Raw genomic sequence first — 72,089 nt, forward strand, 5'->3', positions numbered from 1 at the left:
TTTCTGCTATCGTTGAAGTAAGGACGGATATAATGCAGGTAGGAAAGTCTCACTCGGTCACCTGTCGAAGTCATTGACTTGCAGCCACATCTCTGCAGAACAGCGCGCAATAATATAAAGACGGTTCTTCTACTGCACGAGCTTTGTTCGCACACGCTTAGTTATCGCAAATGTGGGGACAGAGACACCTGTCAAGCAAATTCCTTTAGTCTGTGTCTCCTCTTGAAGCTTCAAGAAAAATTTCAATTTCTAAGTAAGGACGCGCATGAAGTGCCGACTTCCTCCAATTGTATATTGCCACGTTGCAGCAAAGGTAAAGAAAGACATGGTGTCCAAACTGACATACGAGCTTACCACATTATTGGGCTATCCTGTGCCCCGCAAAAGCGATAACGCCCAGCACACTGTAAGCGGCGAGCACCACTCATCGATCGTCGAAAATCTCATTTGCAGATCACACGCGTCCGCTATTTGTACATGGCTCATCAACCCTTCCTGAGAAATCGCTGATGCTCGCGTCAGTTCTAGAATGTACCCCGCTATTCGTGTTGTGCACGCAATGTGTGTGATCATGCAACGCTCGGCTAAACGCGTACATAACCGAGAGAACCCACGATAACATTCGGGGAACTTCCGATACAGAAAAGCCTATTTTGCACTGCGTGATAAGTTGCAGCATTTATTAGCTGGTGAAGTGCGGTCACTGCAAAAAGACAAACAAGTACGCGTGTCAATATTAAAAATATGAAAAATTTAATAGGCTACGGTGCTTTCTGAATGCCTTTGACTGGCTCGGTTTTCTTGAAGACAAACATTATTTAGAGTGTTTATTTTTCTTATTCATCATTTTGATGTGTTCTGGTCCCATCCACGGTTTCCTAATGCTTTTCTTTCGTTTGAAACATTTATATAGAAATGAAGCGTCGTAAGGTTCTGAAATTATGGACAAAAATTCAGCGTAGGCATCAGTATTATTGATCTTATAGTATACACCGCAGACCAATCGGCTTTGGTACTTCAGACCCGAAAGGAGTCCTTATTTTGCTTCGACAAGCACCTGTATCTTACAAAAGTTTCGGGAACATCATCTTGTGGCTTAGGACTTGAATACGTGATTACAATATACAATGGTCGCTTATATCTCAGCATATCGTACTAATACTGTGGACAGAAACATCTAAATTCAGTCCGGATTGCCTATGTTCTGTTATGCGTGTAGGTGCGGTAACGACGCACTGAAAACCGCTCATATTCTATTAATCAGCTGAGCAGAGTGCACATTCTCGCCAAGGAAGTTTACGTTCAAGTCACCTCTAAGAAGCATGCTTGGCTGAGCGTATCGTATTCTAATACTTCGTCTAAACAAATCTAAGAAATCTTTCCTGTGGGGGGACGGTATAGCACGTTAAAAATTTCAGTTTGATTTTTTAAGCAGAGCACTTCAAAGTCGCCTGTGACACGTGTAGTTCATATGACTTATTTCGCGCGATATGCATAGCCACTCCTCCGCCGCCCATGCATCTACGGTTTATGTGATACTGGTTGTAGCCAACAAGCAAGAACTTATCGCTGTCAGTAGCGTACCATGTTTCGGAGAACATGGTCACGTCAAACTGAATGCAAAATTGACCAAGGAGGATAATAACTTGATTCTGTTTGATTCATGGAGAGTGAACCCCAAACCTACTGGTTGTCTTCATGGAGAGAACTTCTCAAACCACGATCAAATAAGTGAAGGCACACGGCAGTTGAACTACTGCAGTGTTCAAGACGACCACCGTGGGAGCGTAGTCTTAACGGCGACAGCATTCGGATATCCATTTCTTTTTAACAGCATGTTATTGCACGGTTGAACGCCAAACAGATTGTAGGTATCCGTGTGACGAAAAATGTGCGCCGATCGCAGAAGCAGTGCAGTCTCACATAGAACATAGTCTCATAGTGCTAGCTGTCGCGAAATAATGCAAGAAACTGGCCATGACGCACGCGCCAGATGTTTCAAGCAACAACTTTGACAGGAGAGAAGCTTGCGTGCGAGCCTTGCCTAATGGTCAGAGCGTTGCGTTGCACTACCGGACGACAGGGGTTCGAACCTGCCGCCGTTGGTGCTGGTGGTGATGTTGGTGAAAACAGGTGGCTTTAGCCCCGTAGTTAAGGCACGTAGTTGCTCCACCTGTAGCGCTTCTTTAAGGGTTCATAATTTGTCACCACACGTCTTACAGACTACTATTCCAAAAGAACCACTGGAAGCACATTTTTTCGTAGCATTACATAGGTCGACTTAACCGACTCTGGAGGAACCTAAGAAAACTCCAGGTGTGCTGAGCGTACAGTAGGAAGGAAATAGCAAAAGCGATACAAGGTTTAGACACGTCAGTTTGTTCTTTGAAAGTGTGCAAGACCGCTGTGTGCAAGGATTGAGTCGAGATGTCGCAATCTAAGTAAGCTACGCATATACATGCAACTTATATATGCTAAGCATATATATATATATATATATATATATATATATATATATATATATACATACCTTACAGGCCCCTCCGGACATATTGTAAGGGAGGAGAGTACAATCAATTATTATAACATATAGACTAATTAAAGTACACATGTGAATATTTGTACAAAAAGTAGAGGGTACAAAATGTGCTACTTTACAGTAACGTAGTATTACAATGAATAAAAAGAACAAACTGAACGCTGTTGAATGCGACAGCTCATTCAACAATCAAATTTCACACAGCGCAATATAATCAGTAGAATTATAGAGCGAGCAGGAAATAATTAGTTCATACAGAAACAGTATTTAACCAGTAGTTGCATCTTAATAGCCGGAAACGCAATTAGAAAAATAATGTGTTAGGTAATGGAAAGATTTTTGAAAAATTTGTTGGTAAAGGAAGCCACAAATTTTCTAGGTCACCCACATAAACTATAGTGTTAGAGAGGTCGTTCCAAGGGCGAATGCATCTTGGAAGAGAGTAGTAGTTAAATAAACGAGTCTTTGCGTAGATGCACATGAAGTTGAGCCATTTGTACAACCATCGCGACCTGTAATGAGGAGCTTCAAGAGGCAGAACTGGCGGCATAGTGTTGTAGGCGAAATTATGAAATAACTAAAATTTTAATGTCATTACAAAAGTTGTATATGTACATATATACATTTTTTATATGTATGTATACAAGGACACCATTTCGTGTATGTACACGTACAAACATCATTCACTTCTCCTTCCATATATGCCTGTTCGAACTGCACTGTTTCATTACTATGGTTTATAAACACACACAGCACACCATTAAGAACACAGCACTTAACGACTTCAGCTCAATTCGGGAAATGTTCGGCTGCTGCCAAGAGAATCGAGGCGTTTTTTTTTTTTTTTTTGAATGAATGAATGCATGTTTATTTCATCTTGAGTACAATTTCAAGGAAGGTGCAGGGGCAAAAGGCGCACAGCGCCTGACAGGGGCCCCTGTACCCGCAATATACGCATGTAATACACATTATTTAGTGGTAGTTCATTGGCAGTGAGCGGACACACATAACGTTACATATTTTAACACATTGAACGCGAGTTTACACAAACTGAGAACAGAATTGACAAAATTATTGCGCTACAGTTTGTTTACTAATATAGACGGTGAAATAATAAAATGTTCCCCTTTTCCCCTCTCTTCCCCTTTCCTCTCCCGGTCCACAAGCAATAAAGTACAGGTTGTACATGTAAATTACGATAATACACTAAAGTGCAGCATATAACCACGAACATGTATGTATCCACGTCAAACACAAAAAAGGAAAAAAAGCGGGTTATAATATATTTATGTTGCAACAATCACTCTCTGAAACACTGTGTTAGAAACGATTCCTTCGCATGGTTTTTGAAGGCGTTTCTAGTCATACTGAAATCAATGTTATCTTCTAGCTTATTTAGGATTGTTCATAGTTGGTACCTGGTTGTTTGTTTACCATAATTGGTCCTTGTGTTTAGGGTCTGTTTTCTTTTTAGTCTCATATCGTAAGGCACTTCATTAATGTTTTCGTGTATATATAGTGAATTTTATATATATAGTGTAGTAGTTTAAAGTCGTAAACGCCGTTAGCTTTAATCATTCGGTATTTAAAAAATAATGGACATGTGCTTAGTTCATGACATGGTCCATGATAATTTTCATAAATGCGCAATATTTTCTTTTGTAGAATAATGAGCCTGTTGTAGTTAGTTTTTGTTGTGGCACCCCATACCAATATGCCGTACGACAATCTGGAGTAGAACAGTAAAGTATATAAGTTTTGTTTCAGCCAAATAGGTATTAAGTGCGCAATTTTATACAAGCATCCAAAAGATCGGGAGAGTTCAGTAGCTAAATTATTAATGTGTACATCCCACGAAAGGTGCTCTTGGAACCAAACAACAAGAAACGTTTGCTCCTTAACCCTGGTTATCTGTTGCCCTTTAAAAGTTAAACGATTTCCCTACTTAGTGGTTTTTTAAGTGCACGAAATATTATTTACTTTGTTTTCGCTGTGTTAAGCTGCAGCCTATTTTCTCGGAGCCAGGCCGCGAGGGACGCAAGGTAGGTGTTGGCCCTTCTTTCTAAATCTGTTAGATCTGTGGGCGTAAAAAAGATATTAGTACCATCGGCATACATAATAAGTTCAGGAGAGTAGGGTATAGTTACAATGTCATTAATGTAAACAAGAAATAAAAACGGTCCTAATATTGAGCCCTGTGGAACTCCTAGTGTTAACTTTAGCTGTGATGATGTAGTGTCGTTTATTAGCACGATTTGAAAGTGGTCGCTCAAGTAGTTTTTAAGGAGCTCTAGTACGACTCCCCGCACACCATATCTAAACAGTTTGTGCAGTAGGATATGGTATATTATTGAGTCAAATGGTTTCTTTAGGTCGAAAAATAAACCAAGTGTTAACCTTTTACTATCAATGTTTTTAGGTATGCTATCTTTAATACAGCACAACCCTTCTTCAGTTGATCTATTTTCTTGAAATCCATATTGGCTACTAGACAAGATTTCGCGTTTGTCAAAGAAAGGAATCAGCCTTTGGTTAATCACACTTTCAAATATTTTTGACAAAATGGGGAGCACCGATATTGGTCGGTAATTTGATAAATTATTTCTGTCACCTCCTTTAAATATAGCTCTTACTCGTGCTATCTTAAGTTTATGTGGGAAAACACCGGTTGTTAGCATGAGATTAACAATGTGAGCAATTGTCCCCGAAACAAGGTGAAATGTTTGTTTTAATTTTTAGACCCAAGTTCGTCAATTCCAGGGGCGACGTTACTTTTCAGCAGCCTTATGGACGCTTCCACTTCGGTAGGAGATGTTGGTTGCATGAATATTGTTTGTACTAACATGGGTATAGCTGTAATATTAGTCTCACAATCAGTGGCATTAGGCTCTTCATAACATCCTCCATTTATGAAATTGACATTCATTGAGTTAGCCAGATCCTCACCACAAGTAGTTGTACCGTTTGTAGTTATTTCATTTATATCACTAAACTGCATTTACCAATTCCCACACCTTCTTAGGGTTGTCATATATGTTCTCAAATTTTGCTGTGTAGTAATTATTTTTAGCTTTTCTTAAATCATTGTTCAGAGACGAGGAGGAGGAATAAACTTTATTAGTAGAAATGAACCGACGGTAAAATCGTCCGAGGTGGGCGGCGTCCCTAGTCCAGGATGCCGTGGGCCTGAGCCGATAGCTTGGCCCTGCTCACCAGGCGATGCTGGTCTTCAGGACTCGAGCTTATCAGCTGGGCCTCCCACTGATCGACGGTTGCCGCGGTGATGGGCGGTGTCGATGGGTTTTGTTGACATTCCCATACCATGTGGTAGAAGGTATTGGGCGTAGAGCAGAAGGCACATTTGTGAGTATAGCTCGTAGGATACATGGCGTGTAGCAGGGTGCCGTGCGGGAATGTGCCGGTCTGTAGTTTTCGGAAGATCACCGCCTCTTCTCTTGTCAGCTTGGGATGCGGGGGTGGATAGATCGTCCTACCCAGTCTGTAGTGGCTCAGGATATCGGCGTATCTTTTCGGGACGCTATCTTGTTGGTCTACCGGTGCTCGTGAAGCCGGTTGGATAGCCCGGAGAATGTGATATCGGGCGGCGGCATTAGCCGCTACATTACCCGCCAGGGACTCGTGTCCCGGGGCCCAGACAATGTACAGTTCTGGAAAATTGTCTCATTTTTTCGAGGATGCTCAGGGCTTGTTTGGAAATGCGGCCGTTTTGGTGATTTCTACGTCCTCTTTGTGAGTCGGTGATGATTGTGATTTGATCTTCCTCTCGCTGGCCCGTAGTGGCCGCCAGGGCTATCGCCATTTCTTCCGCGCAGTCGATGTCTGGAGTGCTTACCGAGGCCGCTGCTACCTCTTATCATTGGCCGTTGATCACGCTGATAGCATGGGCCGCTCTGTTCTTGTACTTTGCCACGTCGGTGTATCAGACTTCTCCTTGTTTTGGTCCTTCGTAGGCCTTACGTAGAGCTTTCACTCTCGCTCGCCTCCTTTCTCTGTGGTATTCAGGGTGCATGTTTCTCGGGATGCTGGCCACCGTGATCTTCTCCCTCAGGGGTACAGGAACCCGCTGTTTTGTGGACTGAGTAGAGCAGTCTTATTAGCGTGTCCCTACCCATGCTGGTGAGCTTGAGTCGCTCTATCTGGCTCGTCTTGTGGGCCTGTACTAGTTCCTCCCAAGTATTGTGGATGCCCAGGCTGAGTAGCTCTCCGTCGACGTCGTCGGTGGAAACCCCAGTGCCAGCTTGTAGGTCTTTCGTATTAGGGTGTTCAATTTGTCTCTCTCGCTGTTCTTGAGACCCAGGTACGGGGTGCCGTAAGTGACTCTCCTGATTAGCAGGGCTTGTATTAATCTGATTCTGTCCTGCTCTTTCAGGCCGTGCTTTTTGTTTGTCACTCTTCGCACCAAGTGCGCGACTTGGGTAACCGTCACTTGCAGTTTTTTAATGGCGGCGAGACCGGCACCATCCTTCTGGAAAGTGAAGCCCAGAATACAGAGTGTGTCCACCTTGGGTATGCTGACTCCATGTAGTGTAAACGTTGGGTCAAGTGTCTCCTGCGGAGGCCGCCCTCTTGTCCTCTTTTTCAGGATCAGGAGCTCCAATTTTTCCGGCGCGCATGAAAGACCGCAGCGGTGTAGATAATGCTCAGTCCTGTCGATGGCTTCCTCTCAGGACGTCTTGTTGTTCGCCCACCGATCCCGTGCACGTCCACATGGTCAGGTCGTCTGCATGCATTGCGTGACGGATACCCCTGATGTTCTTCAAGAGGTTCGGCAATCCCCTCACCGCTATATTGAACAGCAACGGGGAGATCACCGACCCCTGGGGGGTTACTTTCTGCAGTATTTGGAACTTCTCGGTCCTGAGGTTCCTCAGGCCTATGGTCGCCGTTCTACCCGTCAGGAAGTCCCGGACGGAGTTTTATGTCCGCCATCCGCAGTTGGTATGTTGTAGGCTGTTTAGCACTGCTTCGTGTGAGACGTTGTCGAAGGCTCCCTTCACGTCGAGCGCCAGGATGGCACTCTTGTGGCATGTGCTGAGGCCATCGATGACTTCTTCTTTAAGCTGAAGTAGAATGTCCTGGGTGGAGAGGTTAGGCCGGAAACCGAACATAGTGTTCGGCAGGTGCCCACCTTCTTCCAGGTAGGGCGAGAGACGATTGTGGACCATGTGCTCGAAGAGTTTTCCCGAGCATGACGTGAGAGAGATCGGACGCAGGTTCTGTAAGTTGATGGGCTTGCCGGGTTTCGGGATCATCGTTACGTCCGCGTGCTTCCAGGAAGCCGGTATACTGCCGGTCTCCCAGCTTTCATTGATATACTTTAGTAAAGTCTCCCTCGCCCCGTCGTCCAAGTTATGGAGGGTCTTGTTAATTTTATCCCTGCCGGGCATCGTGTTTTTTGTGAGATTTCTTAAGGCTGCCATGATCTCCGACTTGGTGAAAGGTTGGTCTAAATCCGGATTGGGTTCCCCCTCGAACTAAGTTAACGAATACCTTGCGTGAGCTATCATTTATGTTTCGTAGAAATGATACCTGCTCCTCAGCCTTATTTTCATATCGAGTAGTTAGTCGAAAGAGTGGCAGATGGTCGCTCATATCGGGAGAAAAAACGCCAGGTTTTATATAATCTGCGCTGAAGTTTGTTATACAGACATCCAACAACTTATCACTGTGTGTTGTGATTCTAGTGGGTATACGTATACATTTGCACACGTGTATGTTGACAACAGGGTCGTAAATTCTCTAGAGTACGGGTCTGAGGATTTCAGGTCGATATTTATGTCGCCAATATTGAGAAATGTGCCCCTATTGAAAGCATTGTCAAATAACAGCGTCTCAAAGAAATCAAGAAAATTTTCTTTTTTTCCTAGGGGTGGCCTATAGACAACTGTTGTTAGTATCTTGCCAACGCGTAAGGCTAAACATTCCACATTGTCAGTCATGACGGATAGGTGAGGCAGCTTCTCACGTGTAAGTGTGTCCTTAAAATATATAGCAAGGCCCCCTCCCTTCCTTACGCTACGGCACAAATGCTCACTATGGTACCCAGCTAGACACGGTACTTCATTTCCGTGAATCCAAGTCTCTGAGAACATTATCACGTCAAATGATACAGTACAAGAGCCTAGAAAGTGGGTAATGTCATCTACTTTATTGCTGATGCTACTGCTATCGATATGCAGAAAGCAAAAATTATTTTATGAGAGAGAGAATGTAGAATTAAAAGCATCAATCATGTAATAATTTATCTCATCTTCTAGCACGGCCATGACAAAATGAGGGCCAAAAAGGTTCAGAAGACGCTACGCTCGAAAGTAAGCCACTATGAATGCGCAGTCGTATTAGCACATATCTTACTCAGATCTGCTTGTGTGGCGACACGGATTACAGGCGAGCCTTCATGTTTTCTTACCAAAATTTTCCCGCCGTTTGTCCAGACAAATTTCCAGTTTGCAGCTTTCTTTTTTTGGATTGCGGTTGAAAGCAGCGCCAAAGTGGAGTGCCTCTCGTCGTCACTAAGACGAATTGAAAAAGAAGTCGGTGTCGCTGTTCAGCTGGCCTTTAAGCATACATCTGTAGCTTTCACTCGTGTGTAAAAACTTCCTTTGCTCACAATATCTGAATTTTCTTAATTTCTTGCTCTGCTTTGCTAAAGGCCTAATTACTATTACTTCTTGTTGTGCTCTTTGTTTCTGTTTCCATGTACATAAATATAGCATATAAACAGATATAATATAGGCGTAAACATATATTATTGTTTCAGCTACCTGACCTTGAGCGCCCATTCATTAAGAGGTGGCTCCTTTTGAGTCCAACACGAAAACATCCCGTTTACCAGTGATGCGATTGTGTTCGCTGTTTTCAATGAATGAAATCATGCAAATTAAGTGATTTTAAATGTTAGAGTGCCAAAACATGGGACGTGACTGAGCTAAAGCAAAGCAGCAATTATTTCATCAGGCGAATTTGCTTTATGCGGTAAAAGCAGTATTGTTGGCACTAGTGGACAGCACTTATGTGCGCATTCAAAGTGCGGTTATGCCCAAGCGCCTTCCGAAAGCGAGTGGCGGTAAGCGCGCGGAAGTCGGTGGATATATAAAAGAAATATATAATGACCTTGTATCCAGGAATTTTGCCACCGACGCACCTTAGCAGTGTTCATCGACTGTGCTTGCACTGGCTTCAAATTGAATGTACGTAGCTTCGAATTAAGCTGTGGACGCCTTAGTGCCCTGCCGGGAGGTTGGGAATCCTAGTAAAAAAAACGTTTCACTTGTTTCATTTGTGCCGTCCTCTTCCGCAACACTGACAGCGTCACAGTCTAAGCCATATTCAGGGGCCTCGACTATGGGCAGATGGCAGAGGATGGCACTTATTTCCTTGCACCATCTCCACTTTGATGGTGCCGCGCCGCTCAACATCGGTAGCTCTCTTTCCTAGCGAGAAAAAATTTTTTACCGCACAGCTTTTAGGCACCCGTTCCTGCAGCGAGCGTCGGCATCGTCCCTCGGCGTCCTCGTAACCGAACGAACGATAACAGCGAAGGATAAAATAGCAAATCAGGAGCGCGGATGAAAGACAGCGCCACAGTGTTTGTTTTCTTTATTGTTCATTTAACATTTATTGTTTCCTATGACCATTCGGCCAACTGGGAGTCCCATTTAAAACTCCTATGATGGTACGTATCGTGCATTGATACAAGGACCGGTCCACCACATTACCAGTTTCGATTACCGTTTCCAGAAATATCCCTATTATGATTGAACTATTATATTATCTCTGGAATGTTCCCAGTTTGCAGTTACTCTACTATCCGGGATCGGCCAGGTTTATTCGGCAAAGAAATCAGATGGACAGCCAGGAAACCAGGGAAGGGCGAGCAAAGGAAGCATCGCCATAAAAAACTAACGCGATAACGTTAGCGCATTAGTCGGGAGGTAAGCCCGTCTCTTTTTGTATAAGTGGTTCGAGCCCTACGACAAAACTTATTTGCTGGTACAGTGGCCCTTTGGTTGTTTCAAACTAAACAACCTCATCAAAAGCTGTAAAAGCACCTTCGGTGGCTATCGATCTAAAGACTTCTAGAGAGCAAGAAATCGCTAATAAGGGCTTTATACGCACAATTTTTGCCTAAAGGGGACAAGCTCCCCTCCTCAGACAACATGCAGGACGCGGCTTGGAAAAGTAGGTCGGTAAAGTGATTACTTTCTCATTTAATAGTTTTTTGTGCCGTTTCAAAGAAGCCTAGTAAACCTCGTACATGGCATTCGGAAATGTTGTTGTTATTGCGGTTGGCGGTCAAGTGTGTGGTTCCTACCCACGATGGAGAATTGGCCAACAAGTGAGTGGATTATTCCAAATTAAAATGTAGCATAAATTTCCGAATATCTATGGAATTGGCATTGAATAGCGTTAAACTATAGTAAAATCAGGAAAATCTCTATCAGGACCTCTATGGTTAAGATATTCATTATAGGCCCGTGGTGCCATTTAATTACCTTGCCACAGTATAAAATGCCTTTCGGCAAAGCATCATGGCCCACAGGAATTGGGTCAGCCCGGAAATCACTAGTCTATGTCCACCTGATTACTTCTCCTTTCGCAGCTCACACTCGGTTGCACAATACTAGGTAGGATTTTCTATTCACAAGAATGCACATAACTGCAGAAGACTGGGAAGTAAAATACCTTCAATTGATCAGACGCCGTGTATGGCTCGCACACAAGGCACATGAACACATTAGCGTTTTTTTTTTTCATGCTTTATTTAACAATCATAATCACGTCCTTTTCTCATCTCACGAACAATCTCCATCAGCGCCTGGTAAAAAAAATGGGGCCTGGTACAATCGCCTCCTGGGACTTAGCCGACGTTCCTGTAAAGAGAGTCTGCGTGAGTGTTTAGCAAGCAGGGTATGGAGGAGAAGAGATTGAGCCAGAACAAGCCGTAAAATTCCTGAAAAAGAAGCATTCCACGTAGAGGTTCGTTAAACGAGTGCAAACATTCAGCATCTGCCGAATTCTATCAGAAAGCGGCACAGCGAGAACACTTCAGGCGCTCCTCCCGAACCCCTGATGCTGTTCTTGCATATACACATTTTTGCCCGAAGTTGCATTACATACGCAAGGATGCTAAATTTGCATTAGAACTACCGATACTACCAGAACGAACATAATACTGTTCATGGGCACTGATATGAATAGTTAAAACAGCCTGTACGCTTACCTACTACCGTTGGTAGGTCAAACACTGTCAGGAGAGAAAAAAAGGCGCCGTAAGTAACTACTGAAATTCCTTCCATTCACATGCTTTCCTAGACTCGGTAAAACATCACCACCCTGATTGTCATACGAGGCAAATTTACTAAGGTGTCACGAGAGATCGCCAATCCCCACAAGTACCGCGGAATAAAATATGGCATGCCAATGGCCACGGCGGGCATTATTAGAACACTACAATCTCTGTAAGCGGTTATTTTGCAGTTTTACTGTGCGTATATTATGTGACAACACGTTTTCCTACAACTCGTATTCACAAAATTTACACATCACAGATTCGTTTTTCGTCAAGCTCGTTAGAAAGCTTTTCGCGCTTTGCTTCTAAACTCTTTGATTTATATACAGCGGGGGGTGGGGTCGCTGGTCATGCACTCAGTTGTATCTGAAACATAAGATCAAAGAAGGATAAAAGTCAGGCCAGTCTTCGCCGGCCCCGCTGTAGGTTCCGCGATGACTCCTGTGTTGAGAGCGCATGTCATCGAGTAAATCGAGGCGCCACCCGAGCACTCCACATATGGGCAAAGAGCGCCAAGGCCATGCGAGAACCGTGTGGCTCCATATGGCCTGAATATATTCGTTCCATAGTGTTCATATGTGTTTATTAAAGGTATGACCATGCAAGCGTTAAGATGTTGTGATTACAAAACATTCCGCATACATTCTAAAGGCAAAGCCTCCTTTCTCGTTTTTTTTCTTTTTTTTTTTTAGTGTGACTGCTGTCGCTGTTCAATGTATCTACCCGTTCAGCCCTTATTAGGTACTTGTTCTTTCAAGAAAAACAACACACGCAGCTCTTTCGAAGCGATAGCTGACGCGTGTACGCCTGGATACTGCGTGATATAACGTGGGTTCGAAGTGCGGGATCTAGACATTCCCGAAACTTCGCAGTGGGTTACGAGGGACGCCGTAAGGGTGAAGGGCTCCGCATGACTTTTGACCACTTAGCGATCGCACACCCAGAGCACGGCACACGGGGCTCCTTGCATTCAATGTGGCCGCCGCAGCTGCGAGCATAAAGTGCGGCATGGCGCTCAGGAGCGCAACGCTATAAATTCTAAGCCACCGGGATGGGTGCTTCGTCAGAGCTGGCTGCCGGAACGCGTGCAGGTTGTGTTGTGCGAAGCAAACATTGCGGCACTCCGAACCCAGACAGATGGTTTGGTGAGCCGGAATTCGCGTGTGTGGAAGGCCAGACGGTTTGCTAGAGCGGTTTCGTCACCTCAAGGCCGGGAAACTAATTTTCCACCGTTCGAACTGCCATTGAATTAGGGAAACGTAGTGACAGCATTAAGACAACATTAGCCTATTAACATTAAAGAACAACTGCAAACAACGCAGTATGCCTGCTGCTTTTATTTTTCATTTCTTACAAAGCTTTTTTTTTAATCGCGTGCGACACTTAGCACCGTTTCACCATTACAGACAGATTTCTGTAAAGTGAGGAAGTAAATTGCATGAAAAAACGCAGTACAGAGATAAATAAACCGTGTCTCTAACTACCCTCCTGAGCGTTCGCTTTAGCCTACACATTGCCAAGGAAAATGTGAGCCGAGCATACATTAAAGTCATATGTGGAGAGGAGAAATAACGCCAGCACAACTTAAAAACCCACATCCCCAGATTCGCTCAAGAGAGCATTGACCCGACAGGTAAGATAATGTGTAAATACCGTAGGAAGGCTTTTGGAAGTTCAGCTACCTCGAATTTTGTGAATACAACATGCGTCTTAAAGCCAAAGCCATTGAACATTCATTATTGAACGAAATAAACATTTAAAAAAAATTATTGAATATTGCAATTTTCTGCCTGCACGTTGCGATGTTTAGTGCGAGTAGTCTGCCCCTCTTCGGGTATTCACGTGAACAGGCCAAACTGCGCGATATGGTTGGGGATATTTAAAAAGATGTGCGCGTGTTCGGAATAAACCAAAGCACACAGAATATACCCATGTACGTGTGCAGTCACTTATTTCTTTTACGCACTACGCACCCCCCCCCCCCCTATAATACCCTCTAAGGCCTTTAGGGTACCTCAAATAAATAAAGAAATAAAAGTGCCTATTTTCTTTCCAAGTGACCATGAAAATCGTAATCTTTCCGATTTCATTTTCTTATGAAGCGCTTAAAAACGTGTATGCCACAGTGTAGGGCTGTGGCATTTGGACCAACGGTTTTATTGCGTGCAATGTGAAGGCCACAGCCACTGAAAATAAATCACCACTCAGGCAATAGATCCACTCTAGAAGTAAGAGAGATATGACGCACTCTATTCCGCAGCTAAGCTTACTGCCGTTCCAGATTGCAGGATGGCGAAGCACCAAGCAAAAGACCAACTTTAGAAGGAACTTGCTCTACGAAAACTTCAGCGTCAAGGCGCGATACCACGTTCCACAGAAGACAGGAAGACGAGGCACTCACTGTCATCTGAGAGCAGCGTAAAGAGGACGGCGAAAAGTGTGCAACTGATGAGCAGGAGCAAGGTGCTCATCACCAGCACCACGAAGCGTTCCCGGCTGTTGGTGACCGAGCTGCGTAACAAAGGAAATCGCCACTCAGGGAGTTGCACGCCGTAGACGTAATGGCAATTCATTTTTCAGCAGGGCATCTATTGCGAAACTCTTGTAGGATCGCTCAACGGGTTTTCTTTATACTGAAGCAGGGTACGTCTGGCGCACGAACGAAAATAAGAGTCCCTTGGTGGGACTCTTATCCAGGTCCAAAAGCGTATCATCATGCTTTCACCATAAAAACACGAATGCATGCATACGGGAAGTAAGAACATCACCAGAACTTTGATAGCGCAAGATATCGCCATGAGCAGCTCTGCGCGTCTGTCGTGTCGTACACCAACCATATGGTGAGCCAGCTAGCTGGGCTCCGTCTTCCACTGTGGCAGCCAGAACTTCCAAGACTCCATGCGACATTGCAGTCGTCAGTAATTCCGGCCAACTATAGCGACAAACGGGGACAAGTTTCAGGCACAAAACAATCGTTCATAACTAAAGAACAACCACACAAAACAGCCCAAAACAAACAGTGCAGGGACGTTGAGACCACTTACAGCTGTATGCACTATATGTATACACGCCCTATACTTTAAAGTCCTGGCCGTTCGAAAATCGTCCTGGATTACGTGTTCCTGTCTCGAGCGACCACCGTGGCACAAGACGGATCGGGCCGTCAGGTCGCTGTCCTTGCTCAAAACGGGGTCTTTCACCGGAGACTTAAGCGGATACAACAAGTGGCGATGCAGCTAACGAGGAAGAGTATACGGCGTCGTTGCCACTTTTCGAACTAGAGGGTAGTGGGACCTAGCAGTTGTGTTTTGGAAGTATAATTATTCTATTTGACGGCGCGTCAACGTAGGAACCAGAAGTAAACAAATAGGGATAATGATTTGTAATCGCGCAGCCACCGTAGTAAATAATTCTGACTTCGCCACATAATAAACATGAGAAACAACCCAGCACTCTGGCTGTTTACATACGTCTGCACTACGCGTCACGTATCGAAATTCCTCTGCCTCGCTAGGTGGTTTCTTCCCTAACCCTTGCAACATAAAGTGCGAAAGGAAGCTTTTGCACTGTAACAAGTACATGCCCAAACACATATTGATCAAGTGTAATTGTATTGACAAATTCACAGCACTTACCGTATAATACAAATATTATGCCACTGACAATGTAAAAGTGACCACAGTCGTACACAAACACAGCAATCGGAAACTTAAAACGAGCTAAAAAGGCTTCAAAGACAATCACAGACCCCTATTAGCAGGAAGTTATATTAATGCGCTGGGGTAAACTATAACCGAGTAAAAAAATTCCTGCAAGATTTCAGAGAACACGTGAAAGGTTTATCTAGCGCAAAGGCCTCTGATAGATTTTCAGTAGGCTTTGTCGGTATTAGCATATAATAGCCAGCAACCCGTCATCACTCGCAAACACACAGGTCATCTACCAACAGATATGTCAAAAATAAATAACGCCATTACACGAAGGAAGGCATATTCAAGAATACATAACTAGAAGAAAGTAATTGCAGGCTACAAAAAAGACTCCTCACTTGTAATAAAAGTTATCTCTGCAAAGAGCACTAACAATATATAATTTGCAATACATGGCTTCAAGTGACTACAACCTGAAAGTACTTCCCAAATTTTTTTAGCTGATTTCATGACGTTACGAATTACGAAAATTAGACCTTTTCGTTTTATTCTTCTAGAAGTATATTATTTCTAGTTGCATCTGGTTCCTTTCAAATGGAAAACATTAAGCATACAATTGTATTTAGAGTGAATTTCTGATCGCCTCATATAACAACTAGCAACAACACAATTAATTGCACGTATGCGTGCAGGTTATTAAATAAGATTCACAGCAATATAGACAGTTGCACAGCATATAACAGAGACCTACAGTCATAGTGACTCGAAGACAAATGTCGTGGTAAGCTACAGAATGAAACACTGCGCCAGTAACGCTAATCTTCCAGCCACTACAGTCACTGTAGCACAGCTGTAAAATATGGTCAAGTGCATTATGACTGAAAGCCGGGCGAGTTGGTACGAATTCATGTTGTTACTGCTCGAAGAGAAAACGGCTACAACGAAGGATCGAAGTACACAGCACATGCGCAGACTCGCAACTACTTCATCCTGGAAGGTTCTACAACTAAATTAGTGACGGAACTGCACGTGTCATTTAATTATATGAGGCGGAACGAGCGGGCAAAAAAATTATTTTAGCCTGCCCGCTATTACAGCAAGCGGGGGCGGTTTGGGCGGGTTGCCGGATTTGCCGGGGCGTAAACGTGGGCGGCCGTAGTGTTCCTGTATATGCTCCCGCAGAGAGCAGAGTTGCGAGTAACTTTCCCGGCGCCGCTCGCACCGCCTTCCGCGGAGAGCTATCACGTGGCGCAAGATGACGTCAAATGTCCAACTGCGCCGCTGCGTAGCCAACATCACGGGCGCGATGCCGACTCGGCGTTTCCGTCAGCTCCATCGTCATTGCAATCAGCGGACCGTTGAGCGTGCGTTGCAACCATCGGCTACGGGCTGTGGGCAGGTTATTCGACGATATTAAGTCAAGGCCCTTGGTGAAGTGATACGAAACACATCCTATTGACACTTGCATTCCTGTATGACGGAGTGCAGCGCACCAAACTGCACACACCGCACGCGCGGTGCTGCTCGGACGCGCAGACGTGCGCCGGCGACTGCCGGCGACCGGACGGCTGCGAAATAAAACACGATATGCGAGATGCGTTCGCCTTGTTTGCAGAGGTGCATTTTGCCTTCTTTACAATAAAGCAATATTTAGTAACACCCGTCTTAACGCTGAGATGCGTGCGGGTGGCTTGAGAGATTGCTCACTTGTTCGATTTTTGGCGTTCATGTGAAGCGCGACGCAAACTCGGGACAAAAAATGAACGACACGTCTGCATAACGCTGCACATATACGCCAAGAATGTTAACTTACCAACTAGCCTAATTGGCTGCCTTGCCTCTACGATTGTTCTGACTGTGCGGGTCTCGAACAATGTGTCCAAAACAAAGTAAGTAGTAGCAGATACAATTTACCCGCTTCACCCTTGTTTCTCCCTCCTGTCTTTTTTTTTTTTTGTAGGCGTTCTAATTTTTCATGTAACGTTGATTGACGCGCTAGTGCTCATTGTTTTCTAGTAAGCGAAAACCTAGCGCGCTCCGGCTTACGAGACAACTGCGATAGCTTCAGCATTTACCGCCCGCAATATCTTCCTTCTTCGATGGGCGTTTGTAGAAATGACGAATGTGAAAATATGCCTGTATGTTTAATAAGCGCTGTGCATTAGCAAATACAGAAAATGTAGTTGCCGACACCATTTGTATCTGGAAATAAGTGTTAACCGAGGCTGTCTTCGACGTTTGTAATGCTGGTATATGGTGGTTAAATAAAACAGCACATGAACGAGCGAAATGCTCATAAGAAATCATGCAGGAGGAACAGTTTTCATGCGCTAATAGAAAGATAATGATGCAAGGTCAATGCAATTACTCAGGAACAGAAGCATGGTTAAATAGATTGTCATGTATATGCATGATTGTTTACATCAAAGGGAAGCACCGTTCTTCTTTAACGACTAAAAGCCACAATTAATGTAAAGTCCCACCGCAGTCAGGGCGCAGGTAGTGCACGAAGCTAGGTAGGCTCATCGGACCCATGTAGAGCAGCCCGCACTTAATGGCGCCAACACACCGACTGCAGTTGGCTTGAAGAAAGGGTCGCTAAACACACGAATAAGGACGAATGTCAGATACCGAGTATGTTGCATATGTACTTGTCTGTGGTTATGATGTCCGTAGATTTGATAATTACATCACGCCATCACGTCAGCAGGCGGCCATCAGCCTTGCACTCCTGGAAGACGGTAAAAGCTTGGTGTATTGCGACTCCAAGAGGGTAATTCTGTCCTTCGGAACAGAATACTTGGTACTCAACAGCTCACATCACACTACATCAATTGGTTCCCGGCCCAGATGGAACCATTTGAGGGGCCGCTCCCTGGTCTGAACGAGGCGGCAAACGAGGCCGCACGAGACCTAACTCGCCGTGCGAGCCCGGACTCCATCTCGGCAGGATGGGAGAGCGAGCGCGACCAACAATCTCACCAAGCACTATAAAAGAGATGCATGCTGCTACCGCACAAAGCACTCAATAAAGCACATGAAGTCACGTACAGGGGGCTTCAGATGGGCACCAACCCATGCCGGGGCTTCCTGCACAAAATATTAATGGACGCGCACCGTCACAATGCGTGTCGCTTTTGTAAAGATATTGCTAGCCTTGCTCACATGCTTTGGGGTTGACCCCTGGTGCCGGGGGCCAGGACCACCAAGGAAGAGTGGGACCGAGCTCTACGCAGCTCGGACCTGACAGCACCCTGAGCTGTCCATCGGGCCCGCGACGCGGCGGAGGGGCATGGCCTCTCTGTCCCGACGGGGGGCGGCCCGTTGCGCGCTAATCGTGAGCACCGAGGGATCTCAATGAAGTTATTCATTCATCCATCCATCTTCTTCTCTTGCGGAAAAGAGCGGCGTGGATTAAAGAGCAAACGGGCAGGCGATATGATCGTTGCGTTTACGAGAAAAAGTAGGGCTGGAGAGGCCACGTACTACTACAGTACACATCCGGTGTAGTGCTAGAGTCAGAGAATGACTCGTAATAGAAGCGAAGCGAAGGACATCAGAGCTGTGGGTAGGACAATGCAATTATTATATTTGCAGGCGGAAGCTGGAATTATCTTCCACAACATAGCGGTAATTAGAGATCGCAAGGGATATTCGACGTGCAGTGAACGGTCGCCTTTGGCACACGGGTGGTAGTCCGTGGTTCGGCAGTGAATAGTACTTAGAAGATGAGCGCGGACATAAATTGGCGAGATTGAATCTTCCACCCGCGATCAGTAGTAAACTCTTCGAACAGCCGAAGCGCCAGTTGCTCTCCCAACGTGCGGCCTGCGTAGGGAAGCTTAGGGCACCTATCCTGGAGTGTGCACACCCACAACACTGCCACCCCTAATGTACCGTATGTCTGTACTAAATTAGGATACGCAGGGCAACTCACTAAGCTCCCGAGCAACATACTTCGAGGAGTTGGTGTGACGCATGTACACGAGAGGCCCATTGTCCGTGAGAACTATCAAACAACTAACCTTTAAAGAGGTATCGCTGGTGATGTATATGTTTAGAAGCTCGCGGATTAAACCTTTGAGTAGTTTCTCAACAGAATGAAGGTTTCAAGAAAGAAAGTCAAGACTGCACATCTCGATGTCACTGAATTGACGAAGAACCGTGTCGATGGCTATGCTAGAAGAATCCACCATGATTCGAGTAAGAACATCACATCTGGGATGACTAAGAAACACCGCATCTGCATCACGATTTCGACCTCACGATTACATGCCGCCCGTTTACGTCACCGCGTCTGCGTAACGTCGTTACCGTCATCATGACCGTCGACAGTGATGTATTTAACATTGAATCTACATAGCGACAGAAACAATTCCGGCGTTCAAGCCGGGTTATGCATCAGACGTGTAGGGCAGCAGCATTCCTCTTGCACCCTTCCCTAAGAACACATGGCGCCAGCTATCGCCGCCGCCGCGAAGCCTCCGCGTGGCCTCCGAAATGCAAGGTTGCGCGGGTGAGTGCGAACGGAGTGAAACGCGTCATGCGCGCACCGCACTCCCAACTCCCGCATCTATTCATACGCACTGCGCCATCTGGTGGCGCTGTAATGAATTTCAAGCGTGGCCTCGATCCGAGAAGAGAAGCGTGGGTTGCCGGTGGCTGTGAACGCAATTGGTTCCCTCAATTGTCACTCATCGTGTACAATTGAGGGAACTGTACACTGAGGGAATTGTACACGATGAGTGGCCCAACTTCGTTGCCCGCCCGGGTACCCTACTGCACGTGCCGAAATCTAAATACCCAGTCACCCAAGTTGTATTCGTGTGCATAGCTAGTGGCACTTACACATTAGTCCAAGTTGTAGCGTTGAAGCCGCGAGAGCGTCCTGTAACACGTGCGTTAGAAAAGTCCGTGGAGGAAGGGAAAATTCTCTGAATAAAAAAAAAATCGCCACCCAACCTCATCCCTCAAACAGCAACAGAACACAATAACAATACACTATATCAACGGAAGAACACTATATACAGTATACACAGCCCGGCAGTGGAGGTCTGTAGGGTGTCTACAAGAGGGTTTTAGCGTACATCCTCCATTTGCACGCGGCCTTCGGGGCAGGGCTTCGAACCCGTCGCACTGGAACACAGTCGCACAACCCCCAAGCCACTGCGATACCCCGATGGGTGTAAGTGTAGGGTTTGAGCTACCTTATATGATTTGTGTTGGTGTGATGGCCGAAGCGAGAAACAAGGCAGAGTGATGTGATCAAAAATGAGGTCGCTGGTATGGTGCATTAGGAAATAAATAAAATGTATTTGACGATACCATTCGTACCTGGCAATAAGTGTTAACCGAGGCTGTCGTCGACGTTTGTGATGCTTGTATATGGTGGTTAAATAAAACACGACATGAATTAGCGAAATCCACATAAGAAAACATGCAGGACGAACAGTTTTCCTGCGTTAATAGAAAGATAATGATCATACACGAAACAAGCGTGCTTAAATAGGTTATAATGTATAGGCGTGTGTGTATATATCAAAGGGAAGCACCGTTTTTTTAAAACGACTAAAAGCCCCCATTAATGTAAGCTCCCACCAAAATAATGGCGCAGGTAGTGCAGAAAACTAGTTAGGGTCATCGGATAAATGAAGAGTAGCACACATTGAATTGCGCAAACACACCGACTCCAGTTGGCTTGAAGAAAGGGTCGCTAAATACACTCATAGGGACGAATGACAGATGCCGAGTGTGTTGCATGTGTACTTGTCTGTGCATGTGATGTTCGTACATTTCCTAATTTCATCACGCCATCACGCCAGTAGGGGGCCATCAGCCTTGCACTCTTAGAAGACGGTAAAGCTTGGTGTACTGCGGCTCCAAGAGGGCAATTCTGTCCTTTGTAACAGAATGCTTGGTACTCAACAGCTGACCCCACACTACATCAATTGGTTCCCGGAACACATGGGACCATTGGAGGGGCCGCTGAACTAACTCACCTAGTGTTCCTGTATGTGCTCCCTCAGGGAGCAGAGTTGCACATAACTTTTCCGGCAACGCTTGCACCGCTATTCGCCGAGCGCTATCACGTGGTGCAAAATGACGTCAAATGTTCAACTTCGCCGCTGCGACGCCATCTTTACGAGTGTGGTGCCGACTCCTTTTCGTCAGTGCCGTCGAAATTGCAATCAGCGGACCGTCGAGCGCGCGTTGCACCGATCGGCTCCGGGTTGCAGGTACGGTATTCGACGATATTAAGTTAATTACTTTGGTGAAGTGGTACGAAACATGATTTCGACGCTTGTATGACGGGGTACAGCACACCAAGCTGCGCAAATCGCACGGGAGGTGGCAAAGCATTTTACGCGGTGCCGTGCGCACGCACGAGACCGGCCGGGTCCGAAAGGGTCAGGATATGCGAGGTGCGTTCGCCTTGTTCACAGAGGTGAGTTCGGCTTGTTTATACTAAAACGGGTCTTAATTATCTCGAGTAACACTCCTGTACACGCTGAAATGCGTACGGTCTGCACGAGAGGTTGTTTTTGGTGTATACACCGTTTTTTCATGGGCGCCACCATGGATGGTGGTGGATGGATGTTATGAGCGTCCCCTTTATAACGGGGCGGTGGGTTGCGCCACCAAGCTCTTGTTATTATACTGCCTAATGTCGTACCTAGGTTAAACAATGAAAAAAAAAAAACACTGAACTACCACGCGCAAATTTTCTGATCCCCTATTGCGAACTGTTCTTATGTACGTCTCCGTCTTTTGTCGTTTCCCTACTTTTCTTCCACCAATCCTCCAATCGCCTCTTACTAATGCCTATTGCGGACATGTTTGCTTTACCACTGCTCCCGCTGAACCCAAGGGCTTCAAGGAAGCTAGTGCTGCCTGAATCGTCCGCTGGGTAGACGTCTTCACATTCTAAAAAAACATGCTCCGTCGTTTCCCTGGCTTTACCGTATCAAGCACATGCTTCTTCTTTCTTCTTATATCTGGCTATATAGGTGCATGTTCTAAGGCATCCCGATCTCTCTTCGAAAAGTAATGAGCTTCCCTTTGAGTTATCATAAATGGTTTCTTTCCAGATTTCGTTTTTTTTCCTTTTAAGTAGTTCCTCATGGCAGGATTCTTTTCCATTGCCGCCACCCATAAGATTAGTTCAGCCTCTCTGACTTTCCGTGTGATCTTCTTTATGCTGTGTTGCCCACCCTACAGGCCACATGCTTGCTGGTAAGCTTCCTAGTTCTTTTCCTCCACTGTGAATCAATGTTTTTCCTGTACAGATACCTGAACACTCACCCAGCCCATTAACTTTCTTCCATATTCCTCAGCCGTTCTTCATACTCAATTTTATTGCGAGCTTCCCTCACTTCAAAACTATTCCAGCCCATAGCACCCTGCACAGCTTCATTTGTAGTCTTCCCGTGAGCGCCCAATGCGAGGCGACCCACTGACCTTTGGTTCCCGTCGAGTCCTGATTGTACCCCTGATTTAAAGCAAAGAACCGCATTTCCAAAAGTAAGTCCTGGAACCATTACACCTTTCTATATACATCGGAGGACCTCGTACCTATTGTATCCCCATAGCGTTCTGTGCTTCATTATGGCTGCATTTCTCTTCCCCTTTATTGTTATGGTTTTTTCCTGTGTTTTCATATATCTATTGCCTTCGTTTATCCATTTACCAAGGTATTTATATTCTGTTACCCGAGGGATTTCTTGGCCCTGTATCTCCACTGTCTGTTCATTGCTCTCATTAAATACCATAACACCTATATTTCTAACACTAAATTTCAAACCTAAATTGTTCCCTTCCTGTCCACAGATATTAGCCAGACGTTGCAAATCACTTTGCTTGTTAGCTAGCAACACAATGTCATCCGCATAAAATAAACCTGGGAGTTGCTGCTCTACTACTGTACCCGGCTGTTTGTATGAGAGATTAAACCCGATATTACTTCCTTCTAGCGCTCTCTCCATCCTCACCATGTACATCATAAACACCAGCGGGGATAAAGGGCACCCCTGCCTCATTCCCTTGTTGATATGAACTTTCTCCTCGCTCCTCATACCTTCCCATTCAACGCAAGTGGTATTTTCTAGGTAAATCTCTCTCAAAAGCTGTAGACAATCGTTACCTAAGCCTTCTCCTTCCAGAATATCCCACAAAATGTTGCGGTCTACGCTATCGTAGGCTCCTGTAATGTCTAAAAATGCCACATACAATGGTCTGCTTTCTGCTTTTGATATTTCAATACACTGAGTAAGAAGAAACAAGTTATCATCCACACGCCTACCTATTCTGAAGCCATTCATTCTACTTTATCGCCAACTGTCTGGTATTCGTCTATCTTTTAAAGTTTTTTCAACTGCTTTCACTAGAGCTTCCTTACTTTTTGGTCCTAGTTCATTTATCAGCCTAACGGGAACCTCGTCTAGCCCTGTGGCTGTGCGCTTAGAAATTTTCTCTTCCGCTTTCTTCCAGCTTAAATTTGTCAGCACCAGCTCCTTTTCCACTTGGCTCTCCTTCATGCTCTTTTTTTGCCACCATATTGCTACGCAGTGATGCCATCTATGAGCAGTCGGCATGCTGGCTTGGGCGAACGCTCCGTTTTGCATGGCAGGTATACGTTTGGCGATAGTTTCTGGCATCGCTTCGGACGACACTCTAAGGACAGAAAACGCGCAATTATCGCTAAGTTTACATCCTTTAAAACTAACGAATCAATTCTTTCTAAAGGTTCAAAATTCAAAGGTACAGACGACAGCGTAGGTGAAGACTTTTCGCGCCACGTTCAAAACTGCCGGAAACATCTTGTCGCTTTTGCCAGGGCGAAGTCCGTGCCTTTTTCCCTGAGATTTAAAACTTTGCATATTGGCCCCAAACGTTACGTCTTTGATGAGCATTCAGAATCTGTAAAAGAAATATCTTAACAATCAACTCATCCTTGCCGGTCATCGCGCTATCCCCCACCTACGCCATGTGTCAACGGTTCACTATCATTAATCTTTAATAACATTCGCAGCTTCCTGCCGAAACGCGATATCGTATCGAACCTTGTAACTTCGTCAGGCAGCAGTCTACTTATATTAACCGAAACGTGGCTGACCAACGATATCACTGACTCAGAAATTCTGTTTGACCTGTCCAACTTTAATCTTTTTCGCGCTGATCGCAAGTATTCTCGTGGGGGAGGAGTCCTAATTGCAGTCAGCGAACAATTGTCTTGTTCTGCCATTAATGTCGCGTCAGACTTAGAAATGCTGTGGATTATGTGCCGCGCCTCACCTCTGACGTTATTAATTGGTGTGTGTTATAGGCCACCTCGCAAAAGTCCCGACTTTCCCCGCAAGCTTCACAATTTTCTAAATAAACTAGTATCAAAGCACCCTAAAGCACACATCCTACTATTTGGGGACTTCAATTACCCCAATATCGACTGGAGTAACCAACCTCAGCCCATAGTTAGTCAAGAAGAGCCGAATGACTTCATTGAGGTTTGCCTTAATTTTAACTTGACCCAAGTTGTATCCGAACCGACACCCGTCGCAGGGGAAGCAGCGAACACTCTGGATCTCATACTGACCACTCATCCAGACAGCCTTAATTTCATTACAGGCCTCCGAGAAATCAGCGACCATAAAGTAATCCATGCCAACTTTAACTTCGAACCTGAATTAAAACAAACTTCTCAAAAAACTATTAGGCTCTACGATAAGGGAAACTACGAAGCAATGAACTCTGAAATAACGAACTTTCTATCGGTCTTTGAAACGTCCTATCTTTCCAGAAGTGTAAATGAGAACTGGACCCTTTTCAAGCATAAAATTATCGAACTAACAAATAAATACATTCCGTCATGCAGTTTACGGAAGAGTAATCAGAAACCCTGGTTCACAAAGACACTGAGAAGGCTCGAAAACAAGAAAAAAAAACGCGCATTTCGTACAGTGAAACGCCACGCAAACCCCCACGCATGGGAAAAATATTATGAAGCTGAGAACACATACTTGGCCGAGATTGGAAGTGCTAAGCGTTCATTTTACGAAGTAGTACTACCAAAAATGACAGTTGATAACCCCAAGAAATTCTGGAAGGTGATAAACCCGAGGGAAGCGCGTGCTATCACCCTCACTAACAATGCTGGTAAAATCGTGGCTGATTCCGACTGTGCAGACATCTTTAACACTGCATTTTCATCTGTTTTTACCGACGAATCCGAAGCACCATGTTTTACATTACCACTTATTATTACTACAGCCATGGACGCCATAACTTTCAGCAGTAGTGGAATTTCGTGCATAATAGATAAAATGAAAAATTCATCTGCTGCCGGCATAGATGACATCAATCCAAAAATTTTGAAAAACGCTAACCCAGCCTGTTCCAGTATTTTCTGTTTGTTGTCACAATCACTCTCCGAAGGAACCATTCCAGACGACTGGAAAGTGGGGAAGGTCGTTCCCGTGCACAAAACAGGTAATACTGATTCTCCTCTTAATTATCGGCCCATTTGATTAACAAGTATTCCCTGCAAAAATCATGGAACACGTCATTTACTCCCAAATCATGCAATTCCTAGATTCCAATAACTTCTTTCATCCGTCACAGCATGGTTTTCGTAAGGGTTTTTCGTGCGAGACTCAACTAGCCATTTTTCTTCATGACATTAACGCCAACTTTGATATTAATCTACAAACTGACGCCATCTTCTTAGACTTCGCTAAGGCGTTCGATAAAGTACCTCATCAACGCTTGCTTCTTAAACTTTCCCAATTAAACCTACATCCAAACATCATCGCGTGGATTAACGAATTTCTCACGCATCGCTCTCAGTCTGTCTTCATTAATAACCAATCTTCCAACCCGCTCCCAGTCACCTCTGGCGTCCCGCAGGGTTCCGTCCTCGGTCCCTTGTTATTCCTCATTTACATTGACTTACCCCAGCGCGTATCTTGCTATATCCGCTTGTTCGTTGATGATTGCGTTATTTATCGTTCGGTAACTAACCCTTCTGACCAAGAATCCCTTCAGGCAAACGTAAACCTCGTGCTAAACTGGTGTTCGCAGTGGATGATGACACTCAACCCTAACAAATGTAAGTACATGTCTTTTCACCGCCGTCGCAACCCTTTTGTTTTTGAATATTCATTTCTAACTCCCCTGTTGACCTCGTCCCGTCTTACAAATACTTAGGTATCACCATTTCTGATGACTTATCTTGGCGACTGCACGTAACTAACCTAATATCATCAGCTAATAAAACATTAGGTTTCTTAAAACGTCACCTGAGGGAAGCCCCTCAACACGTCAGACTACAAGCATACATCTCACTTATCAGAACTAAACTGGAATACGCATTGCCCATCTGGGACCCTCATCAAGCATATTTAACAAATGCCATCGAAGCTGTACAAAACCGAGCTACCAGATTTATTCACTCTTCATACTCATACGACGTTAGCATATCATCTCTAAAATTACAATCAGGCTTGTGTGATCTTTCTGCTCGCCGTCGCATTGCCAGTCTTGTTTTGTATCACAAGTTTTTTTATTCGCCCCTAAGACAAGAACCATACATCTGCGCACCCCCACCACGCAGATCCCATCGCATCGGTCACCCTCTTCAAGTTTTGCGTCCACGAGCCCGTACTACTACCTTCATGAACTCATTTTTTTCACGAACAGCAACTGACTGGAACAGCCTTCCCCACCATGTCGCTGCCATAACCTGTCCATCCGCATTTTCGACTTCTGTGAACGCCTGCATCTTGTAAACCCCACCCCTTATGTAACACCCCGAAAGGGGTCTTTAAGGAAAATAAAGTGATGTGATGTGATGTTTGTTCTCGCGCTCGCGCGGTTTATTTAGCATGACGTACGTCTTCTACGCTCTAAACGGTTGTGTGAGACGCACTGAAGTGGTTTAAGTCGGCATGGCCGGACTTTCTGCTGGCATTGAGGCGGACGGAGCACGCAGCGCGATGTGTGCGCGCATATATTTGAGCCTACAATCAGCCTCGGAGATCAATTTTGTATTTCTGAACGTTCCATTCACTAATGTGGCCTTATTCCAGTATTATCCTCCAGTTCTAAGCTGAGGTTCAGCAGAAATGCAACATACGCGACAATTGCAACAGCATGGACACCGTTCTGCTACGATAGGAGCTGTGCTGTTATATTTCGACAGGCGTTCAAACTGTTCGCTGCAGGTTGCATTGTGGGACCACTTAGTTCGTTGGATGAGGTTTCCGCCCATCAATAAAATAGTTGTGGCTAGTAATAGCGGCATACCTTATAGTCTGAATTAAGCTTGTCCAGCAAAGCGACCGTTTACGAACTGCGCGAGCGTCCCAAGCAGCGGTAAGTGCTGGATTACAGATATCTTTGTTCTATATAGCGCATGGTCCAAGCATACGACATCATCGGTTATATATCTATAAAGGTTGTGCGGTGTGACTATACGAGGTCGTATTGCGGCGTTAGCCCATTTTCTCTAGCTTTTTCGAGAAAGAGGATGATAACCGAAGTATTTTTCAGTTGTGTTCGTTCCGTTCTCTACGACGCACTCACACGTATTACAGAAACTTTGTCCTCAAAAATAGCCATCGCATTCTTTTTATGCGATCCTTCTCGTATATTATGGCTGTATACAGGACAAAAAGGCAATGCCGAAGCACGAAACTTATATATGTATCCTGCTGCTTTGCCAACCGCAGTGATCGCTGTGTTGAGCAGCGCCATCGGCCTCATGCAGGAAGGCTAGCGTAGACATATAGTAATTTCAAGCATACTGGACTTGAAATGCGTGAGAATGATGCCGGTGTATCATAAATGTTTGATAGGTCCTGCCGCTTAGATGTTTCGTGGTTGCTTTAAGTTGGCCGTGCTCGAGCATGCGCTCTTATGTTTTATGTTTTACTCTCTACGCCAAGCGATCAGACAGTGAGCTGATTTACCATTTCGTGCCGGTGATACAGAGACAACGGTTTTCTTTCTTGAATTAAAACCGATATAAACAAAATAGTTCACAACACCTACACACACCAGGGCTGATAAAGCGCGTCACATTTTTGCCCCCCAAGACATATTTCCGCCTACTGTTGTTAGCGATGCACCGAAAGGCTTCCCTGACGACATTATATGAACGGACACGGCGTAAATTTCACTAAGTACGCTCTAAAACATTCCGAAATCGTTCCGCAGCACACGACAGCAATACTTTCAAGCAGCGCTGCGCCGGATCGCACAAGCCAGAGAGGAGGAAATGCTCGCCGCGCGCCCTATCCTCCTCGCCCGATGAAAAGGTCTATATGAGCAGCGCACACGTACGCCAAGAATGGTAACTCACCAACTCGCCAAATTCGCTGTGTTGCTTGTACGAGTGTTCTGACTATGGGGGTCTAGAACAGTGAGTTCAAAACAAAGTAAATACGAAGTAAAAGCCGCGTTATGCATCAGGCGTGTAGTGCAGTGGCATTCCTCTTGCGCACTTCCCTAAGAACAGACGGCGCCAGCTGCCGCCGCCGCCGCGAAGCCTCCGCGTGGCCTCCGAAATGTAAGGCTGCGCGGGTGAGTGCGAACGGACTGAAACGCGTCATGCTGGCAGCGCACTCCCAACTCCCGCACCCCTCCTAGTGTTCCTGCATATGCTCCCGGAGTGAGCAGAGTTGCGCATAACATTTCCGGCGCCACTCGCACCGCTGTTCGCCGAGAGCTATCACGTGGCGTAATATGACGTCGAATGTTCAACTGCACCGCTGGGAAGCCAACTTCACGGGCGTGATGCCGACTCGTTTCCGTCAGTTCCATCGTCATTGCAATCAGCGGACCGTTGAGCGTGCGTTGCAACCATCGGCTCCAGGCTGTAGGCACGTTATTCGACGATATTAAGTCAAGGCCCTTGGTGAAGTGATACGAAACATATCATATTTACACTTGCATTCCCGTATGACGGGGTGCAGCGCACCAAACTGCACACACCGCACGGAAGGTGGCGAAGCTTTTTATGCGGTGCCGCGCGGACTGGCAGACGTGCGCCGACGACTGCGTATCAGCCTCAACCGGCCGGCTCCGAAAGGGAACAGTATATGCGAGATGCGTTCGCCTTGTGTGCAGAGGTGACTTCAGCCTTCTTTACAATAAAGCAACATTTATCTCGAGTAACACCCCTGTTAACGCTGAGATGCGTACGGGATAACTTGTATGATTTTTCGTGTATATATGAAGCGTGACGCAGACTCTGGACAAAGAATGAACGACACGTCTGCGTCGCGGCGCACATATACGCCAAGAATATTAAATTACCAACTAGCCTAATTCGCTGTCTTGCTCGTACGGTTGTTCTGACTATGTGGGTCTCGAACAGTGTGTCCAAACAAAGTAAGTACTAGCAGATACAATTTACCCGCTTCAACCTTGTTTCTCCCTCCTGTCATTTTTTTTGTCGGGGTTCTAATTTTCAAGTAACTTTGATTGATGCACTAGTGCTCATTGTTTTCTAGTAAGCGGAAACCTAGCGTTTTCTGGCTTACGAGACAGCTGCCATAGCTTCAGCATTTATCGCCCGCAATATCTTGGTTGTTCGATCGGCCCTCGTAAAAATTAGGAATGTGAAAATATGCCTGCATGTTTAATAAGCCCTGTGCATTAGCAAATTGATCCGAGTAGAAGGAAAATATCAAGAAAAATGTGTCATACTACAGTCTGCAATGTGTGACTAATTACTTTGCAAGTTTGCCATCTTGACGTGATTAGCGCAATAAAAATAACCTCTTGTTACTCTTAATACCATCTTGCCTTTCCAGTTGCTTTGAATTCTGCCCCCATGGCTCTAAGAGCGACACTCTAGCCGTTCTGCCTGCATGCAGCCATTGGTCATCCATTCCCTTGTACGAAATAAATTTGATCTAGAGTCCCGTCCATCTTTCATCTTTTTCCACTTGAACACTTGCTTCTACGAAGCAGCTGGTAAGACTGCGGCATGAATGAATCGCAAAAATAATCTTTGCATAAAATGTGCGCATGTGAACATTTGAAATGCATTTAAATCTACGTGTCAGCAGCGCATATATCGTAAACGCGTAGCTGCTGTGAATTACGGTTGGTGATAAATGGCGCTCTGTTAGCAGCCCCTGGCATAACTGCAGGCACGATAGTTCTTTTGGCAATGATCGTTAATCGGCTCGTATCGGCTGCCGAAATGCGCTCACGTAATTGTCCACCTTGCGTGTGTGAAGTTTTTTTTGTTGAACACCCTTTAAAACATTTCTTGCCTTCCAGCCTCTGTGACAAAACTTCACAGGCATGCTGGAAAACTGTGCACCACTTTTTGTTGCAAGGTAGAGCGCGTTTACACGCAAACTTTTGCGCTGTTCGAGCCACGGGCATAGTCAGGATAATATTTTGGGGGACCAAGGGGGGTCCTACCACCCCCCCCCCTATATGTACGTTCGTGCGTGTGTTTGTATATGCGTGTGCACAAACAAAATCTCGGGGATTGGAACCCTGCCCCATTCCGGCTACGCCAGTAGTTCGAGCGTAGCCTCCATTAAAGAGTGCCACCTTGCTCAGCGCTTGCGAATACTTCGTGCATGTAGCTCGCCACCAGCATGCAAAAAAGCAAATGCAACACCGCGCGGCATTTGCCCCCTAGGCACGCAAGGAGTGGCTTCACTGCATAGCCGAAACATACTGGTGGACCTATGCAGGAATCTGCTCCCTGCGGGAGCGTCTACAGGGACACTAAGTGGCTGGAGCAGTGCAGCCGCCTGGTGGCGTGGAGTTCAAACAGACAAACACAGAATTAAAATTGCGGTAACCCACCATATCCTGCTTCGGTGCTGGTGCAAATTTTCGGCAGTGGCGTAATTGTGAACAAGATTACGCCGCTAGTCAATAATTTACACCAGCAGCTAAGACGAATATAGTGATTGGCTGTCTTTATGTGGTCGAGCCTTGCACCACCAGTTGGCGCCACCAACCCAGCCGCTCACGTTTACGTTCCCGCTCAACCGGCGAACCGCCCGCGCTTGCCGGAATACCGGATGCACTAAAATTCTCTAATCTGTGTAGCAAGATATTTTCCTTACGTCGCCATTTGATGTATCGTGATACGCAGATACAAACACTGATCTGTGAGTGCTACTGATGTTTGGCTGATGCATTTTCTTTTGAGTTTTCTAATACAAAACGCTTCCGCTATTCCACGGTTCATTTGTTCCCTTATTATTGTGAGGGGGCCCGTGTGCTGGAAAATGTTGCGATGCATCCGCATTCCCGATAATGTACAGCCAGGTGTGACAGAGCTGCGCTTTTCAGGGACAGTTCATGTTCTCAATGGCATGTGTTGACGCGACTTCCAGTTTACGTAAGATTTTCTGCACAACAAGGGTATCAAGTAAACAATGCCACAAATGGCAACGATAACGGCCCGACAGAGGTTCCTACATTAGAAGACACGTAGGAACAAGTTTGCTTCACTTGCCATACGCCTTGACGGGTGGAACAGGCAGTTTCGCTCCTTTTTGTCACCTGAGTGCAACCTTTCGAATGTTTTTTGGGGGGCACGATAATACAGTTTGCACAGTCTTTAGTCCGTGTGATAATAGATGCACATCTGGATAGATTATTTTTCCCAGCTTGATCAGCTCTGCTCAGAGAACGTCCCCTATGGACGTCAGACTCTGGAGTTTTGCAAGACGCGTAGCGCCACCTGCCGTTGCGAAGAGGCAGTAATTGAGTAGGGCGAAGCCCGACTCCCTTGCTAAGTTGCCTATGCAGCTAGCGACTGCGAAACAACGATTTAACTAGATTTTGGTCCATATTGCGAGTGTTTTGCGCATTTAACACCCAGACAGACAGCTATGAATTTCTACGCTAGTCGGACGCGCCGCTGAACAGCCATAAAGCGCTTGCTGGCTCACTCTTCAGACTGATGGCGGAAACGAAGGCAACCGCGATAGCTCCGCGCGCTACGAAGAAAGGCCGCAATATACGTTACTGTTGTGTTGTAAATTTCCATGAACCTGAAGGACGGAATAACAACGTTCAGTTTTACCGATTTCTATCGCGATCGTATTAAGGGGAATGGCGAGAGCGCTGGATACGGGCCGTTCAACCTGTTGGGTAATCGGATTACTTGCATTCCCCACAACACAGCGGCTCGCATGAGAAAGTGCGACAATTTTTTTCTTCTGTAATTGTGTTGCGTAGCCCTGACGGAGGACAATGGTAGCCAAGCGAAAACTCAAGAATCTGCAGCCGCCACATCGTTAGTAACAGAAACAACAACGTTGTGAACCATCCTGCTTATGTGCCATCGATATCTCCACCTTTAAACAGACGTCCGCCTCCGCTTGACTCAACAAGTGCAACGGAGAGAATTGGCAGGTCAGCTTAACCAAGCATTTTGGTTCGTTTATGAATTCAAAATCCTGTTATAGAGCATCGTTGTATCGCGAGCCCATTTCCACTTTCGGTATTTTGTAAGTCCTGCGCCGATACAGCAAGCACGCTTCGCAATGTGCTGAGCCTGCTCGACTGTGTTTTTTCAAATATTCAATGTGAACCAATTTGAAATGCTTAGATTTTTATGCTGATATACAGACAAACCTGATGCTCTCTGTATTTGCGAGTTGCAGCACGCCGAAATAACACTTGAGACTTTATTTTATATTGTACACGCACTTCGCCCTGCTGAGCTTCCTTTCCGAAGCGTGGATGGGCAGAAGCTTTCCAGGTCCTTGATTTTTAGGAAACCGGGCCTCAACACAAACGAAAGAGAAGGGTCCATTGTGGCCTATGCACCTTCGCTTGCGGACAGCTCTCCTTGCACTACTCAGTTAGCGCCAAGGCTGCGATGGGGGCGCTGGTAGCGGGTTTTTCCGCAGCGCCGCCTGGGCAGAGTCTGAGGTCTATAGTCACGTTATTTTGAGAACACTTAACAGACTAATAGAAACCGTCGAGGCTAATAAGGTGCGCAAATCATCGAAAGACACAAGAAAAATATCGCTGTCATTCAGCATGTACGCCTATTATTGCACAGACTAAGCAATGCAACCTTGCGGTACCGAATACAACTGTATTCTCGGCCTCAAGAAATATTTCAAAGTCCTTCGCCCAGGTGGCCGAAAATGAGCTAAACTGACTCTTTCGCACGTCCAGGTGTATTCCGAGTGAAGCGCACTTCTCTGTCCGTTCCTTGTAGTACGTATCTAGTTTAAGGGATACTTCTGTCGCGCTGAAATCTTTGGATGTGGCAAAGTGGAAGGAGTGTCAACACACGCCTCCGATAACGTCACCAGTCCTTGAAGTACGCAGCTCTGTCCCACCTTGCTGAACACTTGCCGAGTACGGATGCATCCCACAATTTTTGGTAGCACGGACCCTAACTAACATGGAAAAGAGAACAACTGAACTGCGAGATAGTGCAATCGTTTTATATTTGAGAACTAAAAAATAATGCCTAAGCCAACTGCCAATAGCCTTCACATATCAAGATTTTTCGTGCCTCTGCAGCACGGTATGCTGAATGCCCCTACATGGAAAATATTTTTTCTTATATAGTAAATTTTTGTTAGCCCGCTAGTTCCGCCTAAGGTATGATGGCACGTGAACTTTGGTCAACTATTTATTTGTAGCTACTTTCAGAATGAAACAGTATCGAGAATGCGCATGTGTTGTGTGTTTGCTACCTTGTCGCCGTCTTTTTTTTTCTCTTCACACAGTAGTAACTTGAATGCTCTTGTGAACGGGACCTGATTTCTCTAGGGGTACACGCACCTTCTTTGCGTTGAAAATTTAAAGGGGCAACTTAATACCTCTATATTCATAGGACTGTGCAAGAAAGCTGAATGATGAACCGCAGGACCAAACTAGCGCAACAAGAGATACCTCACTGTAACAGTCTTTCAGCAAACGACGTAGATTTACTGTTTTGGAGTAAGGTGAAAGTTAAGTCAGTGACTAGCAGCCTCAGCAAACCTATAACTGCATTGACACTAGCAGCAGTTTGGTTACTTAGTCTTCAATACGCGGATTATCGCGTGTAACATGAAAATGACAACGCAGGCTGGTTGCTACTGTCAATTAAGTTCTCTTGTAGTTAGGAAGTATCACACATAAATATATTGTTAGCAGACCATCTGGTATGTGGTCCAATACCTTCGAAGAAAGGTATTCACAGGCCGTTGACAATAATTGTCAATGTAAGCGACTAGCCCGAGCGAGCGAGCGACAGCCACCCCTTCTCTGAAACCCCTTAAACTTCGTAAAGTACCGCCACGCTTTGAAGAATGCCGCCTCCTCCTCGCGCGTTCTGACCAAGGCCGACGCCACGTCGTTATTGGCCTAATAGCATCACGTGGGTCCTCGCGCCGTCTATCAGCGCCATTTTTGCTTGAGAAGTGTCTACGGAGTGGTGAGGAGCGCATGTTGGCGCCGTTGCTACGCTCGAGCAGTGTAGGCGGCCCCACGGTCGAGGAGGGAGCGTGACTGAGAGGAGAAACGAGGAAGAGTGAAAGCGGAGGAGGAGAGTGTCACTACTTTACGAAGTTTTAAGGGGTTTTACCCTTCTCCCTCCTTTCTCCGCGTTGGAGCCATCCACGCAAATCGGTTGCGCGAAAGCACATGCCCTTTTTCTCATCGCCTTCCCTCGCCTTCCCGTAGTTCCTTCTTTACAGCCGCAAAGAGCGCACGCGTTCACTTGTCTCCATGGTGTGCTGTCGTCCACACCATCAACATTCTATGAAGCGCTCGCCTGAATTGCAGCTGCATTTATCGTGGACAAGAATCCGTCATGGATTTTCGTCCGCCCGGTCATCCACGATAGGCGGGCCACCACCCGACGGCCAGCCAGATGTTCGATAGGCGAGCGCGCAAAAACTTCCGTTCCTCCTCACTTTGGCTCCATTGCCCCACTCGCCTGCCGGGAGCACGAGTGATTTCCCTCATAGAGTTTCATACAATACTCGCTGGAGGGATCTATGGCGCTAGTGTCTACGGGAACTGCAATGGGGGCGGTTCAGCCAACATTATAATTATGGAAAGTGCGGGGATTTGCCCAAAATTGCTCCTCTTAACTTCGAACGGCTTCGTGGCTTTGTAAAACTCGTCATTTTCAACAAATTACTGCGTAACAAATAATTAAATGAACATCGTTAGAATTGTCCGATGGCTGGATTGCAGCACAGGACCTCTAGCACAGAATCCCGATATTGAAACCGTTACGCCACGGACATTTGCATCGGCAAGTGACATAAAACGCCCTTATGAATTTAGCGCGGGCGAGCTAATGCCTCGAGACGTTTGGTGTGTTTCTATTTGGCCACCTCCACAATCTGAATCGTTTCAGCTAGTAGCGATAGTGCATGTTCGCGCCGTCTTCTGCACTTCGTATGGTATAGATTGCGGTGAAATTGACGACACTGAAGGCATATAAAGAGCAATAAACAAAACCGCAACAACGCCTGAATCCACCAGCACGAAGATCAAACAGATTCATCTACCAAATATTCCCTTGGTGGCTGAACGATTCTAGCGCCAGAGTTCCCTCTAGTAATTGTTGTAGGAAACTCTATGCTTTCCCCCACACGCTTTCCCGCGACGACCGAGCGACAGTGTGCCCCCCTCCCCTCCTTCGTGACCCTTCCCACCGCGAGAGCTGACGCACGACGCAACCTTCGGCCCTGCACTTTCCTCCCTCGCCCCTAAGAGCACACGCCATTTGCGTTGGCGCCTTTCCTCGCCTTCACTCCCACAAATCTGACCTACAGAAAAGCATAGGAAAGCTATTCGCTTGAAGAACTGAAATGCCTAGTCTCATAAAAATATAGAGGAAAAAACTGTCTTGTACAAGACCTAACATAAACAGGGTGCCCCAAGTAAATATTGTCAAACGTTAAAAATATGCAAATGCCACGTAGCTGCGCAGCACCAAGGTAATCTTGCTTGCCGCCGCTTGGAGATACAGAGATAATATTTTGCATCCCGTGTAATTACGTAATTAGTCTTAATCAATCAATTTCTGAAATATTATAATTGGATTAGAGGTTTCGACGAGAAAATTGCAGAGCGACATGAAAAAGAACTCCCGATACAGCTTTCTGTTGTTCCATACGTGCTACATAAAAGTATATCTGAGCGTGAAGGAAGACTCCGAATACACGCAAAATTGCCGCGTGACTGGCCGGTCGAGGCAGTTTTCAGCTTCGTTTCAGGTTCAGGTTCGATATTCTCGTATTTTCCGGTTCGGTTCAGGTGCAGCTACTGAGCAAAAGACCTAGCGGTTCGAAGCGGTTCCAACCTGTTCACGTGGGTTCATAACGGCTCTGAATTCCAGATAATAGAAAGTTCTAGAAAAAAGTTTTTGGGTATATTAAATTTATGTTTGCTAAATAGTTTATTCTTTTCCACACGTGGCGCAGACCGATGTACGTATCTCTGATGTGTCTAAGATTACATAAGAAATATTATATACTGTGTCCCGAGGCAGGCGCATGTGCAAGGGGTACTGCTTTACACCCGCGTCCCACCTCGTACGTCGAGGTTCAAGGATTACTAAAGAAGGGGCAACTTGAAGATTTGGCAACGACACAGGCCTGTGGGGCACATGTTGCCCTGACAAAGGTTCTTCTGTTCAGCCGCCAACCGAACCCTAACAGTGCGCCCGTGCAGGTTCCCGTTACTTCCACAACCTGAAACTTATACACTGCCACGTTTTAACAGTGAAGCTGTTCGCGCGACTAGAGGCATTCAAAAACGCCATATGCCTGTTCTCACAATTTTCTACAAACATAGAACATACATTCGTATAAGGAGACATCGCACTACCGCATAAAAATGGGCACGGACAGGAACATGAAAAAGACACACCGAACGCTAGAACTAGCGTTCGGTGTGTCTTTTTCATGTTCCTGTCCGTATCCATTCTTACGCGCTAGTGCGATGTCCCATTATACGAATAACCACCAACTAGCCCAGCTTTCTCCCTTAAATAGAACATACAGGAAGCCTATACTTTGAAGAAATTTCAAAAATGTTCGAAGGTAGGTGCTAAATCGAAACTGACAAATCTTCGTTTTCGACCTGCTGAAAGGCGATTTATGAAACGCAAAATTTCCCACTTTCTTCAAGGGACAAGAACAGCAGCAATTTTGCGTTCGGGAAAATAAGGGTCATGTCTTGGGGGTCGTATACCAAAAATGCTTGGAATAATATTATATTCCGTGAAAACATTTACTCGACACTCATTTTCTAATAATTTTCATAGTTTAACTGAGGAGCGCAGTCCGTTTTTTCTGTCTTCTTAGTGAACTATGGGCGGTAGATTATCTCGTTACAACAAGAATCATGGCTTACGTACAGGACGTGCTTAATCTATCAACGTTATTTACAGTATTTGCAGAAAATAATTTCTTCGAACGCTCCAGAGTATCATAATGCCGTTATCTACAATGTCTCCCAGGGTTATATACGCGACAACGAGTGCAAATTCTGTGAAATTTGGAAAAGAGAGGGGGTATTTTTCGGTGCCATATATGCCGTAACATTACCGTTACCGGTTTAATTAACAGCATTGTAAATAATTACTGAACTCCTTTGGAATAAATTAAGTATTGAAGTGATGCGGATAGTTACAAGTGCGTTAAACGAGCAGCGCGAAATTTAGCCCGCTGCCTTCATAATTGCGCACACCATCGCGATCAAGCTTGGCAAAAATGGAGCAGCCTCTCTGGTGCGACAGTATGGGAAGTTAAATATGTGTGCACCAGGTACAGCCCTTGCAAAACAAACCCTAATATAGGGTTCGAAGATGTCCAACGACTGTTGTGAGCAATGTTTTCCAATGTCCCGAGCGAACTCTGCTCGAAACTAGGTTTATTGAGTATTCACAGAGCACTTTGCTCAAGAGGAACTAGATGGCGCTTTCGGCCAGGAGCCTCGCGTTGCCTCAGGCGAATGTGTGAGTGCGAAAGCATTACCACTTCTACGCTGCTACAATGCGTTCAGCTGTCTGAATTGCAACTGGTTGATGGCCAACGCAGTTTCATTCATTCATGTTGCAAAATGTGGAACGGTAGAAGGGAGACGTGCAGTAGTTGGCTGCATAAATTGTGGCTGGAATTTAAGGTATGGAATGAACACGCGTGGCCAAGTTCACGGACCGCTGCTACACGGGGACTGTTTGTGTTGCTGGCCCTTCGCGATGCACGGCTTTTCTTGACGATAAGAAAGGACGCCCATCCGCCAGGGCTGTCTTCTGTTTGTATCTCTAACATGCAAACAGAAGGCTTCAACCGGGTAACCACGGCAAGAGCAAGTGCATACCTGATGTTGCACGGTGACAAATTAGGAGATTAGCGCCGCTGCCTGGTGTAGTAAGTTTTTCGCGCGTTATCTGGACACATGCATACCAACTCACACTCAAACTTACGCCGTCTATATCGCCCGCGTAACAAAAATAACTGAATATGCGTGCTCTTCAATCAATGCGCCGATGCATGAGTGACGACTACGCAAACAGCGCCCGAATGTTCGAAGCTGAATGTTTTCGGACAGTAGACAGAGTAAGCGAGCCATAATACATTTTGTTACAATCTGTTGTAAAGAACAGAGCATGTACTTTGCGAGCCTTGGGCGCGGCAAGGACGAAGTTACCGCAACTGCACTCATCTGCGAGTGATTAAGCAGAAAATAAGTGATATATTGACGGCGCTGAGGAACGCTAGTCACAAAACAGCAAGCCGCTGCTTCATTATGATTGGTAAATAAAGAGAGAAGAGCAGCGGACACTGATTCTGATTTCATCCAGAAGCGGAAAGTTTGGACACATTGGAGTACAGTTTCAGTCCCGCTCCAAGTACACAAGCGACGTATACGCTGCTCGCACCGTTTGCACAAGGCGCAATCAGCTTAGAAAGCACTTCCATGTCCTCTGAAGCTACGGAAATATTGTCGTGTCGTCCACTCACTCACTTCCTAGAATATCCGCCGAAACAGATGCTTGCGAAGCCGCACCGGCGTCATGCACATGCATTGTAATCAAGGAGGGAGCGGGGACAGCTAAGGCAACCAATGGACGCATAACCACGTGATCAAAAATAGCGGCGCTTACGGCATCGCCGTCCAAAGGCACTACATTATGTGACAATGGGTAGCATTATGAGCGCAGCACGTAGCGAAAGATTAACGTTTATGGTTCAATTAGGAGCGTTGAAAATATTCCCTGAGCTCTCGTACTGGCGGTATATTGTTCTACGTCGCACGAAGCTGTCAAGCTTAACAAGCACTTTCGCCCAAGTTACTGCACGTGAGAAGTATAATCATTCATGTTGAAACAGTTACTTTTATTTCATTTATTTTTTATTGTTATCGCGCCTTGCTTATACAGTTTCCTTCACCCTATGCTATTCCTTCTCCCTATGATGTGCCTCCCTTCCCCTCCCCGCTACCTCTCTCAATCCTATTTACACTGTTCACCGCCACGTGCATCTATTCTTAGAGCTATAAAAATGCGTGAAGAAAACGAACCAAGAAATTGAAGCATCTACACAGAGAGGCACGGAAATGTATGTAAGTTGCCGTCAGGATGGTTTCTACAATGTTTCGTGTCGGCACAAGAAAACCGAGCACACAGCCAGCTTCTAGTGACAATTAAGCCATTCACACTTACGTGAAATCTGGCGTCACCACACTGTCTATGTGCCTCCTGGAAAACAGAATAACAACGCAACATTTGTTGCACACACCTGACAGAGTTCCGCATCACTTCCGATACTTCACATACAGGTTTCAATGCAGTCGATGTACCTGAACCGTTACAAGAATAACAGTTGAGAGCCTGGCTAGCGCAGCATAGCAGCGGTTTGAGCGTGTTGAAGTTTCTTAGCCATAAGATTAAGCCTACTAGTGCGCACGGTTGGGGAAAACATTTTGTGGTGCTGGGTGCAAAAACTACGATATGATTATGAGGCACCCGTAGTAGGAGCTCGTGATTAATTTTGACCACCTGGGGTTCTTTAACTTGCACCTAATGCGCAGTACACTGGCGTTGTTTCATTTCACCCCTGTAGAAATGACACCGCCACTGCGGGAATTTGACCTAGCAGTGTAATTTCATAGCCACTGCGCCACAACGGTGCTTCCACACGGATTGCCTAAGAAAAGGCATTTTGGCATCCAGGTAAGCCCTGGAAGTGGTTGCTCACTCACTGTGATCATCCGCACCTGACCACGAGGTGGCCGGTTTGACCGCGACGGTCACATTCAACCGGCGGTGGAATAGAAAGATGGTCGCGTATAGGTTGGAGAAGTTCGGGAGGTCCAAATTAATTAGGAGCCCCTTTATGCGGCGTCTCGGAAAGTACCGCTGTTGTTTAGGCGTTGAAATTTGTGATTCCATTGATCCACGTAAAAGACCACGGTTGGCAAGTGTTTGCAGAAACTATTGCTGTAGTGTGGACAAATTCAAGGCCATGCGGCCCTGCGAAGGTGGATGATAAGCGGAGCTGTAAACATCGTACTAAGAAATGTTCGCAATCACCGATACATTGTTTCAAACCACGGTATTCCAAGCTGAAATTATTCCAAAGTCTGGACGTCAAATTGACGTGGCTGTTTATGCGAATGGGGGCGGGAACCCGCGACGTTTTTCAAATAGCCAAATCAGCAGCCTTCATCTTTGCCGGAAGCATCTCTTGCTTTTTTTACTCCTAAATAAGTCGTATAGCAACTTTATTTTAGATAAAAGCGCTGACAAACACAATTGTGTGCTACTGAAATCAAAATTGCTTTGTAATTATTTACGCAACAATTATTGAAGCGCACGGCCAAGTGAACGCAAGTGTTAGCATTTTTCGAGCCACAGCCTCACATGGGTCAATGCCTCGTCCAATCCAAGGTCGATCCAAATGGGTCGCGAAGCTTCGGGCGAAAAGCGGTTCAGTACAGATTGTCACCGACATCAGCAAGGGGGGTTATGGGAGCAGCGATTGAAGCGCGACTATGTTTGGAGAGAACAAAGATTGGGAAAGAGAAAAGCGTTTCTTTTTAATTAAAGCGAGACAGATTCATTCGACGAAAATAAAATTCCTGGTCAATATTATATATTCGTGAAGAGTTCAGAAAATACAAGTTTATTTAATGTAATTATTATTAATAAATGCATTTCTTTTCAGCGCCCATTGTTACAGGGGGCGTTGGCGCCACTAAAACTCGCAATGCAATGCACATGGTGAAATGAGCAGAAAGGCGCACTCGTAAAGTTCACCTGTGGAAATACGTCCCCCTCACATTTTGTGCTTTCTTGCTTGTCGAAGTTTGTCTGAATTTGGTGACGCGAGTAGCTTCATCACTTTTTAATCTGGTCATTCAAAAGTAGTCAGTTACGACCGCCAGATAATTGTGTAGTTGTTTTCGTGCGACTGCGCAGGCCGACGGGCTTGGCGCGCGACGACAGGATCAGCACTCTACACCTAAAGCTTTCGTCGGCCTCCAAAGAAAGTATGTTCTGTGCAGGGGTGCGATTTCGACAACCGTACGGCTGGCCTTTTCTGCATCGCTTTCTGCGCTGAAAGCTCGAAACACCCATCAGGTCGAATGGCGGGGCATTTGAATATATAGCTCCAAAAGTAGGCCAACGAAAAAAATTTCGCACCTTCGCAAACAAAATGACGTCACTTCTGCTTTTACCGGACATGGCGTCACATTATTTTTTATTCCGCCGGAAGTGTTTCCACCACATACAGATGGCGCTAAGCCCCATGAACCGCCGATGGACCGCCATGTTTTAAACGTATGGGCTCCTATGGAAGCTTCGCTACCAGGTATATTTACCTTGCACAGTCCAGTTTGCTGTGCGCACGTAAGATGGCGGCTACATGAGAACAGCTGAGAGGTTCTGTGGCCCGCATTCAGCGCATTTTTGCCCTTAACACGGCCAGATTAAATGAAGTCTAGGCGTCCAAGATGTCATTCCGCCCGAGAAGAATTTTGAAAGCGGCGAACATCATGGAAACTGCGAAAGCCTATAGTGTTTTGATGCCCATGCTAGAGTACCTAAAGTTGGCATACATATTTCCAACTTCCGAGAAATTGTTACAAGGCTTAGGCGGGCATTGGAAATTTGCTACTGGCAAATGAGTTGTATATTGCATAGCACGATTTGGTCGCCTTTAGATGTCTTATTAAGTGCTGTTTACGGAATTGTGATATTGTTTCTTTTTTCTTTACCGAGTTCCACAGTGGCAAATATCCTCGGCAAGATTTTCCTTCCAAGATTCAGTATTGGCTATTAACATTTTCACAACCTAATTGAATTATCTTATTAGCACATTCGCGAGATATACTTTTTTTCTTTTAAAGTTAGCAAATGCAATCAAAATTGGTACAGCGGATCTGAAGCCCTTGAGCTAAATCTAAAACGTCTCTGCAAGATACGCCATTGCCGGTGCATGGTCGGGCCAAAATAAGCTGCTTTGTCTTGCACAAAATTGGAGTAAATTATTTTCTTGTGTCAATCTCGTTTGTCCTGATTTTTGTAATGCGTTAACATTAAGAGGTTCAGAGTGGAAAGAATTGTATGTGTGAAGTGTGGAAAGCCGGTGACATGGTATAGGTAGAGAGCTGAAAAAAGCGTGAGCATATACAGCGTGTCCCAGCTAATCTTAGCCACAATTTAAAAATATGCAGATGCCGCGTAGCCAGACAGAAGAAAGGTAATGTTGTTTGCCGTCGCTAGGAGATACTCAAACAATATTTTTCATTCCGCCTAATTCATTAATACGCTTCTCTACTATTTTATTTAGATGAAAGGTGTCAATGAGAAAATTGTAGAGCGACATGAAAAACTCTCGATGCAGCCTTCTGTTGCTGAATACGTGCTACATAAGAGTGTTTTTCTGAGCGTAAAAGAAGCTCGCAAATGCATGCAAAACTTCCACGCGACTGGCCGCTCGAGGCATTTTGCGTGTATTCGCAGGCTTCTTTCACGCTCGAAAAAACACTTTAATGTAGCACGTATTGGGCAAGCGTGCACACACACACACACACACACACACACACACACACACACACACACACACACACACACACACACACACACGCACACACGCACACACGCACACACGCACACACGCACACACACACGCGCACACGCGCGCACACGCACATATATACATATATATATATATATATATATATATATATATATAGCGAATGATGACGTTCTCCTGTAGAAATCGCCGATTACGGCACTCCCTAATGTAATATTTGAGCGCAGCTGTACGCGTGTGTGTCCATTCCGCGACATATTGAGGTATCGCGCCGATCTCCGCACCGATTGCCAGAGCCACAGCGTGCGGCGCTATGTATAGCGTGATCATTTTTGTTTTGTTATTTTTAAATATCGCCTGGAGCAGATCGCGTAATCATTGTCGTTGAGCTGGATTATTCCAAGAGGCCGACATTACTAGCACCGGAAATAGCAAGACTTGTTTGACTAATTAAAAAAAATACTAATTAACTTGCTAATTACCTTAGGGGTCATATTGTAATCTACGAATTTTAGCCGGTGAGCTTCCAAGACGTGTCCACTTTAAATAAATTTTAGAGTCACACCTGTTTCGGGATATTACTAATATTACTACGGCGAGTTTTAATTTTTACGGCGAGTTTGATGGCGCAATCTCCGAACTGGCGTCATTCTGGAATTCCAACTGGAGACGCCTTACATACTGACCGGGTACAATGTGTGAATTGCAATATATGACGCAAAGTAATTCAGTGAAAATATAAGCAGTGTTCCTTTTTAATTCTATTAATATCTGTTTCGATTTGTCGTGCATGTAATGTCCGCCTCTCCGAATAATCCAGCACAAGAACTAGGATCATGTTATTTGCAACACCTTGTCCTTAAAAATTCAATAAAACTTGTGAAGCCTATATCGACCGGCCACACAGTTGCCGCTTTCCTGCGACAGCAGCTTATGCAACGCAATCTTTACAGGGAAAGACCCGCCGCGGTATCTTAGCGGCTACGGTGTTTCGCTGCTAAGCACGAGGGAGCGGGATCAAAGCCCGGTAGCGGCTTCCGGATTTCGATTGCAGGCGAAATGCAAAAACGCCCGTGTCTCGTGCATTGGCGGAGCGTTAAAGATCCCCCTGGTGGTCAAAATTGATCCGGAGTCCCCAACTAAGGCGTGCCTCATAATTCTATCGCCATTTTCGCACTTGAAACCCCATAATTCAATACCGGGAAATGCTTGCGAAGACGGGCTTTCTGGTTCTTTGTTTTTCTGTAGCCCGCACGGCCGGTGCCGCTGCTGCCGCGCATAGATGGATGCTATGAATGCCTCCTTCAGAACGGGGCGGTGGGTTGCGCCACCGAGTTATCCTCATTGTATTGGCTAATATGCTACCTATGTTCAAGGAAAAAGAAAAGCAGGAAAGGAGACCACAAAGAATTTACGTCACCAAGTTTCCTGAACCCCTCTTCGGAACCTTGTCTTCGTACGCTTCTCTTGTTTGTGGTTTGCCTAGTTTTCGTCCACTAATCTTCCAGTGAATTCTTTTTAATCTCTACTGCGGGCATGTTTACCTGCCTTCCGCTCTCGCTGAACCCAAAGGCTTCAAGGAGACCAGAGGTGCCCGAATCTACCGCTGGGCAGATACCTTGTCATTCTAACAAAAAATGCTCCATCGTTTCCCCTAGCTTTACCGCAGAAGCACATGCTTCTTCTTCTTCTTTGTTGTATTTCGCGTTATAAGTGCGTGTTCTAAGGTATGCTTATCTCGCTTTCGAAAAGTAATGAACTTTGCTTTGACTTATCACAATTTTTTTCTTTCCTGATTGCGATTTTTCTTCTTAAGTAGCTACTCATAGTGCGTTTCTTTTCCATTGCCACCACCCATAAGATTACCTCAGCCTCTCTGACTTTTCGCTTGACGTTTTTGCGGCCATGTTGCTCACAATACCGCTCGCGTACATGTTGCTAAGCTTCTTAGTTCGCCTCCTCCAGTGTGAAGCAGTTCTTTCTTTTTTTGTACAAATATCTAACTTGTGGATGCCACAATGTCAGTCTGGATGTCAGACCATGCAAGACTGGAGGATGCCAGACTGTCAGTCTAGATGCCAGACTATGTAATATTGGCAGATAGGCAGATGTGAGTGCAACCTGGTGATGCTTCAGGGTGGCTTCCTCCGCTTTGCTCCTCATGTTTCCGTTGCACCCTCCTCCTCAGCTTTCCTCCTCGCGCTTCTTCGCTCTCGCCGTATTTCATCCCCCGCTGCGCCCCGCGGATTCGCTCTTTCATCCTTCGCTGTACTCGTTCGCGTGGTTACGCCACCGAGACACGCCGACGCTCAACGCAGGAACGGGCGCCTAAGAGCTGCGCTCTTAAACACCTTGAAATGTGGTGAACTTGGTTAAATTTATGGATGCAGCACCATAAAGAGATTGGACGTAATAATGCTCACGCATTTCTCTGCCATTTACCGCTAAATTGCCATTGAAGGCTTTTTTTCCTTCACCGATTTAACTCCACCGGTAATATTAATGCGAACAGCATTGTCGCCATTGTCAGACTAATTGTTGCAATGTCTAGCCATTTCCTCGAAGCACTGAGAACATAAGGGAGCGGCGGTGTTCTGCAAAACTGCACGCTGATATCAAAGCTGTAAAATAATGATCGAATAAAGGGCCTGTAGGAATCCATTGCTTCTACCATTTGGATGAAACAAAACTGTTCATGGCAGAGATAATGAATTACTGGCTTCAAAAAACGCCGCTATGTGACAGTGCTAGGGGTCGCTTGAGTCCGGTTCCGTTCTGCTCGGGTCGCTGCCAGAATTCTCTATAGACTGTTTTAAACGTGGCGGCGCCATTTTGCTATTCCTGCACCGTCTGTCGTTCGGCGCTGTGCTGGTATGTGGAAACAGCATGCTGTTGACGACGAGCGGCACGCTTTTAACGGGATAGCGTTAAAAGCCCCATGTCACAGAAAATCCGATGTCGGTGTCCGGTGTCTCGTGAGCGAAAAATCATTCCGAACCACGCAGGCCTTCCGCGTGGCCCAGAGGCGTTACGGAATTAATTGAAGTTGTCTTAGTAAAAAGCGTCAGAAAAATCCTAAAGTACGACTTACACACAACCTAAAAACATGATAGCGTCGGATTGTAATTTGAATATACGAGAAAGCATAATTCGGTTCCGCATAAACTCCAACACAAACCCCTTTTCCAGCGCTTCTATAATAGCGACAGCGGCGTCCCCTGCTCTGTTCGTTGCAACACAATCCAGATGGCTCCGCTCTCGTAGCTTTCTCTTCCGTTCCGGGAAAAGTTATGTCGCCAGGCATAGAGAAAGCGCAGGTTGGACGCCGATAAAAACACTCACATGTAAGCACTGGGGCTGACCGTTTCGCTGCTGTTTCCGCCAGAGATTGGGATGCGGTTGCGAGGCGCCACCGCCACGTCGGCAGCCATGGCTGCTCGGTATGGGCCTCCTGTCCTTGTTTTGCTGCCTTCCTTCTTTCGCGGCTTCACTGCGGAACACAAGCGGCAGGTGTGGAGAGACAATGTTGTGCTTGGAAACAACATCCGCAGTTAGCAAGTTGCGTCGCACATGTCGCAGAAGTTACCGACAAAGAAATTGCGCTTCGATTGGCACTCGTGCTCCATTACAGATCGGCGAGGTAAAGATATCGCGAATTAGTATAACGACCTCTCCTCATCAACAAACAAGCAGATTCTCGCTGACTCGCAATATAGCGCCTTATCCGGCATTCTAGCATAGCGCGGCGAGCTACTGAACGCAGGATGCACCGATGCTAGTGCAGTGGCGCACACCTTCGACCCGTCCACTACATGCGCACTCCAGGTATGCGTCCACTGCAGCGACTGGTGGTGATGATGATGATAATGAAAAGGATGATGATGATGATGAAACCTCAATGGCGCAAACCAACTATGGGGGATAGGCCACGAATCGGGTGGTAATACAATTAAATAAATAAAAGAAATTGGTTAATAAATAACAAGAAAGGAAAATAAATATATAATCCAAGATGAAAAATAAACTGTGAATACATGAGATAAAGTATTGATCAATACAATATAGTAAGCCTTGCGTAGATAGAAATACTAAAAAAAGAGAAAAAATAAATAAAAAGGATATGCTTAAACTTGAGTAAGCTAAATTCTGAATAATAATGGTAAGATTTAAACTGAATTTGTGCTTTTACTTTTTGAATTTTCTAAATAGAAGTAGAAGTAAATCAATTGCTGAAACTAAACTATTAACAAGGCATTCTTTTTGTGCCACATAGAAAATTATAAATGGCTAGGCAAACGTTCGTGTGGCTATATCCCAATACCGTTGCTCCAAAGGAGGGTATAACAGCACTGCTTAAAGGCAATCCTAAATTTTGAAGTAGAATTTCTAGACATTTTTCGATGAGTAAAAAACCACCGATATGATAATAAAAATGATCTATAGATTCCGGTTCATTGCAGAGGTAGCATAGAGGGTTTACCGCCATGCAGACCACATCTGTGCAAGTAAAAATTAAGTGTTGAAATACGGCAAGCAGCCTAGTAAATGAAACTTCGAATTTCCGGTTAGGACACCATTGCCGGTTCCAAGAATAATTTAGGTGCAAAAAATCTAGATTTTGCTAATGAAAAGGCTTTTTTGTCTTCGCTCAAAGAAAATTGCCTATATCTGGCTGCAGTGATGTGCGCAGCTGCCGGCAGCACAGATAGCGCCGGACCTGTTAGAGAAGCTCGTGCTAAGGAATCGGCTATTTCATTGATATGAATGTCTCGGTGGCCGGGGACCCATACCATATGAACTAAACTTAAGTGAGGCGGAGCTAACGAATAAAACGTGTTCAATGCTGTCGACTTTGTAAACACAGTAAGTGCGCGGCATACAGATGGATAATCTGTGACGACAATAACCCTTGTATGAAGGGGTAACGTCCGCAAGGCAAGAAATATTGCCAGAAGTTCGGCATGAAAAACTGATGTGTAATCTGGTAGGCGAAGTGAAAAAAACCAATCGAGGGATGGTGAGTAGATACCCACCCCTGTCTTCTCTTCACGCGAAGAAGCATCAGTCGCTGTTACATTTATTTTGAAAGAGGTCAAATATTCTGGTAACCGGTCATTCAAATATGTTGTGGGCAGAAATTTCGCACTGTGTGGCAAACTGTCTGCAAATTCAATTTTGAGCGACCCCGGAGACCTATGAAGCGGAATTATTTCTCAAAGGCGAACATTTAAAGGTGCTAATTGTTCTTGCACAAATACGACTTGTGGGGTATGCAACCGTGACCACGTGTTCTCAAAAATGGATTTCGTTCACTAATAAATCCATATTGTCCACGTCGTAGCGAGCAATCATAAGCTCCTAAGTAGGTTTGAACCGTAAGCATGCGGAATCGCGTGTGAAAAGTAGGTAGGCCCGCTTCGGTATACTACATTATTAGCAACAAATTTAGGAAGACCGAAACATAGTCGAAGAGCTTCTCTTTCTAACAGAACAAAGGGTCTTAATTTATATTTTGCACTTCCAGCCAAATTCTAGAATCGGTCGTACATACATACGATAGATCATAATTAGTGTTTCACTTCGCATACCAGAACGTCGGTTACTGACTCTACGTTGTAAATCTAAGGCTCGTGTCCTCTTCGTTTCAATATTTTCTATGTGAGAACGACAGTAAAGTTTTCCGTCATATATGATACCCAAGTATTTAAGCGGCTCTACCTGGGGAATGGTTCTCTGTTCAAATACTAATGATAACTGTAACGGGCCGGAAAGCAGAAAAACAAGGACTGCACTTTTGTTTACGTTTAGTGACAGATGCAGATTGTGAAGCCACGTCTGTAGAGTACAGAGGTACGTTTGCAAAGACAGGTGAAGGAAAATAATGTCTCTAGCTGTCGCGAAAAATGCAATGTCATCTGCGTAGACATACAGATTCACATCGTGGTGCAGAGGCACTGAACTCATGAATAGGTTAAATAGTATAGGAGACAGAACAGCCCCCTGGGGCGCCCCTCTTGTCTGATCGTACTTTCTTGAAGAAAACCGTTTTGAAAACAATGAAATTGTCGGTTTCTTAGAAATTCAAAATCCATGCCGTTATGTATCTCGGAAAATTCTAGGACTGTAATCTGTTCAGCAGTAGAGAGTACACAACGCTGTAATAAGCTTTTGCTATGTCAAGAGTCACTAAAGCACTAACTTCTTTTCTATGCTGAGCAAGTTGGATGCGGCTTTCCAAATATGCATGCGCACACCAAATGGAGAGACCGGGCCGGAAACCTATTTGACTTGGGCTCAGTAGCGAATTTTCAGATATATTATCGATCATAAAACCATGTAAAACTCTTTCAATTAGTTTTATCATATTTGACCTAAGAGAGATAGGCCTAATGTCAAGGTTGTAGCCAGCTGGTTTTGTTAAGCAGCGGTATAATTTTAGCTGTCCTCGATTATGGTGGAATACAAGCCTTTTTTAGAGAGTAATTCACTGTGTTCACAATGTCATCAGAAGACATTTCAAACATTTCTAGCATGGCATTGGAAATGTCAGGACCGGCAGCTGGGGCAGGCAGAGATCTAAGGACATTGGAGAGCTCTGACACTGTAACTTCCACAAGGTCATCGGCGTTGGGAGGCCTTAGTGGCCCATTCGGCAAACGTGATGTTCAGCGTCGCGCTAAGCCCTTCCCTATGAATTCTAAAGCGACTGGCACAGTATAGAACAACGTGCGCACGTACCTTCGACAGCGCCACGAGAGACGACGATGTGGCGTCCTAGTTCTTCGATATAGCAGTACAGCGGACGGGTTAAGCAGCTGGCCGCACATCAGGGCTTCACCGTGAAAGAATTCGAAGCGCCGAGCCCTGGCCCGTGGTGCGCACGACGCGTGTCGGACGCTCACTTCTTCTGCCTCTTCTTCGATTATGCGACGGCGAGCAGCTGATTCGCCGATGCGACTTCATCTCTCTTTAAAGAGAATTAACGGTCGCACGTTCCAGGTGTATCAACTCACGCACTGTGCGATGTGCGCGTGCATTTACTTCAGCGCGATGCTAATAAAATGTAGTTGCCTGCTACACAAGCCTGCGAGCATCCAACTTGGCCGTAGCAAGGATATCAGTGAGTGAGCTACAAATCACCGTAGTTACGCACGATTGAACAGTTATTGAACCATCGCAAAGGCACTTTTCAAGCTTAACGAACAACTACGCGCGGAATACAAGCAAGAACTCGTAAAGTGTAAAGACATGAAAGAACGCGACCTTCGTACTGAAATACTAGAGCTGCGAACTGAGCAGCGGAATATGACTAGCAGCATTGAATTTGCTCATCAAACAGTCGAGTGAAAAAGTTAAGTGCTGCAGTCTTGGCAAATGCGGAACAAGAATAACAAAATTAATGACTTCGAACAAAGTGTACAGCCTTTAGACTAGAAGTGCTGATTTGGAAAGGAGACTTGTACTCGCTCAGCTGTACTCCCGAAATGTCAACCTAGAAATTGAGGTATTGCTAGACAAGAAAATGAAAGTGCACTACATATCCTATCCATGACTGGAAGTCCCACTGATGGGCCTGTTAAGGAAACCGACATACAATCATGTCATCAGGTGTCAAGGCGGAACCCTGACCGATCAAACATCATTGTACAATCCAAATAAAGAGCGAAGCACGACGCAACTCTGAGGAAAGCAAAGAAACTCGACTAACAAACAAAGATCTAGCAATGGATATTTCGCCACCAATTTACATCAATGAGCACTTTTGGCCGACCCTGAAAAGATTGCTTCGAATCGCAATAAAAAGCATGAGCACAAATAGAAGTCGGTCTGGACAGGGAACCGTAAAATGTTCGCAAGGTGGAGGGAACTTTCCACTGCCATACAAATTTACGATGAAAGTTCTCTTTCGAAGATAAATTCCAGTTTGCGAAGAAGGCTCACTAGACGTTAAACAAATTATTAGACTGCTATACCACGTGTTCGTATTACCTAACTTTGTTTTTATCTAACTTTTTTTACCTAAATTTGTTTTGAAGTCTAGCTTCGTTAGAGTTAAAAACAAATTGCTTTCAACGGTGTTGGATCTAAATGTTCGTTCTGCAGAGAATAAGAGTGACATCATAGAGTACTTGCTAAACGATTTTCAATTAAGGTTTCAAGTCATCATGATAACTGAGACTTGGTATGACGGTGCAAGTTGCCGGCAAAATTTTGCTGGAAAAGATACTTTTTTCCTGAACCGTTCAAATAGGCATGGTGATGGCGCTGCTGTTCACGTAGACCAGCAATGGAAGTGTAACTTATCATCAGATTTCTGTATCACATGTTATGAATATGAAGTTTTGACGCTTAGACATTATTCAGACATAATATCTGTTGTATATGGGCCCCCAGATGGCAATATCTTGAGATTTCTAAACTTTTTTGACCAAATGCTGCATTATGTATCGTCTAATAATTTTACACTCGCTTGTGGGGGAGAGTTTAACATCAATACCATGAATAACAAAGACATCACCACCAATTTTAGAAACACACTCAACTATGCTGGATTTATTAATGTTATTTCCACAGCTACACGTGTTACATTGTCTTCTGTCTCGTGCCTTGATCTACTGAAAACAAACTTCGGAGCCAGTGAATTTCAATGTGGAACAATAATGTCGCACGTAAGTGATCATTGTCCAGTATTTTTTGTTATTTCCACAAGATAAAAGCTAAGGATACTTCTCGAGAACCGTACAGGATCCAATGTACTTCAAACGAAAGTATAGAATCTTTTAAGAAGGAGATTAAGGAATGTGACCGGTCTTTTTGCTTAAGACAACTAATCCGAATGAAGTGTATCAACAATGTATTGCTATATTTGTACAGATATACGCCAGACATTTTCCGTTCAACAAGGTAAATTATCAAAAAGAATACGTAAAGCATGGGTGACACCCTCGCTGGCTAATGTGATACGGTTCAAGAATAAGCTTTATAACATTTTCTTGAGCTCAAGAGTACCGACTGATCTAACAGTTTTCAGAAATCGGGAACAAGTTTAATCGGGAGCTCAAGCAAGTGAAGACGGCTTATTGCACGAAAATGTTCGCTGAAAGTGCAAGTCAGTCACCTGACGGGGCACGGTGGTTAATGATGTTCTTTGTCGTGGAAAGCAAGACGTCACACCGGCAAAAATCTCCGTTGACACTTTTGAGCTTTCAGGTAAAGACCTTGCAGATCACCTGAGCAATCATTTTGTTTAAGCTGGCATATCAGGAAGCACATGTTCATTCACAGACTCTGTCATGACTACAACAGGAAATAAATACCGTGATGGCATTTTCCTTGCACCAACAGATTAACAAGAAATTTATACTACATTTACGAAACATACATGATTTCTACTTTATCTTTTTTCTGTTTGTACCTTTCTGAATTTATTATACTTTGTGTTACACAAAAGACATAGCAAAAATATTGGCATTGTACGAGTATTTTATTTCTGTGATATTTTGTTCTTTTATATTATGGTTCTCTTTTGGCTGTATCTCACCTTTTACTATGTATTTCCTGATTTCTATGCCTTGTTTTTCGAATGACATGTAATTGCATATGATGTACTGAACATTTTTTATTTAATTTATTTTGTGCATTCGTATCAGGAGATGTAAAAAACATTTCATTACTTTATTTTGCGATGTTATGTATTACACGTTTTAGTTATTCTTGTTGTTGTCCCAACTGCATTGTAAAGGGTTCACTGGTCTAGTCAAGCTGTCCATAACAGCTTTTGTCGGGAGAGCTCGTCCACAGTGATCCTCTAGTTACTTTTCGCGAAATCACATCTCATTGCAGAGGGAGTAGGCAGAGTTTTCCCTTCCCCCATCATAGGCTCAACAGACCACAAGCTAACACGCTCCGCATGCTCCAGATGGGGTCCAACCCCCCTAGGGGCTTTCTGAACATGCTCCACCCTCACATTGATCCACTCTGCCCAGATTGTGGCACTGAATTTTGCTAAGTCACATGCTCTGGCAATGCCCTGTGTTACTGGATTTTAACCGAGTAAGAAGACTGGACGAATGTCATCAGAGACTCTAAACATGACATCCAACTCCTGGCTGTCCAGAGGACCCGTGAACGAGCGGAGAGGCATGGCCTCTTCGTTCCGACATAAGACTAGCCAACGGCTGGATAAGGACCTACCTCGCCGACCCCCCTGCCTAGCTCCTCAGGACCCCAATAAAGTCGTTTACTACTACTACTATCAAATAAACCTCTCCAGAATACTTTCTTTCTGGGAAATAAAATGATTTGATTTGAATTAATACAAGTTCGGTTGTTTTTACAAAGAGGAGGAAAGCAGGGAGGGAAAGACAGGTAGGTTAGCCAGTGCCCAGATTGGCTGGCTGGGTGCCTTGTGCTCAGGTAATGGGGTTAAATCGATGAAAATGATAAAAACTCACAAGAGCAAAACAAACCGAAGGTCAGCGACAGTCGAATCAGTGTGCGTACATTCGCAAGCCCTACTATGCAAACAATATGCCACTACAGCTTTGTAAGAGGCAGGGGAAGAACGTTTACTTGTTACAAAGTAATAAACGAAGAAGTAAGTAAAGAAATAATAATCAGACGGGTGATGACATAACGTCACACTTAAGCGCTAGGTTCGAAAAAATGAAGATGGTCAGCCCTTAACACTCCGGTAAAGATGCAAGACCAGCGAAGCTCTCAATTGCGAAAGTTGTATACGACTATCGCACACGTGGAGCCGAACGGTTTCTCCACGAAGCCTCTGCGGAACCTCGCCGCCGCACCCGGGAACTGTTCCAACGGCGTTGTGAGCGGCTTGCCGTTGACGAACCTCGCGCTGGCGGTTGGCTTCGGCGGCACGTTGTTCGTCGTCCCTGGCACTGGCCTGCCGCCGCCGACCCATTGTCGCCGCCGCTCTGGTGCGCACCACATTTGGTCCACGTCGTCGGCGTCGCTTACAGATCGTAGAGAAAGACATTCAACAAAAGCGCACACACCCACAGAGCCCAACGGCAGAATTGACTGTAGCGCACCAAGCGGAAGGGATGAACTTCTGCCGATTTCGGTTTTGGGCGGGCGCATTTTGAACGCTTGCTGACACGCGCAATGCTGGCAGCGCTACTCGCTTTTTTTTTTTTGCTTTTGCTGCTTAATTGCGCGCAGTTTGAACTGTTAGCTCAATCCCGCGCAGTGTTAACTAAATAAACGTTTTCGTTAAAATGATTGTGAACGATCTTTTCAAGCCTCCATGGAATCTGTGCCAAGTGCAATTTCATAAAGTAGATGCAAGACGCCTTGTCGATGAGGAAATGTCTATTTCGTTCTATATAACTGCTCGTTCTGGGTTTTTGTGCGTTCTTCCAACATTGTCGCACGAGGTAAGCAGCAGTAGATCCCGTACGAAGCTCCACCGGACGGCATCAGCTGAAAAAAAAGTAAATTACAAGCATGCGTTATTTTCGAATTTAGACCTTATAGGAATGCTGCGTGTAAAAAGGAAACGCTCCAAAGTGGTGAATAGGCGACGTTACAAACAAAAGCAATTCGCTTTTACATACCTGACAATAGTACGCTACATAGGGAGGTGGCCACAACACAGGCTCTCAGCCAGACCACGCTAGACGCCTCCAGAATGCCTTCTGCTCGCACTCAAGAGAAATTCGTGGGCAAAAAGCCTGTTTTCAGTTTTTCAGAAGGCAGCATTTCCGAGTTCTTGGTTTTTGAGCTCCTCGGCGTTATCTTTTGCGCGTGCTGCCGGCGCAAGCAGCACACCATTGTTACCACTCTTGGCAATCGCTCGTCGCGTCTTCGAGAAGCACGAGTACCGAAAGAAGGTATATGTTGCTGGGCCATAGAAAGCGTAACAAGCGTGTCTAAGATTCAGTACACGCCAAGCTAAGTCACCACAACCGGCTTGCTGCATCACAACCCCGGGCGCGGCGAGTGTGCCTCAACAGTATCCCAAAAAGTAACGAAATTAATTACAATAATTTTCGGGTCAGAGAATGCGTCACGAACTTGTCCTAGTAGCAGTTAGTACACGCGAAACTAACTGCGTCACAACGCCAGGCGTGGCCACTGCGCGTGAAAAGTACCCAAAAAAGTAACGAAATTAGTAACAACAATGTTGTGGGTCATAGAAAGCTCAAGAACTCCCGGTAAGATTCAGCATGCGCGAAAGCGAAACTGCGTCACACGGCCGAGTTGCTTTTTCCTAACTGCGTCACAAATCCCGGTGCGGCAAGCGCGCCCAAAACCACCGAAATAAGTTATAACAATGTTGGGCCTCATAGAAAGCGCGGCAAACATCTCCCAGTACGAGTCATTGACTCAAATCAACCACGCCAGGACGGCCGAGTTGTTTTTCGCCAACTGCATCAAGTCTCGGTTCCGTGCGGTAGAAGCCAAAATTGCTTGAAATGCGTCACAGACTGTCAGGCAAAATTGCCTACCTTGCCGTAGTCCAATATTGCAGTGGTGCCATGTCGAAGTACAGAAGGAACGCAAGGAAACGCCGGCAACTCAATAAACGCGCTACGTCCAAAAAGAGACGGGCCGCCGAACAGCGAACTTCACAGATAGAGAAACAAATTCTGCTCATGTGAAGCCAACCGCGCTTGCTTAGGTGGCATAACTGGAACGTGACGCATGCATCTGTGGAGCCTGGCATGCTCTTAGCTTGTTGCTATAGGCAACGCAAGAAAAATAAGTCGGGATGAATAAGTTTATTTATACGCAAAACTTTTCAGTTTTAGTGGGAAAGAATAAATAAAAATAAAGCGTTGTCTGTAAGTTCATTTGACATTCTTTTTTTCCGATGCTCGCATCAACAAACGGATGGAGTTGACACTAGGCGTGACGTGTTTCCTGTTGCCAGTTTTCGCTGTGTGTCCCCTATTGTTGAATTTCTTTCTCTATGGGCTCTATTCTGGGGTTCTATTCTGAACATACCGCCATGTTTTTTCCATGCGTGAGGTAGACGCGACGCGTAGAAAATGGCGCTGATGGCCCCGTTTTGCTTTCGTAGCGTGACGCAAACTTGACGTTTTACCTAAGAAACTGAAATGAAGGCACCGAACCTAACGTTCTTCGTACAGCAAAGCAGTTTTCCTCCTGAATAAAAAATAAAGCAGCTAGCTCTAAGCCTACGATTACTCCGTCAAAAACGTTTCTCGCTACCGTCGTCTGCTGTGTACACTCTAAAAACAGTTTGCACCCTTTCGGGTGTATATTTGTCCCACAACAATAATCGTCATCTGCCTTGCTTGCGTTTCCTTTCTTGAAAACTCGGCGCTGGCTACTTTCCTGTCGAGAATGCTGCGTCACACTGATAACGCGCATGCCGTTCGTGACTGGGAAGTACCGGGCTCGCAGCGTTAAAGAAAGGAAACGCGGGCAAGACAGATGACGATTATCGTTGTAGGACAAATATACACCCCAAAGGGTGCAACTGTTTTTAGAGTGTACAAGTGGTCGTATGCTTGATTAGCTAGGATGCGCGTACCCAGGAAACGGAATGAGTCATCGCACGTTGGCGCCCCCCAACGCGCTTGCTTTCTACCTTGAGACAACATACGCGACCTGCCAGTGGTGATGAGCCCACATTCTAGGCCACGTTATCGTTATCTCTCGAAACACAAGTGACACAACCCGACTCGGCTGGCTGAGAAACGGCCGAATATCACCGATAGCGTTGCACGCGCCAGAGGAATCCGCTTTCGCGACGCAAGCGCCGGCGCTGCCATCTACGATTCAGTTCGCTGGTTACTCATACCGCGTGAGGAAATTTCAAGGCGCCGCCTTACGTACTGCATTCCTTTTGACAAATAAAAGAAAACGCCGTTGTCATAATTTATGATTGTGTGAAAAGACATTAATCTTGATTATAATACAAACGCAGCAGTGAAAAGGGGACAACGTTGCAGAAAGTCTGCTATGTTGAACCAATATTATTTCATATAAACGCGTTTTTTAAGAATGATGGCCCAAGACACAAATTTAAGTTTTTTCAACCAGGCTATTGACTGGTTAAAATCCCTGCCTTCCTTATATCTCCTCTTTCTGTCTCTAAGTTTTCTTCGGCTGAAAATATTGATACGCTGATCCCACGCCCAGTGGGAATCGGTTTAGTCGAAGCTTTTAGCCGTGTGCCAGGAATATTGTTGCTGTTTGGAGACCACTTGCAAATGGAGAACACATAACCACCCTTGCAGATTTTTACCGTGAACTGCATAGCTCCACAGATTTGTATCTTATCAAGCCCGTTCCACACAGTTTGACCGAAGAATGACGAAGATGGAACGACAACTGCATCACGGCGACGGAATGACGATGCTGGAATGCTTACGGTGGCATGACGACGCTGCAATGACGATGATTGTATGACAACGATGACGTGATTACAATAGCACGACCAAGCTGGAAAAGCTACGGTGCAGACTACAACAGATTGATGATGAGAGAGTAACGGCGAAAGCCAGACGACTATGGAAGGACAACACCGGGAGCATTACGACAGAATGACCAGAATGGAACGACTGCACCGGCATAAAGACAACGGTTTCACGACGACGCCTGCGTGATCTCGATAGGATAACGCAGTGAAGACGACGGAGGAGCGATGACATGACAGCGAAAGAATTATGATAATGGCAAAAGGCCGGCATATCACAAGCCCTCTGGAAATCGATGCTATGTGAAACAGTGCGCGGGGAGCCTACCAAGTTAACGAAATGACCATGAAAGCACCAAGACGTATGCGGATGTTTCATGACCAGTATGACACACATGTGGCGATATTGATGTCATGACCTTTCAGTTATGTTCGTCATACATTCTTGTCATACTCTGCCAATTTTGGTACATACCAAGTTAACGAATCGACCAAGAGAGCGCGAAGACGTGTAAAGATGGTATATATACAAGTTATGGTTGTGTAAACCGAGAAATTGAACTACTTAGTGAACGTTCACCTAATGTTGCGGCAAGTACAACCGAGTCAAACTAATAACACGGTAGTAAACGCCTTGTCGTCTTTGTCACACGTCTGCTGTGTTCTGTATAGTATTAGTTTTACTTAATCGCGCTAACGGCCTTACAGAATGAACAGTTAACCCGCTGTGGTTGCTCAGTGGCTATGGTGTTGGGCTGCTGAGCACGAGGTCGAGGGATCGGATCCCGGCCATGGCGGCCGCATTTCGATGGGGGCGAAATGCGAAAACACCCGCGTACTTAGATTTAGGTGCACGTTAAAGAACTCCAGGTGGTAAAAATTTCTGGAGTCCTCCACTACGGCGTGCCTCATAATGAGAAAGTGGTTTTGGCACGTAAAACCCCATAATATTATTTTTTTCGAATGATCAATTATGGAGGCCAGGTACTATAAAAATCTGCTCTTACCACTTCCTTGATAGGGTGCTCCTATCATAACTTATCTGAAAAGAGAATTCGTCTTTCTCGGCAACCACTGCGCCAATTTTAACGAAGTTTGGTGCATTTAAAAGGAAACCATAAGATCTAGTGATTCTTGGTTTTTAATTTTTGATTTATGTCATCAATTCTTGATTAAAAATTGGTAAAAATCACAAATTTTCAGAAAACGAAACTATCACGCTTACAACTTCGTAACTCAGCATTGAAAAATTTCACAATGATGTGAAATGCATCTAATACTAGATCTCAAGCAGACCAAATTCATATGTTACACGTCAATCTCGAAAATAATAGTAATATGGAAATAGAGAGTAAGGTGCCTGGTGGTGGTCTCGTACGGACGATGCCCTCTCGGTGAGCGCAAATTTCCCCTCATCTTTTAAGAGGTTCAATACTTACAAGCATTTGTCTCGCAAACCATATTTATTTCAAGGAAATTTTCCACGTCTCAATAATTTCTCTCGTCGTATTCGAGTTCTGATTGCCGTGTTATAGTCTGTTAACGAAGCTTTCCCTCAAGCCTAAATATTTTAAGGCAGTTTCTCGTGTGCGTATCATGGCCACGCACGCCTATATCGCCTTCCGTTTCTCTACCACGGGTACGCTTTAAAACCACGGCGCTGCAATTTTGCTTCAGAGACTTTCCTTTCCTTCCTTCTTCTCCGCCCTTAAACTGGCTCTCTTAACTACTACACGCAGAGACAAAGCAACAGCGCGCGCATTAGATCCCATAGATGAGATGAATATTTACAATTATTATTAGGGTTATAACTATATTCGAGTGCTGATTGCTGTGCTATTGTTTGTTACCGAAGCTTTCCCTCAAGTCTAAATATTTTAAGGCAGTTTGTCGTGTGCGTATCATGGCTACGCACGCTTACATCGCCTTCCGTTTCTCTACCACGGGTGCGCTTTAAAACCACGGCGCTGCAGTTTTTGCTTTCCTTTCCTTCCTTCTTCTCCGCCCTTAAACTGGCTCTCTTAACTACTACACGCAGAGACAAGGCAACAGCGCGCGCATGCGATCCCATAGATGAGATGAATATATATATATATATATATATATATATATATATATATATATATATATATATATATATATATATATATATATATATATATATATATATATATATATATATAGAGAGAGAGAGAGAGAGAGAGAGAGAGAGAGAGAACTATCAGTCATAGCTCTCGTAGTATAGCCCTCTGGGCCGTTTCCTTTTTTTTCTTTCGAAAGTAGTCCTATTAGGGTTATTATAATTACACGAAGGTATTTCGCCCTCGTCAGCAGCAGTCCTTGAGATTGTTATTCTGGCGGCTAGCTTCCCACGCTATGCGTGCCGCCATCGCACCTGGTTAAGCTTCTCCTAGACGCTAGAGTCATACAATGTCCGCGCAACCTTGAGCGATCGGAAAGCGCGTTTCCCCCCTCTTGGCCGGCGGGGACGGGAGTCTTTGTTCCGGCCGCGAAGCTCTCCACGTCTCAGTAAAGTGCCTGGTGGTGGTCTCGTACGGACGATGCCCTCTCGGTGAGCGCAAATTTCCCCTAATCTTTTAAGAGGTTCAACACTTACAAGCATTTGTCTCGCAAACCATATTTATTTCAAGGAAATTTTCCACGTCTCAATAATTTCTCTCGTCGTATTCGAGTGCTGATTGCCGTGTTATAGTTTTTTAACGAAGCTTTCCCTCAAGTCTAAATATTTTAAGGCAGTTTCCCTATCCTCTAAAGCCGCTCGAGTACGCTCTTCTCCTCGGGCAGCCATTTTTCCAAGAAAGTATGCCTTCCAACCACTCCAACCAAAAACCGACGATCGCGGACAACATGAGTCCCTCTCCACGTAAGTGTGAGGCTCGGAGCAGGAGCTGTGGCGCTTGAAAGTGGCCTGGGGCCTGACGAACCAACCGACTGAGCTATCTTTCCGGGCAACATCGAAGGGTCACGAGTTCAAATCGCCTGTTATGTTCCTTTTTTTTTCGCCCCTTTTTCTTTCTTTTTTTTCTTTCTTTTAATGCCTTTTCCTTTATTTTATCACTGTACGGGAACCCTCCTAAAATAAAAATAAATAACGAAAGATATGTATCTTCAAATATGTAGGGCCTCACATGTGCAGGTCATAAATACCAGGTTCTCTAGCCGAGTGCCATCCGTGCGGTATAACCGAGCTCAGATTGGTCCACCTTGACTGATCAAATAGGGCACCACTGTATATTAAATGAGGCGTACAACTCCTGCGGGACCCGCCGTGGTTACTCAGTGGCTATGGTGTTAGACTGCTGAGCACGAGGTCGCGGGATCGGATCCCGGCCACGGCGGCCGCATTTCGATGGGGGCGGAATGCGAAAACACCCGTGTACTTAGATTTAGGTGCACGTTAAAGAACCCCAGGGGTCGAAATATCCGGAGTCCTCCACTACGGCGTGCCTCATAATCAGAAAGTGGTTTTGTGACGTAAAGTCCCACAATTTATTTTTAAATTTAACTCCTGCGGGGACGGTACAGTATCCGCCTCCCGTGCAAGAGGACCGTGATTGAAATCCCGGGCCGCACATTTCTCCACCGGAAAATACCAGAAAAAAAATAAACAACCGTGTGTTGAGAAAATTGCACAAACAGGCCTGGAGTGCGGCCTGATCCCGGTGACCAGAACCGGTAACGCACTCTCTCACCAGAGCAGGATTGACCACCCTGGTGCAGTACTTGGCCACAATCTCCTATATGAACACAACAATCAAACCCCGGCCGTCAGTCCCCAGCAGCTGCGAAGCAACTGACCACGGCGGCGGTCAGACCTGCGACGCTGCAGAGGGTGCTAAGAATGCCTGACTCCGGACAGGCCGCCATTGGAATATGAACCTGGCAACGTTTAACGCTAGAACGTTATCTAGTGAGGCGAGTCTAGCAGTGCTATTGGAGGAATTAGAGGGCAGTAAATGGGATATAATAGGGCTCAGTGAAGTTAGGAGGCCAAAAGAAGCATATACAGTGCTAAAAAGCGGGCACGTCTTGTGCTACCGGGGCTTAGCGGAGAGACGAGAACTAGGAGTCGGATTCCTGATTAATAAGAACATAGCTGGTAACATACAGGAATTCTATAGCATTAACGAGAGGGTGGCATGTCTTGTTGTGAAACTTAATACGAGGTACAAAATGAAGGTTGTACAGGTCTACGCCCCTACATCTAGTCATGATGACCAGGAAGTCGAAAGCTTCTATGAAGACGTGGAATCGGTGATGGGTAAAGTCAAAACAAGATACAGTATACTGATGGGCGATTTCAATGCAAGGGTAGGCAAGAAGCAGGCCGGAGACAAGTCAGTGGGGGAATATGGCATAGGCTCTAGGAATAGCAGAGGAGAGTTATTAGTAGAGTTTGCAGAACAGTATAATATGCGGATAATGAATACCTTTTTCCGCAAGCGGGTTAGCCGAAAGTGGACGTGGAGGAGCCCGAATGGTGAGATTAGAAATGAAATCGACTTTATACTCTGCGCGAACCCTGGCATCATACAAGATGTAGACGTGCTCGGCAAGGTGCGCTGCAGTGACCATAGGATGGTAAGAACTCGAATTAGCCTTGACTTGAGGAGGGAACGGAAGAAACTGGTACATAAGAAACCAATCAATGAGTTAGCGGTAAGAGGGAAACAAGAGGAATTCCGGATCAAGCTACAGAACAGGTATTCGGCTTTAACCCAGGAAGAGGACCATAGTGTTGAAGCAAAGAACGACAATCTTATGGGCATCATTAAGGATTGCGCAATAGAAGTCGGTGGTAACGAGGTTAAACAGGAAACCAGTAAGCTATCGCAGGAGACGAAAGATCTGATCAAGAAACGCCAATGTATGAAAGCCTCTAACCCTACAGCTAGAATAGAACTGGCAGAACTTTCTAAGTTAATCAACAAGCGTAAGACAGCGGACATAAGGAACTATAATATGGATAGAATTGAACAGGCTCTCAGGAACGGAGGAAGCCTAAAAGCAGTAAAGAAGAAACTAGGAATAGGCAAGAACCAGATGTGTGCGTTAAGAGACAAAGCCGGCAATATCGTTACTAATATGGATGAGATAGTTCAAGTGGCTGAAGAGTTTTATAGAGATTTATACAGTACCAGTAACACCCACGACGATAAGGTGAGAGAGAATAGTCTAGAGGAACTTGAAATCCCACAAGTAACACCGGAAGAGGTAAAGAACGCCTTGGGAGCTATGCAAAGGGGGAAGGCAGCTGGGGAGGATCAGGTAACAGCAGATTCGTTGAAGGATGGTGGGAACACTGTCCTAGAAAGGTTGGCCGCCCTATATACACAATGCCTCATGACCTCGAACGTACCGGAATCTTGGAAGAACGCTAACATAATCCTAATCCATAAGGAAGGGGACGCCAAAGACTTGAAAAATTATAGACCGATCAGCTTACTGTCCGTTGCCTACAAAGTATTTACTAAGGTAATCGCAAATAGAATCAGGAATACCTTAGACTTCTGTCAACCAAAGGACCAGGCAGGATTCCGCAAAGGCTACACAACAATAGACCATATTCACACTATCAATAAGGTGATAGAGAAATGTGCGGAATATAACCAACCCTTATATATAGCCTTCATTGATTACGAAAAAGCATTTGATTCAGTCGAAACCTCAGCAGTCATGGAGGCACTACGGAATCAGGGTGTAGATGAGCCATATGTAAAAATACTGGAAGCTATCTATAGCGGTTCCACAGCCACCGTAATCCTCCACAAAGAAAGCAACAAAATCCCAATAAAGAAAGGCGTCAGACAGGGAGATACGATATCTCCAATGCTATTCACAGCGTGTTTACAGGAGGTATTCAGAGACCTGGAGTGGGAAGAATTGGGGATAAAAGTTGATGGAGAATACCTTAGCAACTTGCGATTCGCTGATGATATTGCCTTGCTTAGTAACTCAGGAGACCAATTGCAATGCATGCTCACTGACCTGGAGAGGCAAAGCAGAAGGGTGGGTCTGAAAATTAATCTACAGAAAACTAAAGTAATGTTTAACAGTCTCGGAAGAGAACAGCAGTTTACGATAGGTAGCGAGGCACTGGACGTGGTAAGGGAATATATCTACTTAGGGCAGGTAGTGACCACGGATCCGGACCATGAGACTGAAATAACCAGAAGAATAAGAATGGGCTGGGGTGCGTTTGGCAGGCATTCTCAAATCATGAACAGCAGGTTGCCACTATCCCTCAAGAGGAAAGTGTATAACAGCTGTGTCTTACCAGTACTCACCTACGGGGCAGAAACCTGGAGGCTTACGAAAAGGGTTCTGCTGAAATTGAGGACGACGCAACGAGCTATGGAAAGAAGAATGATAGGTGTAACGTTAAGGGATAAGAAAAGAGCAGATTGGGTGAGGGAACAAACGCGGGTAAATGACATCTTAGTTGAAATCAAGAAAAAGAAATGGGCATGGGCCGGACATGTAATGAGGAGGGAAGATAACCGATGGTCATTAAGGGTTACGGACGGCATTCCAAGGGAAGGAAAGCGTAGTAGGGGGCGGCAGAAAGTTAGGTGGGCGGATGACATTAAGACGTTTGCAAGGACAACATGGCCACAATTAGAACATGACCGGGGTAGTTGGAGAAGTATGGGAGAGGCCTTTGCCCTGCAGTGGGCGTAACTAGGCTGATGATGATGATGATGATGGAAATAGAGTTTTTGCAGAGCCTTTGTGCACAACGTAACGAATTGACGTAAGATATAAATTGACATACTGATTTTGAGCGCTGTTAATCATCTAATGGATGCCGTTTACAGAACCGCGAGATCAGCTCTTGATTCAGAGCTATTCATTTGTAAACTTCGTGTTTCTATTTTTTTCGAACTTTCATATTTTGCAAAACATTTGCAACAAAAGTGAGGCCCAAGATCGAAATTGCGCTTGCAGCACACACTATAATTTACCTTTCTCTCTCAAATGCAACAAATTTGATTAATATTGGTCCAAGCGTTATCTCCAAAAAGCGTTTCTGCGTTTTACATGTATTTCAATAGGCCGCGTCGGCGTTTGGCCCGAGCTAAAGCTTCCTCTTAAGCACATTAGGTTAACATATGGGCTTCTGAAGCGTACAGTCGTTCTTGATATCCTGTGGCCATCTTTTTTTCCCTTTCGTACAAAACCTTCGATGGTCTTGTTCTGAACTTGTCCTACTCACATTATTTTTGCATTCGTAGAACGCATCCGGTGCTGCTATTGTAAGAGTCCAGCTGGTTTTGCCTACGGTATTTCAAACAATGAAAAACCGAACAAACGAAACGTGTTGTCAACTACAGGAAGTGCAAAGGCCGAAAGCGGAAAGAGGAAATACACAGTGCCCGTTGATGAAAGTTGCAAACGACGAGATTTATTCGTTTCTTGTTTTAATAAAAACTGCAGCAACCGGCCGCCAACGATCTCGAACACCCGCGAACATGGGCAGCAAGGCATTGTACAGGCTCCTGCAACGATAGCTGAAACACGGGATTAGCGAAGCACGCAGGAGGACAGACATCATCGGCAGCGCTACTGACACGCAACTCTTAAAAGCCCACACAGTGCGCAGAGGCGCTCAATACGCATAATGCGACAAACCTCGACGCGCCTGCTGAATTATTTCTGCAGGCGACAGCGAGAACGCTGCAGGTGCTCATCCCGAGCGCCTGCAGGCGTTCTCACTATTCGATAGCGCAATATGATGCTGCATTCTATGCGCGCAAAAGCACTATTTAAGGAAAGGCTAGTAACCGAGAAAGAAAGGCAGAAAAAAGCCAGGCGTGTGCTTACTTATTTCCGTTGCGATCAACGAGACTGTTGGATGGAAAAGACACTTCTGCATGAGCACTCAGATTCGATAAAGAAGACTCAACAACGTTATTGTTCAAAAGACTAATTCACAGGCGTGAAGCCAAAGTATTTATTGTGTTGGATCGTAGTGCTGCACTAACGCAAATGTTGGCCTCTGTGGCTTCTCCGTTATGTCCAATAGCATCCTAGCTTTTGTTCAACCAAGTTCGTACCGTACAATTCATGTCATGTTGCCGTTAGAAAAACAAAACAAAACCAGTTTTTTTTCTATACCTATAAAACCATCGACATGGTCGCAGGGGAGAATATAGAGCAGTGGCAAAGCGTGTGCTGATGTTCATCAACGAAAAACGAAAGTAGACAGTCCAGCAATTTCTCCATTTCCGAACATATTTACTGCCGCAGCAACAGGTTTTCACAGCGGTTGCATCGAGTCTCTCAACTGCTTATTTGCGATGCACGCAGCGTAGCCTCCATTGGCTAGAATGCTGCCTGCCTGATCGCCCTTCCACTTGCATCCGCCAGTGCCTCGCAGGCCGCACTAATGAAACTCTCCAGGCACGCGGCCTGCGGGTCATGCGTTACGCATAGCCCACACTGCTTGAGCAGCACGAGTTGCTTAGCATGAACGCTTACTTACGCTTGCATGGCTGAAGAGTATTGAAGAAGCTTTTAAAAGTGCTACGGAAATTGACGCTTGCGTCATGTCACCTCTCTTAAAGAGAAATTCTCACGTAGGAAGTAAGCAGATGCCTTCGTGTGATATTCTGTTAGTGCCCAACTAGTAAACATGTCGATTTCGTCTGCTGTAGACATTCTGATTGGCTCGGTTCGCGTATGCACCAGGAGGAGCCAGGCGCTCCCAGCCAATCAGCACTGCACCATGCACCAGCAGACGAAATGGACATGTCCCCCCCCCCCCCCCCCGAGGTTCATCATGCCTTTGTCTGTCGATGGTAGAGAAGCAGGGCTAAAAACACGAACAGAAAGATGAACACAGGGCCAGCGCTGAATGCCAACGATTGCTTTATTGTGCGGGCACAGATATATACCTTTATAAAAATAGGGAGAAATGGGGGAGGGCAACAAAGGGGGATTAACATACCAGCAGAGCATTGGTCAAAGTAAAAAGTAACAAAAAATTAATTATTAGTAAAGTAGATACCTGCATACCTAATTGTCGGTGAGCACGAGTGAAGGGGAGGTAATAGGTAACCGGCTTTTGGGCATTGTCGTGATGGCGTGAAAGCTTCATGTGCTCAATTGTATGGGTATGGGCGTAGAATGTTAAGTGTCTTGAAGTACCGGTTGTACCCGTAATAGGCGCAGTTTATAGAGAAGTAGCTCCCACTCTTGTTTTTAACGTTGTACGCATGTTCCCACAACCGCTCTTTGAGACATCGTCCCGTCTGGCTGCGCTGGCGCTCTTCATCCATTGAGGCGGCTTACCCTCTGGTAGTTTCTGAACGAGTCTTCAACGTCCTAATTCTCTCTGCCTCAGAATGTGCGTGTGCTTCTCAATGAGGTGCACAGTAACTAGCTTGCCTTGGACGAAGGCTCTCCTCCGTGGGTTCTCCGCAACCGTCGTCCCCGTCAGAATCGCTAATGTGAGTGTCCCCTGGTATGTGTTGTCCATGTAGTTCGACATTGGGCTCTGCTAATAATGCTATTTTTCGTGTGAAAAGGACACAGGGGATTCTAAGAGGATTAAGTTCAAGAGCATTTTCTTGTGCACATTTACGCACTTTGTTCAAGCCAAGCTCAACAAGTAGCTCACAAATGGCAAGGTCATGTGATTTGAAATCTAACTCTGCGTCATCTACGTGTACGGAATAAAACATAATCTGCGGTATAGATAAGAGCAAGAAATTAATATTGACGATAAAAAGGGCACAGCTCATGCCCCCGATTGCGGCACCACACTTTCTTGTGTAAATGACCTGGATGGAGTATTGCCAACACGAATACAAAATGTACGGTGTGATAAGTAACTTTCAACTATATTAAGCATATTGCCCCCAATACCCATTTCCGAGACGTGTCCCAAAATCCCATATCGCCAAGTTGTGTCATATACCTTTTCGATGTCTAACAGAATGAAAGAACTGCTTATGGATGAAGGCCTCGGGAATGTTTGCCTCAATGCGCCCGAGATGGTGAGTAGTCGACAGACCCTCTCTGACGCCACAGTGATAAGGGTCAGGCATTTTCTTTGATTCAAGGAAATGCAAAAGACGACGATTTGTCATTTTCTCGAAGATTTGCATAAGCTACTTGTGAGTACTAATGGATGGTAATTTGAAATGTCGGATGGTTCTTTGCCCTGTTCCAAGAGCGGGACTACAGTAGCTTCTTTTCATGAGGATGGAAGGTATCAGGCAGTCTAAATGGAGCTGGAAAGTGCCAGAAGTGCTATCTGTGTGGGGGTGTGTAGGTTTTTAATCATGTCATACGTGATTCTGTGAACTCCCGGTGCAGAGTTCATACATACGCTCACGCCAGCTCGAACCTCTGCAATATTGAAAGGACAGTTGTACGGAGCTCAAAAATATTAAAAGGACAGTTGTACAGTAGATTTGGTCTGCATTTGCGGTCTATTCGCTTAAGTTCGGCTACTTGCCTGCATTTAAGGAATGATTCTCAGTAGTATATGGAGTTTATACACGCATGAAATGTATGGCAAGGGCGTCGGCCTGGTTTTCTATGGTATACCCTTGGTCATCGATCAAAGGTTCATCTGCTACTCTTTGAGCAACTCAGCGCATTCCGTACTTTAGCTTGCTGGGTGTAGAAATGGATGCCTCAGAGAAACCTCTTCCAGCTAGCTCTCCGAGCCTGGCGTCTCGTGCGCCATCCTTGTGACTTCATATATTTAAATGCAATGAGATTTCCCGGAGTTAGATATCGGTGCAGTCGACGCCATGGCTCATTTTTCTATTTCACATATGTCTACAGATTTCATGCCACCAAAGAACGCATGCCTTACGTGGACGGCCGTTTGTTCATGTGATGACCTTTCCGGCTGTATCAATAATCAAAGCGGTAAAATATGCGAAGGTGTCATCTATGTTAATATCGCGTATAAAATCTTGTGATGAGTAAATACATTCCTTAAAACGCTTCCAATCAGGCGAGCCACGTTTCCCACAAGGATCATGTGGAGGAATGTGGTCTTGTTTTACTAAGTTCAGAGTCACTGGGAAGTGGTCACTCCCAGACGGATTTTCTATTACATTCCAATCTAACCAAAAAAGAAACGTATGGAAGATCCAAGCACTAAATCTATCGAGGAATGTGAATTATGCGTAATATGTAGTAGGTAGATTCTTTCCTATTAAATAGGCGCACACCAGACGTCATACGAAAGGTTTCAATCAGTTCACCCTTCGAATCAGGTCGGGACTGTCCCGATAGACTGTTTAATCATTAAAGTCCCCGACAATAAGAAACGGTTCTGGAAGTTCGTTAATAAGGCCGCAGAATTAAGTTAAGGCGCCGCTAAATGTGGTATACTCCACGCAGCGGGAGCCGGAGCAGCGGCACACTGCATCGCGACGCCATCTACAGGCGGCATCAGGGATCGAGACAGCCAATGGCCAATGCCTGCAGATATTGAAGGGCGCCCATTGGCTGTCTCGATCCCAGATGCTGCCTGTAGATGGCGTTGCGATACATTTCGCCGTTGCTCCGGCTCCCGCTGCGTGGAGTATACCACTTTTGTCGGCGCCTGTACGTGCCGCAGGCGGCAACCAATTTATTTTAAAAATTGTTAGCACTGCAACTGACTCGAGCAGTGTCCGAAGGGGCAAATGTTTTCAAAAACAGTGTTGTCGACAACTATGGCTACACCGCTGGATGAGGTGTTAGCCTCGTCACGGTCGTTGCAAAAAATACCATATGACCGGAGAAAGTTTGTCTATGTACCCGTAGGTTTTAAATGTGGTTCGTGAACACACAGTACATAAGGATTACGTTAGTTTAAGAGTTGTGTTTTGTCATCAAGATTGTGGAGAAAACTTCTCGTATGTCAGTGTATAATTTGCACATCCATTTCGAAAGAGTTTGATGCTGCGCGTTCTGGAAAGGAAAGGGTAGGTCACAGGACTCTTTCCAGACCCTTGATACGTGGTTTGCTTTCAGAGCGGTCGGGCGAATTGCGGCATCCTGGGGCACTGCCTGCGCCGGCTGGCTTGCAGTTGCGTCCATAGACTTCTGGGAGCCACGGGACTTCCGCTCACTGGAGCGGGTTGATTTCAGGGTAGGCGCCTGGCCTCGAAAAAAACGGGTGCTTGCAGGCCACCAACCCAGAAGTCGATGGGCCCTCCTTCGGAGATGGCGCCTGGCTGCTATCGCTTAGGGGGGCTGGTGGCTCTGCCACGGCCACACTCTTTGTCGTCCAGGCCGATGCCGGACTCTGAAGCGCGGCGTTGCGGCCTTATGCGCCGCAAGAGCGTGCTCTTCGGTATGAACGCAGGAAATGCTCTTTCGCGCTTCCTGAAAGAAAACGTTTTGCTTTAGTTTGAGGGTTATATTATTCTCTTTTTTCCATGTGGGCCAAGCTCGTGAGTTAGCTGCGTGTCCACCTTCACGGTTCGGACAGCAGAGTTCGCCATTACACTCATCTGAGGGATGATCGTGCACACTGCACTTCACCCAGGTTTGTCGGCCCCGGAAGCTTTGTGAACCATGTCCATACTTCCGATAGTTGAAATATCTCCCAGGGTACGGGATGCGTGGTCAGATTCGAACTTTAGTGCGTCTTGTTTCTCATACTTCTGGCAGCACACTGGGCGCAAAGGTGACAATCAGATATTTAGTTGGAAATTCCTTATTTTCCCGTTTGATTATGATTCTTTCCTATAGCAACGTTCTGTTCCTTCCATCTTTCTAGGAGCTCTCCCTTGCTCAGATTCAACAGGTGATCGTCGGAAATCACTCCTTTCCTTATGGATCGATGTGGAGTCACTGTGATGTTCGCATTACCTAATGAGACCCCATTCAGGAGCCTGCCGCGTTGTTGGTTATCGCGGACCTCAAGCAGGAGGTTGCCGCTAGCCATCTTTGCGAGTTTGTAGCCTGGGCCAATTGTTTCGGAGAGTCATTCGCAACTGTGAGAGGGGATATCATTTAGTCTTTTCAGAGTTTTCTCTATTAACTACTTAAAATCGCGGGAAGGTTTTTTTTTTTTCGTTGACCAGAAAACTACTTTTGTCCGGTGCGCCCTCTTTCTGTAAGAGGGCGATCAGGCAGACGGGGGAAGGACGATATATCCGTACATATTTATTTAATTTCAGCGGTTATGCCAGCCATCCACCACCGAGCCCAACAAGGTGACACTAAAGACCCGAAGGAGACGCAGACGCCAGCTGCACCTAGCCACGATAGCCCAATATAATAGACCCGAGGTTCGATTAACTACACCAGGTTAACACATGCTGCATCGAAAATTGGAAGTAAAAAGAAGTGAGTAGAAGGCAGGAAAGATTGAAAGTAAGAGAGAAAGACCGAAATTGGAGAAAAGAACAGGAAAAGGCAACTACTGATTTCCCCATGTGGGTCAGTCTGGGGGTGCCGTTGACGTGAAGTCGAGGCCAAACTGTTGTGTTGCCTCTACCAAGAGGCCAAAAATCCAGTTCAGCATCAGTTCAATCCCCAAAATTCCCTTTTCCCTGTATACTACTAAGGCGTGCATGGTTAGACGCGGGAGGGTCCAACTCTCGTGGGCTCGTGTATGTGGTGTCGCAACAAACAAAACGCCTGCTAACGCAGACACCCCTGCGTGACTGCTAACCGCTGTTTCCGCACATACGGATTCTCGGAATGAGTCATAATACGCCAGAGCAATAGTTAATGGAGAACTGTAAGGCTGTCGCCACGCCCTATGAGGGAAGTTCACTTCCAGTCAGTAGGCAAGAGTGGGTGCCGAAGGTATGGCCCATTCTTAGTCGACGAAGGAACACTTTCGTACATCGTGTTGTTTCATCCGATATCCAGTGCGCTAATTTGGGTTTGATCTACTGCTGTGCTTTCGATACCTGGGAATCCCAGTGTTTCTGCCAGTGTTGCTTCAGCTGATGCCGTAAGTATGGTTTGAGGTCCGTGATTGGAATGGCTATGTTTGTGTGGATGTCGCTAAAAGCTACTGAGGTAGCGTTCTCGTCAGCAGCTTAATTGCCTTTTACGTCACTGTATCCCGGCACCCAACAAAGAATGATGATTTGTTCATTTATATACGCAGACCAAAGCAATGAAT

General features: G+C 45.5%; 1 protein-coding gene across 3 annotated transcripts; it reads right to left on the bottom strand.

Annotated features, from left to right (window-relative positions):
* Positions 1 to 11,344: 11,344 nt before the first annotated feature.
* Positions 11,345 to 50,459, bottom strand: LOC129385579 (uncharacterized). 3 transcript variants are annotated; one of them, XM_072286829.1, is made up of 6 exons: positions 50,296 to 50,459; positions 46,900 to 47,047; positions 40,179 to 40,214; positions 14,254 to 14,363; positions 11,784 to 11,807; positions 11,345 to 11,433 (listed from the first exon to the last, which is right to left on the bottom strand). In XM_072286829.1, the coding sequence occupies exons 2-6, from the start codon at positions 46,986 to 46,988 to the stop codon at positions 11,372 to 11,374; spliced, it is 321 nt and encodes a 106-aa protein (XP_072142930.1). In that variant the 5' UTR covers positions 46,989 to 47,047; positions 50,296 to 50,459; the 3' UTR covers positions 11,345 to 11,371. The 3 variants fall into 3 exon arrangements, with proteins under 3 accessions (XP_072142930.1, XP_072142932.1, XP_072142931.1); XM_072286831.1 differs by lacking the exon at positions 40,179 to 40,214; XM_072286830.1 differs by lacking the exon at positions 11,784 to 11,807.
* Positions 50,460 to 72,089: the final 21,630 nt, after the last annotated feature.

The sequence above is a fragment of the Dermacentor andersoni genome, chromosome 3, assembly GCF_023375885.2.
Source record: "Dermacentor andersoni chromosome 3, qqDerAnde1_hic_scaffold, whole genome shotgun sequence".
Lineage (NCBI taxonomy): Eukaryota > Metazoa > Arthropoda > Arachnida > Ixodida > Ixodidae > Dermacentor > Dermacentor andersoni.

Bases quoted from the DNA above. Each gene is read 5' to 3' on its own strand.
- LOC129385579 (XM_072286829.1), bottom strand. From the start codon at position 46,988: ATGGCTGCCGACGTGGCGGTGGCGCCTCGCAACCGCATCCCAATCTCT. The intron at 14,364-40,178 runs GTAAGTGTGAAT...TTTGTTACGCAG, and splicing joins GTGGTGACGCCAGATTTCAC to CTCGGTCACCAACAGCCGGG. The intron at 11,434-11,783 runs GTAAGCGTACAG...CTCTCTTTACAG, and splicing joins TGACCTACCAACGGTAGTAG to GAACGTCGGCTAAGTCCCAG.